This window comes from Cryptomeria japonica, chromosome 4 (genome assembly GCF_030272615.1).
Source record: "Cryptomeria japonica chromosome 4, Sugi_1.0, whole genome shotgun sequence".
NCBI lineage: Eukaryota > Viridiplantae > Streptophyta > Pinopsida > Cupressales > Cupressaceae > Cryptomeria > Cryptomeria japonica.
This window is the reverse complement of record NC_081408.1, coordinates 368,741,333-368,813,421: the sequence shown is the minus strand read 5'-3', so window position 1 is coordinate 368,813,421 and position 72,089 is coordinate 368,741,333. Positions and strand designations below refer to the sequence as shown.

General features: G+C 36.1%; 1 protein-coding gene across 1 annotated transcript; it reads left to right on the top strand.

Moving 5' to 3' along the window:
* The first annotated feature begins 17,981 nt into the window (after window positions 1–17,981).
* Window positions 17,982–63,913, top strand: LOC131047214 (probable prolyl 4-hydroxylase 3). Its single transcript, XM_057981079.2, has 8 exons — window positions 17,982–18,632; window positions 18,933–19,014; window positions 26,970–27,067; window positions 27,176–27,273; window positions 47,604–47,733; window positions 47,872–48,059; window positions 48,260–48,346; window positions 63,457–63,913. The coding sequence occupies exons 1-7, from the start codon at window positions 18,397–18,399 to the stop codon at window positions 48,331–48,333; spliced, it is 906 nt and encodes a 301-aa protein (XP_057837062.1). The 5' UTR covers window positions 17,982–18,396; the 3' UTR covers window positions 48,334–48,346; window positions 63,457–63,913.
* Window positions 63,914–72,089: the final 8,176 nt, after the last annotated feature.

Here is a 72,089-nt window from a genome sequence, read left to right as displayed (position 1 = left end):
AGTACGTACCACCCCCATGATAGTAACTTTGTTTGTATCTATACGATTCAAATTGTAATCGATTAGCAGCTCTTCCCCTACACTTATTGATTTTATCGCACATACAAACACACAATTTCCCTCACGTGCCTCAAATATGCAATTGGGTTGCTTATTAGTTGACCCAGGTCGTGTACTATTTATAAAAACTACAATATTCCCTGTTGCTTTTGGCCTTCCATCAATGTATACAGCCACTCGTTTACTTTGATCATTATCTTTTTGTTGTATATAATTGGCTGACAGTGCATACCTACGCATACTTTTTTTATATCGAACAATCTGCATCCAATCATTATAATTGTAACAAGGTCCAACAAACTCCATCAATTCAGCAACTTTGTTGTAACAGACATTTATGTTGTCCATGGAAAATAGGCCCAAACCATGTAACAATGAAGGTGCTATGCGATATATCCTCTCATTAACACAAAAATCAGTGTTTATTGGAGGAAGTTCCTTGGGTACACATTGTTTCAGTAGATGTTTGTACCTCAAGGGCACCTCAATGTCGCCTTTGGTCTCATCATCATAAGAACATGACCCCCCTTGAGCAAGAAAAAATTCAATGCGTTTATTGAATTTTCTTCTAATCTTTTGACCTCTAGTTGATCTCCCTATTTGAGATCTACTACATGTCTCACTTTCCTCTTCTATTCCTGCATTTCCCTCACTCGAGGAAGACACATCTGACAAATACCTATTTGGTGATACTTGTGCACCATCAAATGAGAGAGTTAGCTGGTAATGAGAGAGATATTTTGCAAATGAGGGTAATATTGATGAAGAAGTTGGCCATAAAGTTGATGTTGAGATTAAAATTTGAGTAAGTCCAACTGGGGCCTCAAGTGTTGATAACTGTATTAGATTTGCTACTAATGCTGATGTTTGAAAAACCGAGGAAGTTTATTTTTCTTGTAATTTTTTAAAAATATATTATTTCTATAAGGTGTATTGACTTATACCTGTCGATCCATGAGACTATGCAGGATCCTCGTCAAAGGGGTTTAGGTTCTTGCACCAACAATTGAGCATCATAAGCATTACATTTGTAATTTGATAAACAATAAATACTGTAGTATCATAAGCATCATAAGCATCATAAGCATCACATATGTATCATCATATATGTAATTGAGCATCATAAGAATCACATATGTATCATCATAAACATGCAATTTATCACATATGTATCATAAATCACCATCCATCACATAGCTAATAAGTAGTCCACATTCCATAAATAAACACAAAGTTCAAAAAATGTCACATGTATCATCATAAGCATGTAATCCATCACATATGTATTTTAAATCACCATCTATCACATAGCTAGAGGTGCATCATGAATTAATTAAGTAATGACATTAGAATTCAAAACATATGAATTATTTATGTAACCATATAAGTCAAATCAATTTCTATCAAGATATCAATATTAAATAGATAATATAATAATCGCATCTCATACATTTCATTCATGTCATTGATCTTCTTCTTCATCCAACTCATCATCATCATCATCATCATCATCATCATCATCATCATCATCATCATCATCATCATCATCATCGTCATCATCATCATCATCATCGTCATCATCCTCGTCGTCGTCGTCGTCATCGTCATCGTCATCGTCATCACCATCACCGACACCGACACCATCACCATCACCATCACCATCACCATCACCATCACCATCACCATCACCATCACCATCACCATCACCATCACCATCACCATCACCATCACCATCACCATCACCATCACCATCACCATCACCATCATCATCAGCAACAACACCATCATCATCATCAACTTCTTCTTCGTGTACATTTCCGTCAGGAACATCATCGAGTAACTATCGATCGTGATCATCTATATCATCTTCTACTTCTTCGGTATCTTCTTCTTCCATCACATTATACATTATCGGCCTTCCTCTTGGATCATGTCTAACAACAAATGACCAACCCGGTTTATGTGGAACCTCCGAGTAAAATACCTGCTCACATTGACTTGGAAGAACATAGGGCTCATCCCCAACTCGTTCAAATGACCTTGTATTAACCATTGTAAATCCATTATCATGTTCGATAACAGTTCTATCAGGATCATTTATATTCAGTCGTAGCCTATACCATTTGATGACGAACAGAACTAATTTGAAGGAATTAAAGTCACACTCAAGTATATCATCCAAAATGCCATAGTATCGATTTTGAGACACTTGAGGATGTATGTCGTTTCTAGATGAAATATTGGTCACCTCAAAGACTGCAGTTATCCCAGAATCACAAGTTTTCTTCGTGTCATCCAATTGTTTGATGCGAAATTTATGACCATTGCAGCACATAGCCTTGTGGTGTTTGACCTGCAATATGTCTAACATATTAAAATTATTGCATCATGAGTTGATAAACATACGGGTGACTAATAAAATTATACGTACCTGTTGATCTCTTAAACCATATGCTAAATCAATTTCCCTTTGTGTAACATTGGAATCTCCATTACGATGAGCTTCTTTAACCAATGAAGCGACACCATGCCATGTTAATGTGCGACCAGAATGTTGACATCGTTCAATCCACACCGTCATCCAATCAAGATTGTTTGCAATATACAAATGTAGCGCATCCCACTCCCGACCAACTGTACAAATAATTAATAGACCACTTACAATTGATTTATTTAGAAGATGAAGAATTAATTTACTACAATAACATCTTATAATTACCTCTCACTTTCTTCAATCTACCTTTCCCCATCAAGTGATCCCCTTCAAATTTATTAATGGGGTTGGGATCCCAAATGCGATCTACGTGGATTTTTGCTGCAAACTTAGGAAGATATTCAGTACTGTACACCATAGTTTGGTATACCATATATCCCTCCACCATAGAACCCTCAGGATGTGCTCTTTGTCGAACCAAAGCCTTCAAAAATTTCAAGTGCCTCTCATTCATCCACATTGACCTAGTGTGTACAGGTCCACACAATTTGATCTCCTCAACTTGGTGTATGAGGTAGTGTTCTTGTGCATTGAAAAAAGTTGAAGGTAGACACTTTTGCATTTCACACATTAGATGAGGGATTTTTCTCTTCCAATATTTTATATCTTCCTTGTGGATTTCTTTAGATGACAACCACCTAATTAAAGAGATTGAAGATGCAAAAATATATAAACGAGACTTTACAAAATAATATACAAATATATTGCATAACAAGTAAAACAAATGGCAAATATAATATCTATACAACAAATTGAACAAACATCACTACTTACCTCATGTATTTTCCAAGATCATATATGACTTGCTTGATATTATTGTCGAAGTGGTCTGGGAGAGATAGAGGTAGAACGTACTGCACAATTATAAAATGATCTTTTCATTGTTTTCTAACATAATACAATGAAAAGTACATGCACAGTATACAAATACATAGTAAATACACAAGAATGCGAATTACCTTAATGAAGGTATGCCAATCATGCGTTTTCATCCCTGGCCCAAATTCACTCTTCTTTGATATGAGATTGTTTATGTTCGCAGCAAATCCTGTGGGAATCAAATTTTTCGTATGACTTCTTTTATAGAATTGCTTTGCTACTTCGTTAATAACCAAGGAAGGGCACTTATATTAATCTGATCTCCATTGCTATTTGATTGAATGACATTTTTCATTGCATGATTGGATTCCACAATGTCATTACAAATTTTGACAATTTTTTCTTTGTCACGCCTTCCATCCAATATTTTCCATAATGTCTCTGTTATATTCTTTCCAATATGCATTATATCAAACAAATGCACAATTTGTAGCTGCTCGTAGTAAGGCAACCTACTGAATTGTTTGGGATAACTTTTTAGTCCCTTTGGAAGGTGGCCATCCATGCCTTGACGACCTTCAGTATCATCAATTACATCATCAGTAAACAAAACACAATAGAAAAATTCAAATTCCAAACATAAACCATTAGATGGAATGACATTACCTTGACGATTAATTCTATTATATTCCAACTTCCATAAATGAGGAGTCATTCTTCGTGGCTTTGATGTAGTCTCTTCTTTCCCATTGAAAAGATGTTTTTCAGTATTCCGGTACTTATGATTTTTGTGATGGAAGTGCCTATACTCATCAAACACCTGCTTTCCTAAACTTTTTGAATGACGGGATTTCATCTTTGGGCCACAAACTAGACATGCAAATTTTCCCTTTGTTTGAAGACCTACAAGATAATGTATAATTCTATTAAATCTGTTAATTTTTATAATTATAATTATCATGCGCAACTTGAACACTATAACGTACCACAAAAATGTGTTAGCCCTGGGGCATCATGTATTGTCCATACAAGCATTGCATGGAATTGAAATTGTCTTTGTCCTATTGGTCTAGAGATGTCATACATGGTCACACCATTCCATAACTCTAGCAACTCGTCGATAAGAGGCTCGATATATACATTCATATCTTTAACTTGGTACTTGCCTAGTGGAATGAACAAAAACATTACATAATTATTATGACCATTTTACTACAATATTTATAATTAAATGTAGATGACTATTAAATGATAAAATACCTGGAACAATCATTGCCAACATTATATGCTCCCTCTTTATTGACATCCATGGAGGAATATTATTGTTGATAACAAAAATAGGCCACACTGAGTAAACAGATCTCAACTCTCCAAATGGATTGACACCATCCGCTGCCAATGAAAGCCTGAGATTACGAGGTTCTTCTTTAAAGTGTGGCCACTTTTTCTCTATGTCCATAAATGCTGAACCATCCGTAGACATTCGAATAATGTCATCTCGACTTCTATTGTGTGCATGGTAATCCATAAATTGTGCCAAGCTAGTGCACCTAAATAATCATTGCATACGTGGAATAATGGGAATATAACGAAGAACCTTGTGAGGCACCTTTTTTGTTATTTGATCTGTTCGATATCTACTGATATGACATTTAGGGCATTATGTTCCAAATTCATGTTGTTTATGATATATAATATGATCATTGGGACAAACATCTATTGTTTGATACTCCATTCCAATATCTTTCACAATGGCAGATAATTCTCGGTACGAGCGAGGTAGAATATTTGATGGTGGTAAGAAAAACTCACCTATCAATCTACAACTAAAAAAAAAGTTTGAGGTGTTAATATAAAGAATATTAATGGTACATGATTCACCATTTATTAATTGTAATGACATGTATGACACACCTTAACATACGAGAGATTGTTATGTTGGATAAACCATTCATAACCTTCAAGTTCACCAACAACAATATAGCAGAGAGAAGAGTTGTTTGGGAGCCTTTGTAAAGAGGCTCATATGCCTTCTCAAGAAGAGGTAAATCATGAACATCAAGGTCATCCTAATCATCATGATCAGCTGTGCCAGTACTAAATGTGTCATGGATCAATGTATTTGTACCATCATCTTCAATTGTGTTTTTTGGTGCATGATCGTCATCTTCCATGGGATCATTATCTTCAGCTTCGATATTCACACCTCCATGTTCCTCCACTTCCAAAACCATATTCTCAGGGTTTTGTTGATCCATACCATGTGCTCTAGGGTGCTCCACCTATATAAAATTGATATACATAAATAAACCGTGATCATGATCTCATTATCAAGTGATTTCTTATGTATATAAATTGTTAAAATGATATAATGAACAACTTACTAGTGGATGATAATCATGTCATCCTTCAATGTGACCATGCTCCCTACAATGTTTCTTAGTTGTTTTGATTAGAAGTCTTCTAGTCTTTAAGCCCTTACAAATTTTGCAGGGACAATAACATTTCCCATCACCTTTTCTTTTCAAGTTAGACCATAATCTAGCAATTGTCTCCTTATTTTGTTCTTCGCTGATATTATCTGACATGGTCTTTCTTCACAGGCAAAAAAATTAGGCTATGGAAACTTTAGTGCAAAAGCTTCACAAAAATTGCAAATCGAACCAAAACCATTTAACTCTTCTTTTTCATCTTAAAACATTGAACTTAATAGAGAACGTATTTAATGTAGCTGATTGTGTGAATTTCTGAGCATTGTGTCTGCAAATTCTTACTAAAAGTTTGCCTGTTGCAGACTTTCTGAGAGACATTTTTGAGTATTCTAAGCTAATTAGGCCATGAAAAGACGGTTTTACACCTTCCAAGGGTTAGAGAACAAGGTTTACAAAAGTTGCTCATAAGGAGTATGCAACATTGACAACTTTTCCTTTCTTGCTTTCTACAAACACATCTTTAGTATGAAAACCAATTACATTCTAGAACATGAGAACATGTCTATCATTAGAGACACAAGAGAATCACATTAGCCCTACACAAAAAGGCATTGGCAATTACAAAACAATAAGTTGTTCACTGTCAAGTTAATTATGACTGCATTTTTGCCCTTTCATTGGTTTTTCACTTTGGACCTGCACTTTACACTGTCTAAACTCTTTCCCAAAGGTCTGATTTGTGCTCTTTATTAATGCCCTATCTTTGGATGCTTGTTGTCCTTCATACTTGCTATTTGGAAGAGGAAGATAGCATAAACAACTTCAACAAAAGTGTAAAAATCAGTCATAATTGACTGTGACAGCCAGCTGGGCGTTACTACTTTGCTTAAAAGATCATTAATTGATCTTGGCAACCTCAAAACCCATGGGCAGGGTCAAAAACCACTCCTTGATCTTGTTTGCAAACAAATAGAAGGAGGTTTAAAGCTTTACAAACTCTAATGTATGGTGGAGAGTAAGCAAGTGAATGGAAATCAACTCCAAAACAGTGACTCGCTAGTATTCTAAATGATCATTCGACTAAAGCTACAAACATTAACATGATGCGTTTCTAGCATGTCTACATTAATATCTATGGTTACTGTAACGTATTTCTATCATCATGAGATTTCTTCTTTTTTGGTCAGTTTAGAATAGGATGTGTGTAGATGTATATATGTAACCACAGTTATTACTTCTGACACATCAAATAGACCACAGTAGATAAAGTATATATGTAACCACAGTTATTACTTCTGACACATCAAATAGACCTACAATTCTAGGTACTAGTTTGGCTAATTTTCCCAATGATATAGAACTCTTATGAGGTTTAACCCTCAAAAAGACTTTGTTTTGAAAGTCCCATTCTTACGTGCATAGCTCTTCTATATGTTTTCTACCTCCTTTAACCACCCCTTGGTTAATCTCATTTCATCATGTATCTCCTAAGAATATTTGAACCAATTCCAATCTTGTCTTCAACTAGATATCCCAAATGATATGTGTACAATACTTTCATCCATAAAGATATTTAAATGGTGTCATACCCAAAGATGCATGATAGGAGTTATTATATGCAAACTCTTCCAATGGAAGATACTCCTCCAACGTAGACTATTAATCCATGGAATACATCCTAAGGAGGTCTTCGACTACTTGCTTCACTATCTTTGTTTGTCAATTTGTCTGTGGGTAGTATGTCAAACTAAAATTCAATATTATCCCAAATATTTCATTCAATATTTTCCAAAATTTAGAAATTATATGAGTATCTCATTTTGATATGATCATCTCAAGTACTCAATTCAAATGACATATCTCTCAGATAAACTTCTTAGCTAACGTAAACAATCCATCTTGAAAAATCCTTTGGGTGAAGTATGCTACCTTGGTCAACTTATCCACAACTACCAAAATGACATCATGTTTATTCTTTTATATCGGCAACCCTTAAATAAAATCCATGCTAATAGCTTGTCATTTATATTTAAGTATGTCATGTGAGTATACAAACCCTACTAGGTGTATATGCTTAGTCTTGGCTTGTTTGCACTCCAATCATCAAGCTACAAATTCAATCTCATCCTTCTCGATTCTTGGCTAAAAATATAAAGATCTCAATTTTCCTACCATCTTGGCTAGTCCTAGGCACCTTGAATAAGGTGTGCTGTGGATCTCCTCTAACATCAACCTCCTCAAATCCCTAAGTTTAGAATGTACATTCTCCCTTGGTATCTTAATAATCCATCTAACTAAAACAAATATCTATTGAATCGATGGTGCAAGGGGTTTTTCTCTACATCTTTCTCCATTATGGAATAATATCTTTGAAGATTATGAACCAATTTCTCAAATTAGACCTTTTAATAATAATGGCTGCTAGATGCCTTCTTCTACTAAGGGCATCTATTTTTCTATGTTTCATCTCCTTGTAGTAATCATGTTTGCACTCCAATCATCAAGCTACAAATTCAATCTCATCCTTCTCGAGTCTTGGCTAAAAATATAAAGATCTCAATTTTTCTACCATGGTGTGTTGTGGATCTCCTCTAAGATCAACTTCCTCAAATCCCTAAGTTTAGAATGTACATTCTCCCTTGGTATCTTAATAATCCATCCAACTTAAATAAATATCTATTAAATCGATGGTCCAAGGGGTTTTTCTCTACATCTTTCTCCATCATGGAATAATCTCTTTGAAGATTATGAGCCACTTTTTCAAATTAGACCTTGTAGTAATCATGGCTGCTAGATGCCTTCTTCTACTAAGAGCATCTATTTATCTATGTTTCATCTCCTTAATGTATTCAATCCCAAATTTATATTCAATAAGAAACTATATCCATCTATTTTTGTGAGCATTGAGATTGGGTTGAGTAAATATATATTTAAGGCCTAGGTCGTCCATCTTCAATTCAAAAGGCTTACCCAAAAGATAGTGCCTCCACATCTAAAGCACATGAACTATGGCTAATAACTCTAGGTCATGGGATGCAAAGTTTGACTTATATTATTTCAACTTGGACTAGACTAATAAGCAACCACTTGCCCATTTTGCATTAGCACTCCTCCTACTCCTTATCTTAATTCATTTTGTTATCACCATGAATTACCCATTTGGATTGGCTACAGTCAATATAGGATCTGAAATGAGCTTCTTCAAAAATTGGAAAGATTGGTCACACTTCTCATTCCACTCAAATATTTTCCCTTTCTGTGGAGTGAAGTGATTGGTGCTACAATTTTAGAAAATCCTTATACAAACTTATTGTAGTATCTTGCAAGTCCCATGAAGCTCTAGATTTTAGTTACATTATGTGGTGTAGGCAACCCCACAATTGCTTTTATTTTCTCTAGATCAACTACAATCCCTCCCACTAAAATCATAAGGTGTAGATAATTCACCTTGTCCTTGTAGAAAGTACACTTGAATAGCTTACCAAAGATCTTATTCTCCCTTAAGAATTATAAAACTATCCTCAATCTCTTGGTGCAATGTTCAATAAATTCATGAAAGTTGTAGCATTATTTGACTCAAATGACACTAATGTGAAATCGTGGTAGCCATAATAAGTCCTAAAATCTATCTTTTAAATATCCTCTTCCTTAATCCTCAATTTGTGGCAGCCATATCTAAGGGACCTATCTTATATAATATTATAGATCGTCTCATATGATCAAAGATATCATTAATCCTTCATAGGGGATACCCATTCTTGATTTTTACCTTCACAATTTATGAGACTTCACAATTTTTTGAGGTGTTTGAAATGAGCGATTAGGTCAAACAAATTATGGTATCTGTTGTTTTTTGATTTTGGTAAACTAATGATTGGGTATGTGTTGTTTTGAATTGAGAAAGTTGGAAATTAAATGTTTGTGTATGTATGTTCTATCGAATTGACCAATTAGCTGGCATATGCAGGTATTTATGGGCCAAGAGGTGTGCAAGTCCCTGATCCTCTCCAAACAGTGTTCACGAGATGGGGTAGTGATCCCTTCAGTCTTGGTTCCTATTCACATGTTGCAGTTGGGGCATTTGGCCGTGATGACTATGATATATTAGCAGAGAGTGTGGGAGATGGTAGGGTTTTTTTTGCAGGAGAGGCCACCAATAGGCGTTACCCTGCAACAATGCATGGTGCATTCTTGAGTGGCTTGAGGGAGGCAGCAAACATTTCTAGAGTCAGTTAAGAAGGTGATTGTCGTTGTTTTAGATTAGCTAATAGATTTTATTGGCACGAGATTAACAATGAATCCACCATACATACATACCAGGAAACAAAGATGAGGCCAGAGGTGGACAAAAGCGAGCCAGAGGTGGAAACTTCAGCCAAAAACCCTTGCTTGCAGTGCAGAGATCGCTCCAGCGGGGAGGGCAGGCGCGACTTGCTTTCAAAATGAAAATGAGTTGTCTTTTTTTTTTTTTAATAAAATGCCCGATGTCGTCGGAATTTCGATGAACACGAGCATTAAAAAAAAAAAAAATCAAATTTTCACACTATGCTCCTTGTCCGTCGGAATTTGACCCCAAATGTATTAGTGCTTATAAAAGGATAATAGAAACCCTAAAGGTATGCAACCCCAAAGAAACCCTAAAGGGATAATGTGTATTTAATAATTAGAATACCTAAAGGTATTTAATAATTATTAAATACCTACAATATTTATTAAATGCCTAAGTTTAGCTTAAGCATAGAGTTTAATAGACTAATAATTAAATAAATAATTATTAGCTAATACAAGATAACTCTAACACCCCCCCTTAAGATGAACTTAGGGAGTAGCTAAAAAACTAAATGCATGAAGCAAAAAATGTAACTACATGATGAAGGCAAATTTGGGTCCCGACAACAAGGCCTGATGAGGTACCCAATCACAACCAAATCTCTATGAACTGGAGAAATAGAGAAAACCACATGGGAAAAAACTTTACTCCAAAAAGAGATGGAAAAGCAAGAAGAACACCACTGAAGCAGGAAATAGCTGCAAACACTGCCGAAGAGTAACTACTGATCTGAAGAACCTCCACTGAAATAGAACATGATCAGGTAGAGAAGACTGTAATCTGCATGAGTGCCCTCAAATGGCACTACTCGAATCAGATGGCAAACAAAGGCAAACAACTGAACTCGAAGATACAGATGGCATGAGACACCAAAGCCTAAAGAGCTGATCAATCGAACCAAGGAAGCATTAGAACCAATGGGACAAACCTCCCCATAATGCTAAAAAGGGAGAGGGACAGGTACACTGAAAAGAACGGCCAACAAGAACTGCATGACGAAGAACCAGGAACATCGAAGGTGCAGAGAAAGTACATGGTGTCGTGGAAGGAACACTCACTTGACACACATCATGAGGCGAATGTCGTGGAAAGAACACTCACTGGACAACGGTAGATGACAAACAAGGCAAACATCAACCCCCCATGGCACTTTATAAGTAGTGCATGTACAATAAGGCACAAGAGGTGCAAGATTCCATGTAAACAATGCATGATGATACTTTATCTCAGTGCATTTGCATAAATACAAGCTACAATGATAAGAAGACTGGAAATAGAAACGAGAACCAAAATAGAGACATTCTACCCAGAGAAGAGATCCCAGGACCTGAAACAACCAAGATATCCACCAGAGTGCTAAAAAGCAAAAAAATGAATAAAATATGCATGGACCAGAATTTGGAAATAAAACTCATATGGTTGGAAAGTGCACAGAACAAGCTTTCCAATGATATAAAGTTTTCGAAAAACGAAGTTCGGATGCTCATTCTATGGCTCTTGGAGTGCAAAAAAGAGACCCCACTTTGACTGGAAAAAAACAAAGTCAAACAACAAAATTGGAAAAAATTACCAACATGACGAGGTCCGGCTCGGAACCAGCTTTCCGATGCCTATTCATTTTTGAAAAAATGACTCCGTATGCCCAAGATATGGCCAAAAGAAAAAAATCCATCTTTTTGGGCATAAAAAGGGTTTAAAAATAATAATAATAATAATAATTTTTTTATTTTTTTATTTTTTTGATGAAAATTTTCTGACGCATTTGCAGGTACAACCGTATGGATTTTTGTGCCTCGTAAAGCATGCCAATGAAAAAATCATGGCTCAGATGCACTTGTCACCGAAATAGGTCGAATTATTAGCTAATACAAGATAACTCTAACAGTGCCCTAGTGAGGCCTCTACCATCTCATATTACATTGGAGCATGTCTTCTTCTTGTGGTTTTTCTAGCACCATTTCTTACAGTGTTTTTTGTAACTCTATGTGGTGTTGGACTAACCTTGTGTGTCTGTTCATATGTGTTAGTCCATGCATTGGTTGTGAACTTTCACCTTGGTTCATCATACACTGGTACATCACATACAATGCTAAATCAAAATAAGTACTCACTACATGGCATCTCGTTTTTCGTAGGTGCTCACGCTCCATGATTTTTTCATCTGCATTGCATTGCATTCGCCTAATTCTTTTCCATTATTGACCCCAACTAGGAATGTGCACATGTCCCCTGATTATTCTGCCCATCTCCCCATCCCCAACTAATATCCCTAGAGCATTTTGCATCTCATTGCCTAGCACCTTGCATACAAAACCATTCTCCTTTAGTTCATATTCACCTAAATTGAAAAAAAATTGTAGCCTTTGGTTTAGTTTCTTGAGGTTTGATATTTATAAGATTTTTGTATTCCAAAAGTGCCACATTGCTTTGTTTCTATATCTACATTCATATTCCCCATAACTCTTCCATTTGTAGCCTTTCCAGAGATCAACCCTCCATTATGTTGTTGCAATTATGAATTACTAGTTGTCCTCGTTCCCAACCATATACTCACCAACACAATTACTGTATTTAAGATCTTCTTTGAGTTTGCAATGTTTTCTTTTTGGTTCATACTGCATATGCCAACATAATGGCTCAAACTTGTTCAATAAAGTATGTGCATGTATCCAGTTTGATTTTTGCCTTCATCTTAATAATTAGATCTACAAGGAGGAAGCCAAACAATGATTGTGTATAGAAAAAACATCCTTAGTTATATCAATTATGAAATGTTTGAAGCATAAAAGGATTAAATTTAGATAAGATAAGTTAATACGTATATGTTCAAGATATTGTCTTAAGTGGATTTTTTTTGGGTTGGATAAGCTTACGATAAATATTGAGAGTTTTGGCATGATTTCTTTTATTCTTTTTTCCCTATAATCATTTCCAGGCTTTTTTTTACCAATAGTGTCGGCATAATTATTGGTCCATCACAATAATTATTTATTTCTTTATTCGCCTTCCACTTTTAGCAATTTGAGGGATTATGAGCTTTATGTATCTGCCAATATGCCTACAACCTATAAATTCCCTTAGCAAATTCAACTCTTAGGTACATTATCTATAGATTCGTTGACTTATCTAAAATTTTGCAATATGTTTGAACTTCTTATGATGCTTAGTAGGAAGGCATCTTTGTTAATGATCATCTTAGCACCACCTCACCTAGGTAACAAACCTCCAACCACAGTTGTAGACTTCTTGAGAAAATAATAGAGACCAGACTCTTAGATGGATTATTATATGGTTAAATATTGTATATAAAGTGATATCATAGATTTGTCTCTTGAGGTCAAGAAAGCTTTTATTGTGGTTAAAATAGTTAGTATATATTTATATACATATATTGAAAAATTTGAGTTCTTAATAAATCATTATATAAATAATACTTTCATGTATTGGAGTGTGATTCCATCCAATTAATATCGTTAATCTCATACTTAAATTGGCACTTAATATTAAAATGGATAATGATACATAAATAATTGAAAATAAAACTTGATAGTGGCAATGCTAAAATAAATTATGAAATTGATGGAAGGTAATATTAATATTAATGATTATATTATATGAAAGATTTAACAAATATTTATTTATTTTGAATCTAAGAGATAATTTTGCTGATACGTACTTAATGTTCACTTAGTCACACTTGAGGATCATGTCATGTTTTTTTTTGTGAAATGAAAATAATTTTGAATTATAGTTGGAAAAATAAAGATGTGGATCAATAAAGATTCTAGAATACACATAATATGATTTACCATAAAAATGGTTTAGTGATTCAAACATTTGATTTTATTGATGAGTAAAGACCAAACAACTAAGCATCCCTTGTTAGAATGAATTCACTTCTTGATGATTACTGCGAGGGGTAATTTTATTTTGAATCAAGTACAATTATGTATTTTAAATGGATGAGTACCAAATATGGATAAACAAAGAAGGGTATATCTCAACTTAGATTTGCTTGCCAATAGTCGGTTTAAATGCTTTGGCCAAAGCTATTATTAATCATTTGATTCTAGATGATTGTTTTACTTCACTCTTTTTCATATCATGATGACATGACTTGCATGTTCATATGTGAAATGTTAGTTAGATTCATCATGGTGTATTAGGATTCCATCTCGCTTGTCGGTTTCAAATTACTAAGTGCCTCGCGTAGGTTTGTGAGCTCTTTGTACATGAAGAGCACCGAGAGAGCTTTCACTTCATGTTTGGGTGGAAAAGCACCTGGACCACATTCTTGTCTCATGATAGTAGAAGGAGAGGAGTCTGCAACAACTAAAGGCGATATTGTTGTATAGTATCAATGAACATATTATTCCATGTAATCTACCTTTTGGTCTTATTATTTGATTTAATTGACCTTATGGTCTTGTTAATGCATTATTACTCCTTACGAGAAGAATTTTTGTATTCAAGCATTGATGTACATTATTCCTTATTTATTATTATGGAAAATTATGATAAATTTTTAGAATTTTATTTTATGAATGTCTACATCTTTACAAAGAAATTGAAGAAAGCCTTGACCCAACTACTTATTGAGTAAATTAATCCTAATGGTGAGAGGGTGCAAGAAATTAAGAGGATGTGATGGATGTCAATGGTACAGATCCTAGAAGGTCTAATAGGCTCCTAGGTTAACCAAAGACCAGTGACAAGGAGGTTTATGCTAATGATTTAGTTAATGAGGGGAACCATGCAAATAAGAGGGAGAATGAAGAAAATGATGATGTTAGGAAACTATTGATAACCACTCCAAGGGAATCAACATACAAGATTTTGACAACATAGAGACAATCTTGATGGGCTTGCCTAGAGATACCCACACCTGTACTAAATGCAAAACTATGACAACGAAACTCTCGACACTCAAGGAGAAAGTTACAAAAGTAGATAAAAAGATGGTGAGCATATCAAAATTGAGCTCCAAAGTTTGCATAGATCAACTACCAGGTTCCAAGTGCTACAAGAAAGGGAGTTGGACAAATATGGTGACAAAGAAATTAACCATAAGGAACTTTACAAGTTCCTCACTAAAGATTGGGGACAACTTTTTGGCTAGCCCCCCATTGTCTATTTTTTGGTATTTGTTGATGTTTCTCTTTAAGTCTCTGCTTTGTTGTTGGTTGTTATACTCTAAAATTGTTATTAAGATTTCATTAATGGTCCATTGACCTATCTATTTGCCTCTAGGCTTTTTTGTTTAAAGTGTTAGCACCTTGGTACTAATGCTTTGATATGAAAAACAAAATTATTCAATATGTTTAAAAATCTATATAATATTTCTTGTTTTCTATTATATGTAATCTTTTATGAACATAGTGATTAAGTTATAAAAATAAGTAATTAACAAGATTAAAGATGTTTCTATATTTTAAGTAAATTAAATAAAGCTATATTATGTTTCACATTAAAGAAAATTATTTTAAATTTGAAATTGATGTTTGTTGTTGATCAGAAATAAGTCAAGGTGTTCAATTAAATGGAATATTTTAATCTTTAGTCAAATTTTGTCCTCATATAAATGTAATAACCTTTCAACATGGGATTGTCTCTTCGACTTCTAATGAGGACATAAATGTAGTGACCTTTCAACTTCTTTGAAAGCTTATAAATAAGCTCAATTTGAATCCAATATATGAAGTTACAGGCATACAACTCTTAGGATGAGTTTGTTAAGCTATGATATACATCTTGTTTGTCGAGTTAGCCAATTCAACTCTCATGAAGTCCACAAGCATACAACTCCTTCACGAGTTTGCCTACCTTGTATGGACTCAGGCATACATCTCCACCACGAGTTTGCCTAAATTGGATATATTCAAGGGCATACAACTCTTCCACGAGTTTGCCCAAAATTGTATGGATTATATATTTATATATATATTGAATGAAATGAAGTTTTTCAGATGGTTTATTATGTGTTTACAATACCACCAATTCTTCTTTGGATATTGTCCCTTGAATTAGCAAAATAATTCAGATCAGTGGTATCAGAGCCAAGTTTGATCATTGCATTGCATCTCTAAGAAAGCAATATATTTTTGGGTAGTCTAGTAGTGTTTCAGTATTATTAGGGATAGAAATACTTGCCATACGGTGTTTGATTGTGCAGCCCTTGTGATTAAAATGCAACATATATTTCTCAGCTTGTTGAAAATATGAACCTGAGGAGCCATTGTCTATAACTCTATGTAGTGTCGCTTCCTCTGCTCATGCTCATCAACTTCTACTCACAAGACCCATAGATTCTCAACTCACTCTTAATTGTCAGATGTCTCTACTCATGTCCCTCTGCAAAGATCGTGGGCATGATCGACCCAAGTGAGTAGTGAAGGGGTTGCGCTAAGAAGAAGAGGGCATCAAGCATTGTGTGGTTGCGAAAGAGAACTGAGGTGCGTAGCAGGAGAGATGGTGAAACTTGCATAGGAGAGAGTGCGTGAGTTAAAAGCAAAGACAAAGGGCTGCGTTGGAAGGCACTGAACCAAGAGGAGGAGGCATCATATCAGATTGCATTTTTGTATGGATAGTGGGTGAAATGAATCTTTAGCAGAGGCTCTCACCTAACACCTTCAAGTTGTATGGCATAATTTAATTTGGAAGATGATCGGGCAATGGGGTCCATTGCTTTTCAAGAAGGGAGGAATGATCAGAAATAAGTCAAGGTGTTCAATTAAATGGAATATTTTAATCTTTAGTCAATTTTTGTCCTCATATAAATGGAATAACCTTTCAATATTGGATTGTCTCTTCGACTTCTAATGAGGACATAAATGTAGTGACCTTTCAATGTCTTTGAAAGCTTATAAATAAGCTCAATTTGAATCCAATAGACAAAGTTACAGGCATACAACTCTTAGGACGAGTTTGTTAAGCTGTGATATACATCTCGTTTGTCAAGTTAGCCAATTTAGCTCTCATGAAGTCCACAGGCATACAACTCCTTCATGAGTTTTCCTAACTTGTATGGACTCAGGCATACATCTCCACCACAAGTTTGCCTAAATTGGATAGATTCAAGGGCATACGACTCTTCCACGAGTTTGCCCAAAATTGTATGGATTATATATATATTGAATGAAATGAAGCTTTTAGATGGTTTATTATGTGTTTACAATACCACCAATTCTTCTTTGGGTATTGTCCCCTGAATTAGCAAAATAATTCAGATCAGTTGTGCTTTAAACACAATTTTTGTCTTCAAATTTAGAAGTATTTGGGTATATTAAGACACTTATTTTAGATACACACAACAAATGTGTTTAGAGTTCAATCAAAGACATTCTCACATACTTTACATATATTTCACCAAAGATAGTTATGCTAGTCTAGCAATTTTTTAAACTCTTCAAATCTAATTAAAAATATATTATTTAGTTTTTAATAAATTTTTCTTTATTTACTATCTATGTAATCTAGTAATTTTAATTTTTTAAATTCCTTAAATTTAACTACAAATTAATTATTTATTTTTAACAAAATTTACTTTTAATCACAAAATTAACAATCTATCTATTTAACTTATATATCCAATTACTAATTTAATATTATAAATTAATTAAATATCTATAACACGTATTAAATTTTTGATAATAAAAAAATTGAAATAACACAAAATATATTATAAAATATTTCAACGTAATACCATCTAGAAACTTAGAACATAGACTTTATAAGTGACAAAGACTTTACCATAAGTTCTCACACAATTGTGAAGAGATAATTGACATGCATTCAGAATTTTTGTAACCCAAACGCGTGTCATGGAATTTAGAGACCTAAAACCGTAAATGTAACTTCAATAAACCAGTTCAACTATATACACCCCGTCATATAAATTTCAATAAACCAGTTCAACTATATACACCCCGTCATATAAATTTAGATGAGAGTAGTTGACCTGCTGATGGGACCCATCGGACTGGAAACTATCTCAGAAGTCATATAGGAAACTCATCAGAATGTGAGCTCGACAAACAAATCTAAGATTATTAATGGGCTTTAAAATTGCATATGAATTGGTCCAAGGTAATATATAAATGACCAGAAGACGTGTTTGAGTGGAGCAAATTCAAACCAAGTGGGTCGCAGAAGAAAGTATAGATAGATCTATTGGGAAGGGGTAATTGATCTCCTAGTGCAGCAAGGCATCTGTTTTTGTTTTTTGGAGAAATGGTGTTATGAATTGAAGGAAGATTTGAGAGATGAGATCGAGAGTCGAGGGGATGGCGAAAGGAGCAAGGAGTGGGAAAGCAGGGAGGTCGACATGGACGTGCACGGTGGTGCTGACATTGTTGCTGATAGTATCAGTTATGCTCTTAATGCTCTTAGCTCTGGGAATTGTTTCGCTGCCAATAAATGCTACTCCCCCCGAGGGCCTAACCACTGGTCTCACTTTATCCAATCGTTTGATCGAGAAGAAAGTTGTACAAACACATGAGTATGCATTTCTCTATGATTCCTGATCCTATTAACGTAATTTTGGTTTCGGAGGACCTTTCAATTTATCTGTGTTTTCAGTTCCAGATCTGTGCATCTACCTGCATTTTCATCACTTTTCAATTTATTCTTTTCTGGGTTTTGCTTTTTATCTTTTTGGACATTTGGTTGCCCGCGTTATTTATAATTTCCATGTTTATGTAATCCTTAATTTATTTTTTTCCCTGTATATGCAATAAAGCTTGCAAGGCCCATCATGCCAATGAAATTAATCTGTTGTTGATCAATCGGTGGAGTGCAGGAGTGATGGAATTGATGGGCCAAGACAATGGGCCGAGGTTCTTTCGTGGGAGCCCAGGGCCTCTTTGTACCATAATTTTCTGGTATGCACACATTATTGTAAGCTCGATAATTCTGTTGCAATGTAGTTATATCTTTAGTTTAAGATATGAGGGTTCCTTGTGCTTCTACTACAATTTGGGTTTCCGGTTGTTCTTAATGTGAAATGAAGTTTTAGAGCGATGCCAGTACGCATAAATGCAAAGGGGAAGGTGTAACACTGTAAGTGGCCGAATGGCACTGCAGTTTAAGGTTTGCATAAACTATTGGTTTTTTAAGAAAAATTGATTCAACTCAGTTTTAACGTGTGGACCAAAATAGTAGTCTTGACAAGTTTGACCGAGGCCCGGATTCAGAAACCCCTGAATTGATGATCCCTGAGTTAAATCAACAATGGATTCTTAAGACACTTCTTCATTCACCACTGTCAACAATGCTGTCTTAATAGTTTATTTACTCGCAGCATTGTTAAATAATGAATTAATTGAAAGGAAATTGAGTAAATAAACAAGGCACACATAATGCATGAACACATGATACAGATCTTCAGCTGGATAAAATCTAAATGGCTGAAAAACTCCAGGAAGGCTTTGCTACGAGCATCCATTCACTAATTTAGTGTCAGTACATGGAGATTATATCAAATATATGGTTTTAGGAGAGTTGTTTAACATATCTTATCAGATTCTGCTGCCTCCACTTTGCTCTTGCGTTTCACAAGAACCCTGAACACGTTTTGTTCTTCCCAATTCAGTCATGTGTGTGTCTTCCCAGCCCAACCCCTTCTATTTTCCTCCTTTTTGCCCTATATTCTTCCATTTGTTCCCTTGTTTGGGAAGATGGACGGTTGCTTTCAATGAAAAAAATCATCCATGGTAACCGCCAACAAAATTGCCTTCAATAATAGTTCCCTTGGATACCAACTCAATTGCCATCCTAGTCATCTCAACCGCTATTATGCCAAATGGAATATTGTCTGCCAAAGGAATACGAACAGCTTCAGCCCAGGGAGAAATGAACAGCTCACAAGCTAGAAAAAAATGGGTGCTGTCCTAATTGATGCCACTCACAACGATTAGCTCCAACTGTCTCCAACCACTCGTGCGGGAAATGAAACAACCTTTGTCTCAACGGTAATAGCTGTCAGCAAGAGACAAAATTGTCACTTACCTAGGAAGTATAACAGTTGCGGATTTAAGGAGAATTGTAATGTTCTCTTTTCAAAATGAAGCCAAGTTGGAACCCAAATGCTCAACATTCAACTTTTGAGGCCAAGTTGAAACCCAAATGCCCATCATACACTAAGAAACTGGGATATAATAATGATTCTAAGAGAATCATAATGTCATATAAGCAGCCATTTAAGTGTTATTATAAAACATAATTATAATGAAGAGGGCCTCAAGTAAGCGGCACTATAAGATAACGACTCTTATAATTAAAGTTTATTGTAGATAATTTTTCTCAAATTTCAATCAAGGGTCACGAAGGAAATTTGAAGAGATGTCTTTTGGAGGAAAACTCTATTTAAGTGAGACCAAGCAAGGAGAAGTAGGCATATTGGTCAACCATTCTATTTTTCTGATTGCTTCTCCTTGTTGAAGATTGGACTTCTGTTCATTTTACTTGAGGAGGAAAACCCTCTAAGTTTGGAATTGGAGGACGAAATCCCACAAGTCTTTGGAGTGACTTCACTTAGAGATCACTATTGCAGATTTCAAATTTCAGATGATAGTCAAGATACATCTTTCTAGATTTCAGTGCCATCATCTGGGGTCTCAAGGATTTGATGAAGGATTGTGGTGATTTGTAATTGGTTTATAACAGAAATAAAGACAGATTTATGCTAAAATTCAGCCCAGCCAGTTTAGGGCTCCAGCCACTACATTCTTGGGAAAGTACATGTCAGTTTCAGATCTGTTCAGGATATATTGGAGAGCAAAGTCAGGTGGAGAATAGTGCCGACACTTGGTTTAAATTGCTGCAAATTATATTAGAGTTTGGGATGTCCAAGATTCTTAGGTTAAATTGCGGTAAATTATATTAGAGTTTGAAATGTCCAAGAATGGGGAAGTATGCTATCCATTTAAGGACAGTGGTCTGCTCAATAACCTAAGAGAATTTGATAGTTTTTGAAGGCAGAATTAAGGACAGAATTATTGCTAAAACAGGGCCATATTTCGGGGACAAATTATTGTTTCCTGCGGTAAGAAATTGCAGCTCTTGGAGGTATTGTGAATTACCATTCATGCTGGTTACAGTTTGGTGAATTTGTGCAAAATAAGAATCTTTTAAAAGGGGATATTACAATGGTATTAAAGCTGGATCTTGTTAGCCTGTGAAAGAGAAGCCAACAATTGAATGCAGATTACATTTCACTTTTGGTACTGAATGTTACAATTTGGGATATTAGGGAAGATTTCATAAGTTGTATGAAGATCAAAGAATTCCAAGGTTTATTTATTTATTCAATAAGTAATGAAGAGGCTTGAATTGCTGGAAGAATCCAATATTTTGAGTTGTTGCAGCCATTGGTTCAGACTTGTTGAATAACAATAGACAACAAAGGCGGCAATAACAATGGGAGACAATTTTTGACAAAGCATGATGATTGTTCTTCCTTTGAGTAATCATAGTGCAATTGGAGAAGGTTTGATAAAGATGGGATTCTGCCTTTTGAAGGTTAGATTGCTAAAATTTTTCCAACATACCATCTATGAGACCAAACTTAACACCAACCTACCATTCTCCTTTGTGGGTCATTGCCACCGTATTCATAAGTTACATTTAAAACTCATATAAAGTGACAAATTTAATGTGGAGGAATTGCAGTTTGGTTTGGAAGGGAATAAATTGGCCGCTTCTTCTAAATAATGATTCACACTTTCTTTATGTTGTTTGAGTTTATGATGGGGTCACTAGTCAAAGTTGAGCTTTGCTAAAATTGAAATAGAGAAAAACACAACCATTCCAACAGAATTAAGGAGCCGTTGTGTAATTGGAAGGGTAATCAACACCTTGGAAATCAACTTTGTTATCACAATTTCTACTAACTGGTTAAATTTTAAAACTTGCCGCTTTATAAGGAATTGATCTGTTTAAATAAGACAAGGGGAATAAAGTCGACTTAACACTCTATTTGGTGCAACAAAGGGTGAATTGTGGGTCACGTGTGAAAGATCCCTTGACGTATCCAGGTTCTTATCTCCTTGTAAGTTGAACCTTGTATAAAAGACTTTAACTTGCATGCTAGCGTATGTATGCTAACTGCAACATTTCTCTGCCACATGGATGTGAGTTTTAATCTTCAAGAAATAATATTTCTTTTAGCCATGGCTGACCCATGTATAAGATAAAGTAACCTTGGGGAAGTCGTGATGTACACACAATTATATTCTTATTGCTTCCAATGGGATTGAGCAATTTTCATTAAAAGGTGAATTTGGAGGTTATATAAATTGTGCGAGGAGTTACTGGCATAAACTAAGGTTTGTTCTCATTGGGAATCATTAATAATAGATGGATGCTGATAAAGAAAAAAAGATTGATACAATGATAGACATGCTGGGTCAGATGCTCCACATGATCCAAATATGAATGCTTCCAGAAGGTGGAATAGTGAGGTGAGCACTTTAAGAGGCAATAACAATAATCAGAACAATCTCACAGAGAATAGTTGTTGGGTTTGTTGATAGATCTATGTCTCACTTTCATTTGTAGTGAAGACATCCATGTGGAGGAATTTCAAAATTCAATACAGGAATATATTAGTACTAGTTATGTAGATTATAGAAATCTTCCTACAAAGATCCAACAGGCAATTCATGAATATGAAGAGAACCATGATCAAGACTTGGGCCTAAACCTCACAAGGATTTCCAACTTTTTAGTAGAGAATTGATGGAGCAGGAGAATAAAATCATTTAGAACAAGAACCTCAAGAAGTCATCAAAAGGGTTACAACGTTAGAGCAGTTAGTGCCTTGGACCCAATCCCATTCTAATCAACAAAAACATATTTCACCAATTGCAAGAAAGATTGATGATGGTCAAAACAAACTTAGAAGAGATAATCTTTGCTTCTTATGCAAGGAATCTTTGGAGCCAAGTCACAAATGTTGGAGCAAAGAAGTGATGACATTAGAAAAAGTGTTGTGGAATTCTGATGACGAATCAGAAATAAGAAGGTGGATTATGAGTCTTTAAACACATCAGAGAAATAAGCTGAAGAAAAGGTTTCAACAGTCACTGCCATTGGTTTTGAGTTTGCTATAATTGTTAGATCAATTATTAATGATAAGCAATTTGGGAAGGTTGACACTGACCGGGGATCAGAGATAATGGATTCAGTAAACAATCTTTCAGAATTAGGCCAGTGTGAATGGTTTGAAAAGGAAACTGATTACCAATGTGATAACATGAGTAATTTTCAAACTTACCACTATGGTGCAAATAACCCACGTTTTGAGATGGATGCCGATAGATTTGTCCATTTGAATAACCCACTTTTTGAAATGGAGGTAGACTGTGGAGACATCTCCTATTTAAGCTTTGCAACTTGTGATAATATCATAGTGAACAGAAGTTGAATGGTGAAATGGTTTTTCATAAAGAACAAGCCTCGAGAAAGTTAGAAGTTGTGGGGACAGAGCAATTAGCAAAGTTGGGTATGGCTCAGGAATTTTGTAGGGCAATATGGATAGTCAAGAAAAGTTGTTTGAAGACAAGAAAGATACAGCTATTAAGAAGTCACATTAGCAAGACTTAGCAACAGATAGATGCTAATGAATTACACTGCATCATTAGGGAGGTTCAGAGTATTTCCAAGATTATTTTCAATTTATTATCAAGATTTATCTATCTAGATTTCCATGCCATCATCCAGGGTTTCAAGTGGGCATTTTGGTGAAGGATTGTGGCAATTTGTTATTGGTTTATAATGGATTTAAAGGCAGAGTTATACTAAAAATCACCTCAGTCAGTGTAGGGTTCCAGCCGTTCCATTCTTGGGAAAGCACATGGCAGTTTTAGATCTATGTAAGACAGATTGGAGGGCAAAGTCAGGCTGGAAAACAGTGTCAACACTAAGGGTTAAAGCACTGCAAACTATATTAGAGTTTGAGATTTCCAAGATTGGGGAAATGCACCATCTATTCAAGGACAGTTTACTGCTCAATAACGTAAGAGAATTTGATAATTTTTGAAGGAAGAATTAAGGATAGAATTGGTGGTAACAAATCACAGCTGTTGGAGGTATTTTGAATTGCCATTCATTGCTGGTTAGCGTTTGGCGAATTTGTGCAAAATAAGAATTTTTTTAAAGAAGATGTTATAAGGGTGAACAACTGGCAATGAAAGCTATTTATTCTTGCCAGTATGAACAAGTCTGGTCCTTCATATATTCCTCTACTCTTTCAAATTTCCAATTGCTGCTACATGCCCAAGTATGAATTTCAGCAAGCATGGAGGTAAACTCTTGATTCTACACGCATCATATTTATGTTCTAAACACTATGTCAACCGTAGTAGCTTCCAACATACCTACAGCTCTGTCTAAGAGATTCACCTTGGCTGCGAATAAATTTGCAGCAATACAAAATGCTCTTAAAAATCACTATAAGTGATCTTTTCTTTGCTGCAACTATAGTTGCAATATGTGCTTGGTTATAGGACCTTCCTGGTCTACACATCTCAACCATTTTCAGATTACACCTCCCTATCCAAGGGGCTTCAGGTGCCCAAAATCCTCAGGACATTATTAAATCAAATTGAAAAACTCATAGTCCACATGCCTTTTCAAGATTCTTTCTTGCCTTGGCTTGGCATCACCCAAGCCCAATCTGTTGTTTAGGCATAGGTCAACTGTCAACCAATCATGGACACCAATTTGTCCTATGAGTGATTCACATACTGCTTTGGCAAAAGTGGAACTGAAGGGAAAAGTCTGCGCACCTTTGTGGTTTCCACTTGAGTTGTACGCTCTACTTTCTCTTTGAATTGAACATGCTTGCTTCCTTGAGTCAGTCTTGTACCTCTATGCACTTGCTGCCCTTGAGTTCATTGTTCTATATCAGTTGGAAGCTTCACAATAGCTCCTACAACAGCTTTCTCATGCCTGCATCATTCCTCATTCATTGGGGAATAAATACATCCAATGGCATTGATTAGCCTTGTACTACTCGAGGTGTAGCAATGACAATTGGATCTATTAGCATACGAATTCACAAAGAAACTCTTGCCTTACAACCTCAGCCTGTATTGATTCTTGCATTTGAAGTATATAGCATCCCACACATGCACATAGGGACTGCCAAAGATTACATCATATATCTTTCATGGTACAACTCTTCAGCTTTATAGTCTGTATGTAGACTGAATGCTAGCTTTCATTTCTTGTTTATGTTTATGCCCATTTTGTGTTGCAGCCACCCCAATGGATATGGACGTGCATTATCTACAACATCCAATTCCAATTCAATTCACTAAGCAAGTTATGGGAAACAATATTTGATTTTAAGCATGAGTCAATTCTTTTATTCTCCACATTAGAAGGGGCTAATTTGGGATTCAGCTTCCAACACTTCTCATTTGTATGGCCTTCTTTATTACAATGTGTGTAGTGTGGTTTTCCCTTGCCTTTGCTTTTTGAGCTGACAGTGGAAGTAATGTTTTTTTTGCTCTTCCTTTTTTCTGTATCCTCATGTTTGGTACCACCATGCTGTTGTTCATCACCATGGTTATTTTTGTGGAATAATTCCCCTTTTTTATGTAGCTCAAGGAAGTGTGCATGAATATATGCTTCATTATATCTTGGGGCTTGGGCATGATAACTTGCCTCTTTAAGAGACCCAACAGTCCTCCAACATATTTCATGAGCACTTCTTTATCCATGATGTCTTTAACTATCTTGACTCACCTTTTTCTAAATTTGCTGTTGTACGTTTGCATGCTTTATCTTTGTCATTGCCTCAAGTAAGCTACTGTATCAATCATTCTTGTTCATGACATATAGGATAAAATTATATACAGAGCAGCCTCTTGAAGTCTTCCCATTTCTCAAGTGGTGGCACTTTTCCTCTTTTCTAATGAGTGAACATAGCTCTCATACCATGTAAGAGCATGCTCAGAAAGTTTTAGCGTGCTCCTCTTTGGTACAAGTGTACTTGCATCGTGTGCTTGGTTATAGGACCTTCCCAATCTGATCAGCCCAATATTTTTTGGATCAATCTATTTGACTCTTCTCTAGCATTTGTGGTCTAGGAATGTTTTCCTTACAACAAAAATGCATCTCATTTGGCAATTGTCCTCTAGAATCGGGAATTCTTGACACAATAGTATAATTGGCCTCACTGCAATTGATATTACTTTGGGAGAGCTAAGAAAGTATGTTACTTGGGGATATAGAACTTATTTTGATTCTTGGACTTGTTTGTATTTTGACTGCTTCCCAAATCAATATAGATAAGGACAAATTCCACAATAAAGCATGATGCATTTCACATGAGGTGATCAGAAATGTTGAAATGTTCTAGGGAAGAGGATAATTCTCTTTGGGATTTAGGAAATACTGTAAGAACTGGCTATTTGACATTCACAAAAGCTATGATATTTATACCTAAAAAACTAAAAATTGATATTAGAAACAATTATTTCCGCAGGCAGGACACAATCACATAGCCAGGGTGTTAAATCTTTTACAGTTGCCAGAAATGTTTCAAGCTGGAAAATGTTTCCTAGCCATCTGGACAAATTCTAATTCTCAGATGCCCTAGAAACAGGCACCTGCTTGCCAGGCAGCTTCGGGTTTTCCTGATTTGACATGCAAAAATGTTTTCTTGTTTTAATTTTTGTGGTATTTAAGCATAATAACTTCTGTCTGTGAGTTAAGTACCTAAATTTATACAAAAGTCATAAATTGATAGAAAAATGTTTTAAGATAAAGGGTCCTGGAGTGATGGAAGAATAGTGTACTCTGTAATTGATTTTTGGTTATTCAACAGACTAAGGAGGAATGTGAGTATTTAATCAGTCTTGCAAAGCCACACATGGTGAAGTCAACTGTGGTGGATAGTGCAACTGGAAAAAGCAAAGATAGCAGGTTTGTGAATATTTATTTCATTGTTGGTATAGAGCATAAGTTCTTTATGATAGTTATATGGTAATGCTGTTTCTTAGGCTCATATTTTCCCCATCTGATAAATTGCAGAGTTCGTACAAGCTCAGGAACATTTTTAAGACGGGGACAAGATAAAATTATAAGAGGCATTGAGAAAAGAATTGCTGATTTTACCTTCATACCAACAGGCATGTAGCCATTGTTTTATCTCATCCTTAATGCTCTTTTCTAAAAATTGAATTCAATTATCTATCATTTGTTCTTGCTATTTTGACTCCAGTGGCATAGCTATAATTTTTGGTTCTAATTTTGGCACTGCCATTCAGGCACCTTCTTCTAGGGTTGAAGAAGCCACTTTCATTAACTATCAGACTTAAAAGTAGCTAATTGGTGGAAGGAACTTTTTTGAATAATATGACAATATATTTCATGCTCATTTTATTTTCTTGGTAACATGCATAAGGGAAGGAATTCAAAGAGGACTGTGGTTAGTTTGAGTGGTTCACGGTTACAAATTGGAAGAATTGCCTCTGACAAGGACGGGCGTATGCCTTTGAAGGACATCCTGGAGAACATTTCCATATTTAACATAATATATCTATTCTATTAATAATATAGTGATTAATGGCCATTGAAGATTATATGTCATCCTTATGCCCCTTGGTAAAAATGTTGATATATCATAATTTAAAGTATAATTGATTGCAAAAATCATAGAATTTTGTCTCCAGAAAAGGTGTTTGTTAGTGCCTGTTATTACTGTTATTATTATTTTTTGATTGGTAAATTCACCTACTAGAGTGTCCTTCAATTTAGAAACCACAATGGGGAGGGGGGAGGGGTATCTATTCTATCACAATCACCTAGGACTTGCACTTGGCCTTGTTCGTTGGGGTATGTGACACCCAGAAATGGATCTGGTAGTTTACTTAGATTAAACATTCAACTTTTATACATATGAGCATGTAACATGTCTGTTGGGGATTGGAAGATGGTCTCTCATTGAAAATCCTGATAGTTTATCACTTGAGCTCATCACATTCAATGAAAAAATTGTTTACTATCAATGATTATGGAAGCCTCAAATCCATGTAACATGTCTCTCGGGGATCTGAACATGGTTCCTGACTTATGAAAGCCTTGATGATTTACCACCGGAGTTCATCCCATTGCAAAACACAACCTTATTAGTGAAACAAATCCTAGAAGAGTCCAGATCCAAAACAGAGGAAAGCCTAAGAGGAAAGAGATTGAATCCATTTGAGTTATCAATTATACTTTTTTATTTTAAAAAAAAATACACATACACATACACATACACAGACACACACACACACACAGAGACACAGACACAGACACAGACACAGACACAGACACATACACATACACATACATGTCTATATATCTGTGTGCGCATACACATACATATGTATGCATGTTTTGGTCATTTTATCCCTTTTTGGAAGGAATACCGTTAGTGTCATAATAAACATAATCATTCAAGAATACAAATCAATCTGGCAAAGGCACATTTTTAACAATGCTTAGCTGATGAAATTGTGGTGTCCTATCCTTTTGGTGAAAATCCATCTCTGCTTCTTGCTATATTTGATCTACATCCTAAGGAATCCAATATTTAGTAATTTTATTGAAGAAGAAGACAGATAGAAGAATTGTTATGAATTAAAGAAGAATGATCAACCTTTTTGTCAGCAATGTTTTTGAAATCTCTACCATAGAATTGTCTTTTAACTTTTAAAATTGTTTTAGACTCATTTGGTAATATTTTTAGTTGTAGTTCCCTTGTTGGTAATTGACAAACATTCCAAGTATTGAGAAGCTTCTTGGAAGTCCTTTAAATTGAACTTTGATGGGGCTGCCAAAGGTAACCTTGTTTTTTAACTTTTAAAATTGTTTTAGACTCATTTGGTAATATTTTCAGTCGTAGTTCCCTTGTTGGCAATTGACAAACATTCTAAGTACTGAGAAGCTTCTTGGAAGCCCTTTAAATTGAACTTTGATGGGGCTGCCAAAGGTAATCCAGGTTGGGCTGTAGTAGGGGTTGTGTTACCTTCTCCTTCTTTGAGGGGATCTTTCTTCTTAGGCTCTAGGATGAATAATGAAGTGGAAGGGCCAATGGTTTTGGAGGGCTTCAATTTGACCAATTCTTTTGGATGTAAAAAGTTGGTTCATTTAGGAGAACTCACAGGCTGATATTGCTAGAATGGCTAAAGGCTCCTTGCAAGTTTGGATAGCTTAACAGTATTTTTGCTAAAGCATGTCTTATGGGACAAAATTTTAAAGAAATTTCTTATTTCAATAGCTTCAGGGAACGCAACACAAAGAGGGTAATTGTCTGGATGCTCCCACACTCCATTGGATTTTACCACATGAGCAGGAGCCTCTGAAATTTTTTTGAAATCCTATGAACAGAATTGTTAAGTACCCTGCCAATACCAACATGACAACTTTGAATAGAATTCTGACCATGATGAATTCACCAATACTCTGTCATGCTGATATATGAGTATCCTGAATTTGAACCACTATTTTGGAAATCTTACTCTATTGCTTAGGGCTTTTGAAAAATTCGAAAACTAGAAGTTGAAATCCTAGAAACTCATAACCTTCAACACAAGTATCTGGCAAAATCTTACAACAAGGCCATGAAGGCTTTCGCAAAAGTCTGTCCTTAAGGATGCTGGAAAAATGGTTGATTTTGCTTTGAAAACTCTAGATTTTGTCCATAAAACTTCACCTCAAATCAATACCCCTGTGGCTACCATAATAAGATCGACCTTTAATGTTTTTGCTTGTTTAAACAAGATGAATAGCTCTGCCAAACTTTTATAAAAACTGCCCTTAATCTGCATTCCATCACAATGGCTACAAAGATGCTGAATATCATCATCAAACCTGCAAAAAGGAGAAAAGTTTGCCTTGTCTGCCATGAGCAGTAGAAATAAATTGCTTAAGTCTTAATGATTAACAGCCTTCATATAGGTGCTGAGATCTCCATGCTTTCCACTCAGATTTTTTCCTTGCTTTAAAGCTCAATGAAGATGATAGAACTTGCTAATGTCTTGACCAACCTCTTGACTGAATAAGCAGAGTTTTAGTGTGGTGAAGCCACTGTAAAAGTGTGCCCGGAGGGGTTTTAGTATAGCAAAGCCATCCTAAAAGCATTCCAATAACACTCAGATTTCCTTCACAAAGCTGGGTGGACATTATGAGTGACAATGCCATTTGAAAATTGTACCTAAGACTGTTCATAATGCTTTTGGAGCTGGGCACACATTACTATAGCAATTGCCATCTTTTACCATATGACTTGGCTGAGAATTATGTGGTTCTAACCACAAAAAGTTGTGCTTTATTAACTTGTTATTTCTTTTCAATGTTGGCTGGCATGGATCTCTGAAGACATTGCCGTATTTTTGCTGACTTTAGGCAGAGTTTTTGCTGCTCTTTACCCTTTTTCTAGGTGTTCTTTGCTTATCTCTTTGCAATCTAGGCACACATCACTAATGAATCTGCCAGTCAGAGTTTTCATGTGGCAGTATAATGTCCCGTTTTAGGATAATTAGGAATTATGGGACAAATACTTGAATTCCTTAGAATTACAATGTCTGATTTTGCTATGAACTTAGGCAATTGATAATATAAAAACAAATATATATAAAATGATAATCATCAATCCCACTTGCTATCTCTGATTTATACAATTAGGAATATGCTTATGTGAATCGATATGACTTGCACTAAGTGTAATGATCTCTTAGGATCTGTGCTATGTCATGTATGGCAATATGAATATGCTATGAGATACAATATGGTATTGGTTATAGCAATATGCATTTGCTGTCTCTGATATAAACTCTTAATACATGCAATTTATGATAGGTAATATCACTTATAGCGATATAGTAGTTGCTGTGTCTGATCCAGATATAATAACTTGCAATGATATGCTTGATGCTGTAATGTCCCCTACTAGGTTTAGGCCTGTTTTAACCATAATTAATCTATTTCAATATTCTTATGACTTTAACTAAATTGATTAGGAGACAAATCTATCTTAACATGAATCAAATCTATATGATATTTCATAATTCAATTAATTTATCAATTTTTAATAAGTAAATTGTCCATCTACCATACTAGATAATTAATTCTATCATATTAGATAATTAATTTTATCATCCATAATTCTTGATGCAAGTGTCAACCTTTGTTACTACTTCAGTTCTAAGGAAGAAGAGGATGTCTATGTTACCGAAGCGCTTAGAGACCAAAATACAATAGGCTCCGTCGAAGTTTATGGATTCAAGCCCTTACCCTATCTTGGGAATCATCCTATTGATTGGATTTAGATTGCCCCTCTTTGGAAACAACTCCATCCTTAACTTTTTTAAATACTGACAGTAGTAACAAGAATTATATATAAACGTATTCTTCTTACTGTTATTAACTTAAGGGTTCTTTCTGATTTACATTCTAATATTGTTATTTGTCTGATCAAACTATATATCTAACTAGTAATCAGAAAGAACAAACAATATTGTAGACAACAAGAGTTGATTCAGTGTACCAGGCTGCCAGACAAATGCTTATTTAGCAGTCAATACCGTAATCAGAATATCCAATTCCTCCTTCCCCTCCTTGAATGATTTGGGAATGTCTTTATATATATTGTAATGGGAATGACAAGTCACGTTGCTAGAGACATGACTTGTACCTGTTCATAATAACCTCCTTAACTAATCGCACCACTTCATGATAATCGCACCTCTTGATGGTTAGTTAATTCATCATTTGACATAATCCCTTTGTTGGCAATACTGATGGTTATAATGTTTATTCATTTAACTTCAGCTTACATGCAATTGCTGCTTTCCCTTATATTGACAAATCACTGCCTTAATAGCGGCAGCTCTTAAGTGTTCCTTTAAGCACTCTGACACTAATAAGAAACACAAACTTAATAAATCCTTTAAGGAACCACAAATAATTTGGTGCAAGCAAGTGGTCAAACTTTCGATAATAGTTTCGGAAGAGATAATAAAGACCCACGGTATTATAAATTTATCGAGCCTTCATCTTCAAAACATTAGAAATTGAATTAAGCTTGGCCTTTTAATCTTCAACGCTACTCATATTGATATCTTCAAATGTTATTTCAGCAGATAATATTTGTTTTAAATGCAACCTTTCATATTCTTATAATCGCCGTGTCCAGTATTGAAACATTCATTTACTATGTATTCGGCCATCATTGAGACTTAAATCTCTTCCTATTCATTTGTTCGGATTTGGGGACATGACAGATGCTGTTTCTGATATATGCTCTCTTCACTTGCAATCACTGGTGCCGTCTCTGAATTGTAATTATGTGCTTGCAACCGATTTGTGCCAAATAGGCACTTGCTCAAATGAGCAGATCCAATCAAGGATTAAAAGATTGTAAGATTCCAAATCGATGCTTGTTTGAATGTGTTTGATCCTCCTCTTGTACCTTGCTAGATGAAACTGTTGCACCTCTTGAATAATGAAGGGACATAGTACTTGCAGATCAGGTCTCTTAATATCATAACAAATTTATTTGTTATCCAAATTGTAACTCTTCATGAGGATTGGTTTATTTAGTAATATCGATTAGTCTTGTATAATCGCTGTCTAATTACTTGCACCTTTCCTTCTGTTGTACTTTCCATGCTTAGTAATTATTATTTATATACTGTTATTGACTGTGGATGAATCACTGTTGGTTATTGTCTTCTTTCCTCATCGTATTAATTTATGATTTACATCTTCATTGCTGTTACTACTCACTTTTCTGAGTCTCTTCACATCATCGTTCCTTCCTTCTGTTGCTGATGTTAGGACTGCACACTTAATTGCTGACTTGCATTCTTAACCAACCTTGCCCATATGTACTGTTGGTTTGTATTTATGACATGATTATGTGTCTTGACTTAATTGATATTCTTGCTATACTTCTATACTATGGTGAATGTGGATAATGAACTTCGTGATAGTGGATGCCCTAATCAATATTGGAAGTGCTTCTTTGAAAGTATAATCTGTTCTTCAATTGTGATCGATCTATTCATAATGGTGGATAATCAATAGGCTGTTAATACATCATTAAGTTCATTACTAGCGGCGCTGGCAATTAGTGGATACTAGCTGATAATATAATAATTGGTCCTGCTGCAATGTTCGGATTTACTATTTTATACCATATGTAATCTCCATGTGGTTTTGGTATGATGGATGCTTGCAAGTCTTTACCTCTTGATGGATGGATAACCTATCAACTCCTTACAACTTGAATGATTATGCTTCTCTTGGAAATCTGAAGTCTTATTGATATGCAACTAACTAAAAATACAATGTACAATCTGTTATTCTCTAACTCCTAATTAATTGTGAATACTATCAAGGCTGCCACTCTTGATCATATGATTGTTTATTGTTTATTAATTTCTAGGTTAAAGATGGGGACATTACAGGCAGTGTCACCTAAAAAATGCACCTAGAAGAATGGCTGATTTTGCTTTGAAAACTCTAGATTTTGTCCATAAAACTTCACCTCAAATCAAGACTCCTGTGGCTGCCATAATAGGATTGTCCTCTAATGTTTTTGCTTGTTTAAACAGGAGGAACAGCTCTGTCAAACTATCATAAAAACTTTCCTTAATCTACCTTCCGTTGCAATGGCTACAAAGATGCTGAATATTACCATCAAACCTGCAAAAAGATGAAAATTTTGCCTTGTTTCTGCTATGAGCAGCAGAAATAAATTGCGTAAGTCTGAATGAATATCAGCTTTCATATAGGTGCTGAGATTTCCATGCTATTCACTCTTATTTTTTTCCTTGCTTTAAAGCTGAATGAAGACAGTAGAACTTGCTAATGTCTTAAGCAACCTCTTGACTGAATGAGCAGAGTTTTAGTGTGGTGAAGCCACTGTAAAAGTGTGCTTGGAGGGGTTTTAGTAAAGCAAAGCCACCCCAAAAGCATGCCAATATCACTCAGGTTTCTCTCACAAAGCTGGGTGGAAATTATTTGTGGCAGTGCCATTTAAAAATTGTGCCTAAGGCTGTTCATAATGCTTTTGGAGCTGGGCACTCATTACTCTAGCAATTGCCATCTTTTACCATATGACTTGGCAGAGAATTATGTGGTTCTAACCACAAAAAGTAGTGCTCTATTAAGTTGTTATTTCTTTCCAATGTGGGCTGGCATGGATCTCTTAAGACTTTGCCATATTTTTGCTGACTCCGGGTAGAGTTTTTGCTGGCCTTTACCCTGCTTCTAGGTATGCTTTGCTAACCACTTTGTCATCTTGGTGCACATAACTAATGGATCAACTAGAAAGAGTTTTCATGTGGCAATGTCACCTAAATAATGCACCTAGACTCACTTATTTTACACCTTTAAGCTGCACACAGTTAACTCATGGCCAGGGTTTTGAGCAGAACTTTTGAAGGTTTATTTAAGTCCTTCCAAGTTGGGCGTGCTTTTCTAGTGTTTTTGCCCTATTTTGGGCAGAGATTTTGCCGGTCAATGCCACAGAAAAGTGTGATGGATTATGACCTTTTATTGGAATCTCCCATGGTGACTTTTTATTATGCCATTGCCATTATTTCAACATGTGTGACAGAATTTTTTAGGTGGCACTGCCAATCCAAAAGTGTGCTTCATTCTAATTTAATTTCTTCTTGTAGGTGCAGATCACCAACCATTTCGCCACTTTTCATCTGCCTTAGGCAGGACTTTCTCATGGTAATGCCAACCCAAAAGTGTGCCTTGTTTGCTTGCTGATTCTTGGTGGTGATTATGCCACGTACTGCCCAAAAGCAGAGAATTAGGGAAAAGTGCACTGAGACTTATTCAATTTCTCTCTAGCTCCATACTTTTATTTTATACTTCTTTGATTGCCACAGGCATGACCAACAGAAACCTCATCATTATCAACTAGAACGGTGCAGCCTTTGATCACTCTGCAAGATTAGTTAGCCAAAATACCAGACCAGGTATGGACATGCTATTGCATACTGACTGGGAAGACCATGAGTTTGAAATTTGAATGGATTGGCCGAGAATTTTGAGGACCAACTAATTGGTACAGTTTCATAGTGGTACCAACAACCATGACACCTGAGTTTCTTCCTGAAGAGGGAAGTTGCAGAGGGTTTTGCACGGACAGGTGGTATTTGTAAATTGATTTGTTCTCCTAAGTTTTTGTTTTGTTTTTCAAATGTCTTAAATGTTTTTGTTGTTTTGGATGTTCTTGAATGTTTTTACAGAAACTTAAATGCTGAAAGCAAATTATGCTAATCTGCAAGAACACTAGTAATGTGATCAAAGCTATCTTTTTTGTATTTTTCCCAATGCAACGGATAAGGCATTCAAGTTAATCTGCAAACTTCTTGTAAAACAACTGTTTCCTAAATATAGCATTTCATATGAAAATGCAAGAAGCTCTTTTTAAAAAAAGGTGAGCTTTTTTATTTTAATAAAGCTCAAGGATATGAGATTTAATTTTCTAGTGTTTCTTAAATGCAATGCAAAACACAGACCCACTTACAAGCAATAAAATTTTTCTTTTTCAAAATGTGAATGACTATTCTTGTTCTCCCTAACATGCAATCTGGGTTTTGCGTTTCATATAGTCATACACAATTCAGATTTCAGTGAGCCAGTAGAATACACAAACACTAATGTAGCATTGGTAAACTGAAATCTGAAGCTACAAATTTTCTGTATTTATAATTCTCTAATTGCAGATCTTGAATTGACAGTTGCATTTTTATGAAAATAAACACCTCATTTCCAACTATTCTTTTGAGTACATTTGCTAGAAGAATACTCTAATAAATATGGTACAATCTGATTTATTAAGATGAGTGGGAACCTAGCTGCTAACAATCTAATGTAAGCTGAAACCTTATTGGAACAAGGAATATGTGCAATTTGGAGAGTGAGACAGGCTGCATATGCCAAGGAAAATTTCCTAGGTTGACTTTAATATGTGAGCAAAAGATAAACTGTTTAAACTGACATATTTTATGTGTAACACCTGATCTTTGCAGAGCTCTCAATTCTGGAAGTGACCAACAGAGATTTAAGTAAAACAAATATACACACAAACTAAGTTCACACAAGTCTCATTCCATCTACACTCAATCGAAATGAATAAACACACAAACCTGATTGAAGGAAACACTTAAAATAAGAATTTACACCTGCAGATGTGGAGTAGTTTGCTGTTAATATCCTCAGTATTAAATCGCTTCTGGACTTCCTTGTGAGCAACTGACTGTGCTATACCTCCAAGGCTGGATGAGGAGGGAACAATTTGAGAGCGGGGCTAATGGTGGATGTAACTGATTTAGCTTTGATTATGGTTGTAAAGAAAAATGACAGTCTGAATTGCTTGTAAATGTTTGTTCTCTTCTCAAATGGAGTCTTCTCAAACTTTTGTACGAGAATAAAGCCAAGATAGGAAAACACAATAGACATATCTACTTTAAGTGTAATTGAGGGAGAAATGAAAGATTCTTTTAGGCTTTTTTAGAAATTAACGTGCACAACTCATTGTAACAAGTTGTAACCGCCATGTGGAGAAAGTGGTGATTTGGCATACATGGCAGAATTAAAAGTTTTAAGAAAAACCTGAAAACACAAGAAAACATTGAATGACAAATGAGGACTATTGGAGACAGTTGGAAGGGTCTATTGGGCTTGACATGTAAGTTTTGCCTTGGAGATGAGAATTAGTTTTCACATTCTGCTTAACATGATATATTGGTATTGAGCAATGAGGATTTGTGTCATCATGGAACTTGATATTTTGACCCATATGCGTTCGGATAATTACATGTCCTTTGTCTAGGGATACACAACATGTTGAATATCCCTCTAAGGATCACTCCCCCAATCCTTTGCTCGAGAATACTCAATGTGATGAGTATCCCTCTAATGATCACCCCCTTGGTCTATTATGTAGGGATACTCAATGTGATGAGTATCCTTGTAGGGATCATACCCGTAGTCTCTTGCATAAGGATATTTTCCTCACCTAAGGATACTCACTACAAGTATTTCTGTAGGGATTTTTCCCTTTGTTGCTTGTCCAGGGATGCAAAGCATGATGGGTATCCCTCAAGAGATCATCCTCTTAATCTCTTGCCTAGAGATACAATGTATAGTGCATCTTTAAAGATCACCCTTGCAAACTTGCTGAGATACTTGTTGCTTCGAGCACAGGAATACCCACCATGACAAGTATTCCTTTAGGGATTGCCTATCTTCTCTTGAACCTAGGAATGACCCTTGTGATGGGCATCATTCCATGGATCGTGTTCCCTTCATGAGCTGGTGGATGTGTGTTCAAATAGTTATTCTCCAAAGTATCCACCTTGTAGATTCCCCCATTGTGAATGAGTATTTGAACATACATTCTCTTGGTTAGCAAGATTAGTTCTACCATGAAAGCAATTACTTTACCACTTACATGGGTGTGGAAATTACCCATTGTTGGTTGTTCCTATGAGGTTCCCCTTTTAGGACTCCCTTGGCTCTTTATGTTTAAACTCCTCATTTCAGTGGCACCTCAGATGGGAGCTTCTTAGCTTCATTACATAATGGTTCCTCATGTGATAGACCTAGCCTCGAGTTGGTTTTTGGTATTTACTTGGGTCAGTGTCCTTCCTGTGGGAGCAGTAGCTATACTATTCACATGAATGGTGGACATTGTCCCACCATTGTTGTAACTACGAGGATTCTTAACTCCTGAAATTGATTGGAATGGAAACCCCTTTAAATCATAACGTGATTAATTCTTGTGCAACAATTCTTACCCTGAGTGCCTTATAGCTTTGTGGTCATGTAAGAACCCTGCTGGTTCTAAACTCTCCTGAAATACTATTGCTGATTTGTTTTGGATTTTCAAGGTTTTTTGAACAATTTTTAAATAAAAATAACAAGTGCACCAAGCAAGAGTTGCTCATATAACTGAATAGATACCAAATATGGAACAATTGAATCTATATTATGCATTAAGTAACTGCTGCAAATGAAACTAATACATAAAACATACCTGTAGGTCCTCAGCTTATTTTAAATAAAGATTTTTGGAGTTTGCCAGCCAAAACTGGGAAACTGAGCAAAATTGATGTACAAGTCCAGAATACAATTTCTCTAGGCCAAAAATGAAATGAATCCACCTGATTATGCTGGGTGTTGGGAATGGTGCAACTAGATTGCAAATTAGAAAGGTGTTTCAGCCTCCCAGTAAAAACGTCCCTTTCCTAGACCCCACGTGCCAAGCCTGAATTGTATGGCCAACAACTGGAAACTGTACGACTGCTTATTGAAATGAAATATGCTGCAAAAAGGGGCGTCTAACCTGATTTGCCCTTTCTTTATTAGAAAATCTGCAATATCTGAAATAAAGAATCTCTGTTGAAGCACAATAAGACTCCTGAATGAAGCCTTCACAATTGCAATAATTCAGCTGATCTTCCACATCCTCACAATCACAGATCCACAAAGAATTTCCGTGCTCCAATGACCAAACCTCTGAAACTCTTGTCAAGGAATTCCACAGAGCAAAATAGAAGCAATGCCAAATAATCAATAATATGAGTTTGAATTGTCTTCAATTCCCTTATAACCCCAAAAGCACAAATTCCAAGAAAGTACGCCCAAATGCAATTTTAAATACATTAAATGTATTTAAATCACTTTTCAATAGTTTAAATTCATCTTGGACGCACTTTTACATTTAATGATTTAAAATCATTTTTAATATTTGAAGTGACCTTTTAATTTTTTATAAAGTCACTTTATAATATTTAAGTGGCTTATAATTTTAATTAAGTCGCTTTATGAGACTATAATATCCATATAAGTTAATTAAATAACTTAACCACTAAAATATTAATATCTCCCTTAATATTCAGTCTTTTGACGTGCCGTTAGAAGCTAGGGTCAACGCTGAATAACCCCCATGTGTCCAGGTGCCCTAACTAAAAATATCACAACTGCCAGATTGACTTACTATAAATAGTAAGTCCCTCAACTAAGCCCATACACTGATTGCAAAGGCCCTGGAACTGAAACCAAGACTGAAATGAAGAAGTGGAACTGCCATTGAGACTCTCTATCCTGAATGTTAGCCTACGAGAGTCCAAATAATAGGATTATCCCTCGAACTCTGATGCTCACAAAAATGGGGACATTACAATCCGCCCTCCCTGAAATTGCTTGTCCTCAAGCAATCTCTATTGCGAAGCAACTTCACTCCACCAGAGGTCCAAAAGATGAACTGTGAAATGTCCCACACATCTCCAACCGATTCCTGTAGCACCAACATAAACACAATTGCTTAGGGACAAACATCATGCCAACTATCCAACCCCTGCGCACAAGAATAGTGCATCAAAATCAAAACATGTTCAAGAAGGCACAGGATGAACCAATATACTCTCAGCACATTGAACATGCTGCAATGCTCAACTGTAAACCCTGTCTGGAATCTCGATGTACCCAAAGAATCCCAAACTCTATACTCAATGCTCGGCTGAATGCCATGATCCCAAATCACTCTGTAGAGTACTCCCTCCAAACCATGTGGCATCAACATGATACCATTGTATAGTGCAACTAAGTCAACCCCAATAGAAGGAAGAAGCAATCCACCAGCTGGAACAATCCCTGGATCCCATAGGCAGTATGGAAGTCTACCATGAGAAACACTCCCAGACCTCCGCTGCTCCAATCTGATCTCAACTTCATCATGCCAGAAGTGGTGAAGCCAACCAATGGGACCCATCCAAATCGTAGTGCCAACCTTGTCAACATCCAAGTCCCAATACAAACAATACACACATCCATCTGCACCATGGAGATAGGAATAACTGAGACCACCCACAACACAACAACAATCTTTACTCTCCACTGAATTGTCCTGGATGTGCCGAATCCCCCCCATAGGTGTTGAATAACATGTAATCTCCCCTCTTATGTTGCTGATATGAAACCAAACAACACCCTCAAAACTGCAAGACTGACCTGCGGGGATGCTAAGGATACCAACAAGTACATAGGATGATAGAGTATCATCCCCATGTTGCTCTCGCTTGATGAGGAAATGATCTAACTCTTTCCCAGCCTCATGTGTAGCAATGACATTAGTGGCTGATCCACTAAATGCGTATTCAACGTGGTCACACATCTCTAAGGCTTGAGCATTTAATGGCCTCTCAACCAAAGATAACTCATGGGTCTCAGGATGCAAGTTATGTGTACCAATAAAATTTTCTGAATCATACCTCTTCTCTTGTTCACACATAATTGTATATTCTTCATGCTTGCTTACCTCAAGAAGTTCCTCCTTTGTATTCTCAACTTTAATATGTTCTTCCATTGGAAGAATTAGAGATCTAAGGTGTCACTCCCCTTGCTTCTTTGCTTGATCTAGCTGGTTGCAACGTTCTTCAATTTCTTGCAAACGTTGTTTCGCTTGGGCAGCCAATAACTTTGTCTTTTTAGCTCTTTGCAACCATTGATCACACATGACCTGTGTCTTGTTCACCTCTTCCAAGGTCTGATATACAAAATCAGACTTGCTGTGACTTGAATTTTTAACACATAAATCATTTTTAACACCCAAATCTTGAGTGTCAGTGCTAGGAATCTTCATACAACCCTCTTCCACACGTGGAATGGCTGTTACCTCATGATAGTGCAAAGAATTGTAACTGCTGCTACAAAAATCAGAACTGTTAGAGCTTGTATCATTTGCACATTCCTCATCTTTGACACTTCCAACTCGCGTGCCAACATTGGTAGATCCTTCCGCAACATTTTCGTCATTTACTAACACATCTACATCATGATTATGCTCAATAGTTTGGCTACAGTTGCAAAAATCAGAATTATTGTCATACCTTTGTGTCATGCTTTCAACATCTCCAAGGACTTCCTCCTTCTCTAATGCATCTTTTGTATTGGTAAAATCATTTGCATTAGTATGTGTTTTCCTTTCTTTTGCAAACAAAGGATCCAATATCTCCGGATTTTGTAGAAGCCTTGTTAGATTCTTGTAATGTCCCCTTCTCACTGATGACCTTCCAGTGGTCCATTAGCCTATTCCTGAGACCCGTAGGCTAGGTGGAATGAAGAATGAGGGGTCCAGCATTGATGAAATGAGGACTTACTATTTTTAGTAAGTTAGGAAATGGCCATTCTGGTGTTACTGTCCTACTGAGCTCTCCATGTTTTGCCTCTGAACACGATGATCATGCTTTTCTGAACATTAGTTCTTGACTTACTATTTTTAGTAAGTGGCAGTGTGGCACAATTCTATTTTTGGCAGTAGACAGGGTTCTGATTCTGCAACAGTTCTGTGGTCGTCCTGGCTCAGTTTCATCCTAGTTGTGTTAATAATCAGTACGGGAGTCATATGCGACATAATTAAATATTATTTCCTCATCCTAAGGTTTAATATTTAATTAATCTTATTATTTGCGACTGATTTATTAAAATTGGGATTAATGCCTATTTTATCCTAATTGTTTGGCGAAACTCATGTGTACTATGGGATGGCGAAATATTTTAGAGGAATATTATGTTATATTGCATCTCCATTATTTGCCAAGTAATTAACGTGGGTCCCTTCCCTTTTGGCGTGAGGTTTGACTTATGAAAAGTGGCGCTACACTTGGGTGAAATGAAATGCAAATGAAGGAGTGGCGTTTGGAGGAATTTGCATTTGATTTTGGCTGCTGAAGAGTTATAAATAAGAGCCTTGGGCTCTCATTTGGGACATCTTTGAAAATTGCATCGTTATGTTGCCAGTTTGGCTACTGAAAATCTGAGCTTCGAAGTATGGCTTCCTAGCTAAGTCTCAGTTTCGTACTTGCAAGATAGTACCTAGCTGTGTCCTTGTATTCCCATTGCTGTTGGTGAATGAGTTGCAGATTGTGGAGTGTTCTATGTGGGATTTGAGTGTTTTCTGGTTGCTGGTCGCGGGGCTGCTGAAAGTATATTTTGCTTGTACCTCTTTACCAGGCGACTCCATCATTCTGGGTACCGGCTCATCCTTCCTTCCTAGTCACGGTGATACATTGTATAAGTTTTTAGCAAGTTTAATTAAGCAATGATTTTTCTAGACAAAATTGAACTTCCTAGGTCTAGCGTTGGTTTTTGTACTTGCATTGGGATGTGTGCCAAATGAATATTGGGTTATTTGGGTTGTGGTTTGGATTGGATGCGGTTGTGAGTGTTATATTGTGGGATTGGGATTGATTTGAGTTGATTCAGGTGAAAAATGAGGGAGTTATGAGCATTTTGGTGTTTCCATAGGCTGCTGAATTGTACTTTCAGCCTGCAGATTGGTTGTAACAGAAATTTATATTTTTTCTGTAGAAATCTGCAAGTACTCTTCTCATCTCATCTCTATTTTGTAAGGTTGTTTCAGTAGTACTGATCATCCCTTCTTGCTGCACTTATTTGTAATCTCCACTGCATAAGTGGAAGAGGCTGGCTTGCCGCCTTCTAAGTTTTGTAATTCAGTTTATGTACTCAGTCCTCCCACTGAATAAGTGGTCGAGTGATAAGTTTAATGCAATTGTCCTCCCGCTGAAATATGCGGTAGAGTTATAGTTAATGTAATGTCCTCCCGCTGAAATATGCGGTAGAGTGATTGAATTTCTGTTTCTTGTCCTTTTCCCTTGGTCGGTTTACCACCAAGAGTTTGGTTTCTATCCTGCTGAATAATCAGAAGGGGTTGGCTTGCCGCCCAGGCATTGTAATTTCAGTTTGATTATTGTTGCTAACGATCCCCGGAACACCGTATGCTCTCACCCTCCCAGACTGGGCTCTGGATGAACAAAAGGTGGAAGGGTTCCCTTTTAGTAGTTTGGATTATTTCGCTAACCTTAACGGGTTGTGGTGATTGCTTGTATCTCTTATTGTTAAAAAATCAAAAAAACAATTACTGGGATATTACAATTCTTATCATAGTTTTGAAAAGCTTGCATGAGCTCTGGCATGAGATCCTGTATAGACTTCATTTTACCTATACTAAAACAATACAAGAGTGCTGGTCACTCAAATGTCAACCATGTGAGCTCAATGATTCCCAATGGAATCTCTACAAATTGATCCTGGTTTACCTGTAAACCAAGCCTCCTGTGTGTGTAAAAATCTGTGAGACCCAAATTGATGCTGATGAATAAGAACTTCTAACCCTCCAGGAAGGCAGGATCAGAGCTTTGATACCACTGTAAGAACCTTGCTGGTTCTAACTCTCCTGAAATACTATTGCTGATTTGTTTTGGATTTTCAAGGGTTTTTGAACAATTTTTAAATAAAAATAACAAGTGCACCAGGCAAACATTGCTCATATAACTGAATAGATACCAAATATGGAACAATTGAATCTATATTATGCATTAAGTAACTGCTGCAAATGAAACTAATACATAAAACATACCCATAGGTCCTCAGCTTATTTTAAATAAAGAATTTTGGAGTTTGCCAGCGAAAACTGGGAAACTGATTTGCCCTTTCTTTATTGGAAAATCTACAATATCTGAAATAAAGAATCTCTGTTGAAGCACAATAAGACTCTTGAATGAAGCCTTCACAATTGCAATAATTCAGTTGATCTTCCACAACCTCACAATTACAGATCCACGAAGAATTTCTGTTCTCCAATGGCCAAACCTCTGAAACCCTTGTCAAGGAATTCCACAGAGCAAAATAGAAGCAATGTCAAATAATCAATAATATGAGTTTGATTTGCCTTCAATTCCCTTATAACCCCAAAAGCACAAATTCCAAGAAAGTACGCCCAAATGCAATTTTAAATACATTAAATGTATTTAGATCACTTTTCAATAGTTCAAATTCATCTTGGACGCACTTTTACATTTAAATGATTCAAAATCACTTTTAATATTTTAAGTGACCTTTTAATTTTTTATAAAGTCACTTTATAATATTTAAGTGGCTTATAATTTTAATTAAGTCACTTTATGACTCTATAATATCCATATAAGTTAATTAAATAACTTAACCACTAAAATATTAATATCTCCCTCAATATTCAGTCTTTTGACGTGCCGTCAGAAGCTGGGGTCAACACTGAATTACCCCCATGTGTCTAGGTGCCGTGACTAAAAATATCACAATTGCCAGATTGACTTACTATAAATAGTAAGTCCGTCAACTAAGCCCATACATTGATTGCAAAGGCCCTGGAACTGAAACCAAGACCGAAATGAAGAAGTGGAACTGCCATTGAGACTCTATCCCGAATGTTAGCTTACAAGAGTCTAAATAATAGGCTAATCCCTCGAACTCTGATGCTCACGAAAATGGGGACATTACAGCTCATGTCCTATCACCAACCCCTTTCAAGACGTTGCTGTTGTTGGGCCTACATGCCTAGTCTCAAAGGCACATTGGCTCACAATCCACATGGAGTTCTCATGGCTTATTTCCCCATGTGTGAGGCTTTAACTATACTCATTGATTCATAAGATCCAATCCCTAACTTTAAGAATCTTTCTCTAGGACCTTCTTTGCCTTTGTTTTGATTGGAGGTCATTCATTGTCGATGAGCATGATTTCCCTCATAAGTCTCAATGTTAAATGCATTTGAGGCTTTCTTGGTCTCTCATACTCCTGCTAGTAACCTTCTTGCAAGTCTTGATCCTTAAAAGCTACCTAATCTTCTAGTGACTTCAACCCAAGTCAAGGATGACAAGCTTTAACCTACTCTACTGGGGCAGGCGGTTTCTCCTTTGGCGACTTTGCAGTGTTGTGAGAATTACTATTGTACTACTTGTTGAAAATCTAGGTTATAGACAAATTGACAAGGGCCAGTTCACTCTTGAGCTTTGTCACATCATCAAAATCCAAGGGGGTACAAAGTTGAGAGATGATATAAGGAAAAGTGTAAAATTCCCCTTTTAAGGAGTTGAATCTGTAAGAACCTTAAAAGGCCCTCAACTGAGACAACTGACGTTTAACTGAACCTGTTGCGTTTCAAGTGTGTTCTTTGCAAATTTGTAACAGCAAATATAATTTTGACAATCTTAAGCACAAAAAAGCAACTATGGGTATTTGTTGGAAATCAATTTATAACTCAACAATACTGATCAAACCCTTATTACATCTGTTCATCATTTATTAATACTCAATACATAAACAAACAAAGCTAGAGAAGAACTGATAAATACCAGGACATTCTGTTAAAACCCTTATTTCCTTATTGCTGGTCATACACAGTTTTTTATGACAGCAAGCTATAATTTATTCCCAATTGACCCGAAACACTTGGATGTTAGCCCGATGGAGAGACATCGGCAAGGCATCCCTTCTGCTCTTTTTTTAATATTTTTCTGGTTCCTCCAATATGAAAATTGTAGCCCCTCTGGTGTTTGGCGCTACTTCCCAGGCAGCCGTACAGCCACTAATAGAAATCTCCCATGGATGCCTTTGTTTCCCTCTTGCTGCTGTAGCCGAATACTGGAGAAAAGACGGTGCCTCTCTAATTAATAAGCACAAACTTGGCTCCTGAATGAAACCAACTGGAAGAGCAAGATCAGCTGATATTTCACAACCTCTGATGCTGTTGCACAAGAATCCCACGTTTTCCTGTACCGATACCTCTGATCACTGCAGAAGAATCTTTTGTTGAAACCCTTGGCCAAAACTCCTCTCAGAGCTCCAAATCAAATTATCAAAACTTAGCATAATGAAAAGAAGACCAAAAATCTTCTTTTATTTCCTCCTCTTAGGGTTTGGCACAATTTTCAAGAAAGGTACGATTTGGCATTAAATGAAATTCTTTATTTTTAATATTTATTTTTGACTATTGAAATATCAAAAATAAATCATTTTCAATTTAATATAAAAGTTGGCCCCATCTGATGAGAAAGAGACCCTCACTTAAGTTATAACTTAAAGTGACTTTTTAAAAATATTAAAACATTAAAGTTCGCCATTTAATATTTAATTGGAGTAATTAAATATTAATCTCTCTCTAAGTTTCCACCAGAATTGCCTGCCGTTAAAACTGGAGACTGCCAAATCATACTTTGCCCTTGCCCAACTCACTGGCTATAAATAGCAAGACTGCTAAAAATAGAAAGTATCTCAACCGGAGTCCTAGAGATCCCAAACGAAAGCCAGTCCTGGAGTGCTTACTCTGAAGATAAGGAACAACTTCGGAGGACCCTCTAACCAACCTCATCAGCCTACGAGTGTCAGTGATAGGCTAATCTACTCAGCTGACAGATGTCAACTTGAAGGGGACATCACAGAATCTCATGCCGAATTGGCATTCCACCTGAAAAATTACCCTCCGTTCCATTATAGTTTCCATCACAATGTTGCGCTTACATGTACGGTTACCAGGATTGGAGTTCTGGGTTCATTTTGGAGACTGAAAAACCTGCACATCCAGATTTCCTGAAAAAAGTTAGAAACTTCAGTTTGAAACAACAGTAGGTAGATATTTATGTGTATCCACATACGCACATAGAGAGGCAACCACCTGCCCATCACATACTCATCCACCCACATCCCTTGCCCCTTCCACACACACATAATGTACAAATATGATGAACACAAGTAAAATTTATTGAAGTGAAATTTTTGACTAATAGAAAAGAAAAAATAAGGAAAACCGTATCTGGATTAAACTGATTTGTTATATCTGAAGACCGGAACTGGATCAGATCCAGCAGGATTTATTACTATGCCTATGAGTGCTTCTCTGATAAAGACACAAAAGCTTGTTTTATTGACCTGCTGCTATGCTCAGCCTGTGGATTGTTGTGCTTAATGCAGTAAAGATGAGTATCAGCATAAATGTTCTTGGACTTGTGCTGCATATTGATCAAAAGATATGATACATAAATGAAGATAAAGATCAGGCTGAATCCTCTTGCATTTACAAAAAGTACTGGCTGAAAGATTCTTAGGCTGATACTAGTGTCCTTTTCTTGCTCATATGTTTTTACTTATTTCCAATTTTTGTAGGTGCATTTTTCTTTTGTAAAGTTAACAGACAACTTAAATACTTCTTAGGTGGTTCATTAAATATGTGGGATTGTTTTGATATAGTAAAATATATCAGATATTGGAGCCTAGATGAATCTCTAATAGTATGTGTAATGAACGCATTATTTTATTTCTCTTTGGTGGCCTTGTTGCTTGTTTATCATATGCAATTGCTGTTACGTGCACATGGCTTGTGTTAGTTTTTAAATGGTATCTGCAGATAGAGAAGAAAATGATCACTGAATTGGAACATTATAACCTATTGCTTAAGAGTATTACAGAATTCCTTGCTTGTCTTTTGGAAGATTCCTGCTATATGGCTCCTATTATGCTTGCAAAAACTAAGTATTCTCTTTGTACTTTCTTTTGGAAGAGTTCAATATATATTTTTGTATGGATATGCTAATGCTAAAAATTGTTACAGAACATGGAGAAGGCCTCCAAATTCTTCATTACGAGGTTGGGCAGAAATATGAACCACATTATGACTATTTCCTTGATTCTTTTAACACTAAGAATGGTGGACAGCGGATAGCTACCGTGCTTATGTACCTGTATGAAAGTCCCTCCTCTCTTGACTGTAAATAAAAGTTGGTTTTGTTTCCATTTTTTGTAAGTCACATGTTTTTGGCATAGAGAAAAGAATTGGACATTACTTTCTACCATTCTGAAATTTCATTTTGCAAATGTAGTTCGGACGTCGAGAAAGGTGGTGAGACTGTGTTTCCCGCATCAACAGTAAATAGCAGTTCTGTTCCTTGGTGGGATGAGTTATCTGAATGTGCAAAAGCTGGTGTCTCTGTGAGACCAAGAATGGGAGATGCATTGCTTTTTTGGAGTATGAAGCCTGATGCTTCTTTGGACCCTTCTAGTTTGCATGGTAGGTATTGACTTGGAACATGCATAGTTTCTTGCATACAACAATATTATTAAATGAGCTTACCTAGGCAAAAATTTCAACAAAAATAGAATGTATAAAAAGTACTTTTAATTGTTGAAACATTTTATGCCCCATTAGGAGTTCACTGGTGTTAGTCATTGTGTCATTTGAAATTCCTTTATTTTGGGCCGTTTGTGCAGCCGGTTGTCCTGTGATTCAGGGAGATAAATGGTCTGCAACAAAATGGATGCATGTTGGGGAGTATGAGGGTTGATATGGTATTAAAGGTAATTTTTTTTGATAGTCTGTAGCCTGTTGGTCAAACAAATTATATCTCTTTTCAACATGAGTCTTGGCAAAGAAAGCTGCTTAATTTGAGTTTTTGGCACCCACTAGAAATAAACTTTTACTTCAAATATTGATTATAATGAATAACACACTGCCATCTGAAAAACAAGAAGAGTGGGATGCAGGAGCAATCCATGTAGAAGTTTGGCCTGCTGTACACCATGCATACGTGTTGTTCTGAGATGTTTTTAGAGAATTTTATGAAAAAGCTTTTGAAGTAGGATAAACAAGAAATGAATAATGGGTAATGCATGCTGATGGCTCAGCTGAGTGCCAATAAAGTTTTATTCAGATTCTATATTAGAGGAAGGAAAACAACAGTGTTTTATTCAGATTCTATATCTTTGTGTGTTAGTACTTAGTGGACCATATGAAGTTTATGCTTTGCTGTAATGGGTGAAGAAATTCTATATCTACACTACGAAGATGCACACATGTTTTCTTAGGTTCAGGAATAGTCCTTGATGTCACTGCAGGTTCAAATTCCAGAGCAGAAGCAATTGAACTAGGAAAGGAATTACTTCTAAAATTCAACTCCTAATCAAGTTATATCTGAAAGCAGAGAGTCCTTATATTCTAAATTAGCATGCATTTTGCAAGGCAAAGAATAAGATTCTTCACAAAGACGCAACAAACTAGTCAAATTATTATGCTGAGAGGTGTAACCTACAGTGGTAGCAGGAGCAGAAGCATCTGATGTTGTGACTATGAAAGAAAAATGAAAGAAAAACTATTTAAGAGCTGTCATTTATTTTTAGAATTCAAAGACATCAAATTTTTAAAATATTTATGAATAGCTATAAATGAATATTTTAAAAAGTAACATACAAGTATAAAAGATTACCAGATTTTTCAAAGTATAAACAAACTGATTACCAAAATTAACAATTAAAATAGCTTTTCAAAAACAATGTAGATAAAACAAAATAATTCTGAAATAAGATATAAAAATTTATGTGTCTATGTAGTATATATGTATGTAGTAAATAAAATAGTTCTAGAATAAAATAGAATAACTATAGATTCCTATGTTATATTTTGCCATTTTAGTTTCCTTTCTCTATAAGTTATTGGTCTTGAAACTGGTTTGGGGGTTTGGCCATACAAAAACACATAAAAAAATGTATGTAGTTTTAAAATAAAAATAATATGTCTGTCCATACATGTATGTAGAAAATAAAATATTTCTAAAATAAAAATAAAATTTGTATGTCAAAACATGTATGTAGTAAGTAAAATAGTTCTAGAATAAAATAGAATAACAATCAATTCCTATTTTATATTGTTGTCATTTTGGTTTCCTTTTTCTCCAAGTTATTGGTCCTGGTAGTGGCTCAGGAGTTTGGCCAAAAAAAGTTCTGGGGGTTGGGTTCGTACATACAAAAACATACAAAAACATACAAAAAAAAATATATACATGCAGCACTAATTACGTTTAGAATACCACATAGCATCATATCATAAAAATAAAAAATATCACAATGTCTATTTGTCAAACTTGGATGTCATAATATATATTAAAATAAAAAAATATTAATGTCAAGTGTCACTAATCAGCTATCATTGATCAAGCATCAATGTCATATGGGTCTATAATAATATCATCATCACCAACCATATTAGACGATGTGGCTATTGGTATATTATAGTGAACCATAGGGATGCATCCCTTAAAAAAAAATCCATGTGTTTTTGAGACGGATGTTTTGGGGATGTGGGGACACAAGAGAAATGTCCCCTTGCTGCACTGCCATTGTCGCTGAGACTTTGGGGACTATTAGAACGGTTGGACGTCCTGAGGACTCCTAGGATTCCCTTGACCATCTCAAGGACGCCTAGGAGTCTCCCATAGCCCCAAGTTAGAAACTCCAACCCTAAACAAAAATTGGTGAAAAAATGGTTGTTATTTATTTTCATTCATTTGTTTTGTGTTTTTGCAATGGGGAAAGTTCAAGTTGAACTGCTAAATGCATATAATTATGCGTTGTGTAAAACATCAATATAGAATTATCTAATGGGAAAAGGTTGTACTAGATATGTAAACAAACTTTTGCTGAACCTACTATTGCTAGTGCAAAGGTTATGTGGGAGATCAATTGTAAGAAATATCTTGGTTACATTTGCTCCTTAGTGTCTTTTGATTTATAATTTTATCTTGAATCATGTAAAACACCTAAGAAGGCTTGGGAGTCTCTTGGAACATTATATGGTAAAACCATCAAGATTAGGGGATATAAGATTTGATAATAACTTGATTAATCTTAATTCTAACAATTTTGACCATATTCAGGGCTATATCTTCAAAAGGTTAAACAACTAAGAGAATAACTAAAGGATTGTAAGATCAATAAAGATGATTTACAATTGATTTTGAATGTGTTATCCAATTTTGATCTTGAGTCTTCACTATTTGTTTCTAGCTTTCACATCGATTGGCTTTCTATGCGGACATCATATGTTGAGCCCACTTTTGATGCATTCTCAATTCTTCTAATTTAGAAGAAAGTGAAGTTGATTGAAATGGGCCTCACAAGTCTTCTAACCCATAGGCTTTGGTGGCTAGTGAGCCCAAGGTACAAAAAGAATAAAGGAATCTTGAAAAGAAACAAAAGAAGAAAAAGAACAAGTCTCACAAAGTTGGGGGAATAATTGAGAAGGCAGAAGCCCAAATGTGCATATTGCAAGAAACCAGGGCATAATGAACATCCATGTTATCCAAAATAGATTGTATGAGTTGAAGCATCTTCTAATGAAGAACCAAATCAAGTTGCTTTCAACTATATCTAGGGGTTCATCATCTTCTCTTTCAAAATCGAAGAAACAGAAGGGACAAGCACTTGTAGTTGCAGATTTTGAGTCAAGGAGATGGCTTCTTGATTCTGGAGCTTTACATTATATGAATTTTCATGTTATCCAAAATAGGTTGTAGAAGCATCTTCTAGTGAAGAACCAAATCAATTTGCCTTCAACTATATCTAGGGGTTCATCATCTTCTCTTTCAAAGTCAGTGAAATAGAAGGGGCAAGCACTTGTTGTAGTTGCATATTTTGAGTCAAGGAGATGGCTTCTTGATTCTAGAGCTTCACATTATTGACTTCTTCATAGACTATGTTCTCTTCATTGGAGAATTTTTCTACACCATATATCTTGATGAGCAACAACACATATGGGCATGTTCGTTTGGAATGATCTATTGACATTGACATTGGTGGTGTTGGCGTGAATGGGTTATCTTATCTAACTAGTTCAACATCTAGGTCCTATTGACATCTTGTTAGTTAAGTTTACTTAAGATAAGTCATAAGATTAAGACGCATGTCATAGTATTATGCTGTCCTATGTCTTGCCCTTATATATACAAGGGTTTCTGATTTTAATCTCGATCATGTATTTATATAATATATATACATCCTTTAATAGAATAAAATTACTCTTTTATGTTGGGTCTCTCTTGTGCTTTCATTAAAGCTCCTAGATCTTGGGCGGCTAAATTTATAGACAAAAATATTGCATGATATAGAGCATTCTACATTCTCCAATGGTGCTGGGAAAATCCTCCACTTTAGAAAACATTGGGACTCAAAGTTGCATCCATTTGTGAAAGTTATGAGGTCAAGAAGTTCAAAAAATTGAGATTGCATAGCAAACTTCGTGAGAAAACTATTTTTTGAAAAATTTAGGAGTATTTTTTCAAGCATCTCATATTTATATGGTTAAACTCTATAAAGGACCATTTGGTGATTCTTTGTTGTGAGCTCATTGCCTCCTTAACCAAATTCAACACCTCTTTAACATCTTTATCACAAGACACCACAAGTGAAGAATCCTTGGGGATAGAATGAGAAGGATTGGGAAAAGAAGGGAACGGGAGATCCACACCTGGTTTAGGCACACCCCTTGACATCTTCAAAACCATTCTAGAATGAACATTCCCCTCATGGACAACGTTTCTTTCTAAAAATTAAGAGACCGCTCATCGCCCAACTTCCTTTTAATTCCTTTTTGGATTAGGGATTTGCAGTCCAGAATGTTTTTCCGCATGTCTGATTTTGCAGGGATATTAGGATTGGTGAGAAATTCATCCTTGTCGGACATATATTTTCCCCTACAAATCTGATTTCATTCATTGTGTGTTCCTCCATAAACCTCCAGGATAGCTTAGCAAGCATAACTTGATTGAAGTCCTAAATTTTTCTTATACCTAGGTCACCCATCTTCCTTGGTAAACAAACTTTGTTTTAGACAAGCAAGGGGTAAACCATAGGAATCTCTTCTAAATTTGATCAATTTTTTCCGCAAATCTACAAGGAGTTTTGAAGAGACACATAGTGAATATGGAAAGATTTTGCAAACAAGCTTTGAGAAGTTGCACTTTACCTGCTTTGATTGAGTAAGACCCCCATCTTAAATGAGGCAGAACAAGCTAGAGCCAGTTAGCAAGAATTTTGGAGAAAATCTTATAAATTGAGTTGCATAGACTAATAGTTTTGAAGTTTGCCAGGGTAGAAGAACCTGGTTTCTTAGGAATTAGAACAATGAAAGTAGCATTAAGCTCTTTTGGCAAATTACCACTCCCAAAGAAATCTTTAGCTACTGCATTGAGGTCTTTGGCCATGACATCCTAATATGATTGAAAGAAGAAATGGGGGAAGCCATCTAGACCAAGAGCTTTAGAACCTCCAAACAAAAAAATAGTAGCTCTTAGATTTTCTTCTGAAGGGAGTTTAGCCAAGGTTTTGTTATCCTCAGGGGAGAAAATTTTTCGGGATCACCTCTAGAACCTCAACATCAACCAGATGGTTGTACACAAGGCCTTTCATTAAGAGCTTTTGAAAGAAGTCACAGACAACCTTCTTGATGTCCAAGTTCTTTGTTGCATTGAGTTATTGACCTCAATGGAATCGATGCGATTAGTATATTTGTATTTTAGAGTAGATAGATGAAAGAATTTTTGAATTACGATGTCCCTTCCGCAACTATAGGATTTTGGATCTCTCTCCATAATTAATATTCTTTAGAGATGAGAGAATGAAGCTCCACTGAAACGGCATTTTATTGGGCCAACAAGTTGTCATTTGCTCGTAAAGTGTGGATGTTTTTTTTGGAGGGTTTCCAGTTTGGATGGATTTTTTTGTTCCACAAGAAAATTTTAGACTTCACCAAGGACAACTTTTTGGCCAGCTCGAACATAGCTTATTTATCCACATTAATTTTCCACCATTTTTGGATATTTAGTTTCAGCTCAAGGTGGCAGTTTTACATTTTTTCAAATTGGAAAAGGGAATCTAGTTTTTCCTTCCCATCTTCCTCGTGCATAGAGAGATAAGAAAATGGTTCAATCCAATTCTTGCTAGGACTGAAAGACAACAAAGATAAGAGGAAAGCCAATCAGAGGAAAAGAGAGCCCTATCAAGTCTCACCTAATTAAGTGTGTCCCTACTCCTATTTGACCATGTGAATTTTGATCCCCTTAGTTCCAAATCGAGTAAAGCTTGATCATCTAAGAAGTCCATAAGATTTGTCTTGCTTTCCAGGTTAGGCTAAGAACCCCCCATTTTCTTGTCAGCGCTTAGAGGGGTGTTGAAATCCCCCATAGCTAACCACTATTTGGAGGGATGGGAATTTCTGAAAGATCTTAGGTTACTTCATAAGCTTGTCCTTGCCTTCTTGGAGTTGGAGGCATAGATATTAGAAATAATCCAAGTTGAGTTATCCCTCAAGTGGGTGAACTTTGTAGCCACGTGGCGAGGGTCATCTTGCATAGCTTCTCCCTTGACTAATCTAGGTTTCCACAAAGTAGCTTCGCCACCTAACGCCCCATTAACACTAAAACCATGGAGACCATAGTCTTTAAAGAATTTATTCTTCAGCAAACTCAATTTGTCAACAAACATCTTGGTTTATTGGATAAGAAGGAAATCCAGTTTGTGCTCCTGTATAAAGTTAGACGGAAGGTCATGCTTATGAGTAGTATTGAGCTCCTTCATTTTCCAGGATTTAGAATAGGGAGGGGTGCCCTTAGAGCACATATCTAGGATGGGTTTTTACACACTATGAGCTACATCCCTTTTACTATCTCTTCCCCTTGAGGCTTTTGTAGTATTTCTTCTCAAGAATTTAGATTGTACTCCACAATCAACATTCTTCCTTCTTCAATTCCTTGTGATCTTCAGGAGCCAATTGTTTATGAATCTTTGTTGATTTGCATATAAGAGATCTCCTTACCAGAATATCTAAAGGTACTTCATTCGAATTTGGGGGAGGTAGACAAGGGTCTTGGGTGGATAAGGCCAAATGACCTTGTTGACATTGCAGTCCTTAGGCTCCAAGAGGGGGGAAGGTTACTCACGAGGCTGGAAGAGAGATCCTTCCCTTGAGATTTGTCCCGACCAGATTGTAGCACAAAAGTCAACTGAGAATGAGGGGAAATTACCTTTTCTTGTTTCATTGGCTCCTTTACACCAACAATGTCAGTTATGTTTTCTTGAGGGGGGCTCCTTTGAATCCACCCTTTGTCAAAGAAGATTCCATTGTGTTACCTAGCACTGAACTATCCTTAGAGGAGATTGTTTAACAATTGGGGGCTCTTGGGCCAAAGCATCTTTCTCCACATATAACACGTCAACAAAAGAGGGTTGACCGATAGCAGTGGTAGAGACCTTATCTGTCTAACTTGAAGAGATGCCCCCCTTGGAAGGGATCATAAAGAGGTCATCCTATATTTTTGGCGACCCAGGCTTTTGTTGTTCAACTTTCTTTTCCTTCCAGACTTTCCTCTGGAGTTTAGTGTCTTGGGAAGGGCATTGCTTAGCTTAGTGCCCTACCTTCTTGCATTTAAAACTTGCAAAGGGAATGGATTCATATTCCATAGCTTGCTGACAGGTACCCAACTTAGAAAGAATGTTGATAGAGGAAGGGAGGTTGGCCTCTTGTTCCACATAGACACAAATACGAGCATAAACCATTCGCTTTCTCAACATGGTCATAGAGTCAATGGAGACAAGCTAGCCAAAGGCACTAGCTATCCCCTTAAACATTCTTTGTACTAGAATTCCAAGGGTAGGCCAGACAACAAAACCCAAACTGGAGCCATGGAGGAGATTTTTGGAGGCTTCAAAATCGGGAGACCATCTTTTTAGGGCAAGAGTTGATCTACCATAGATCCATGAACAAGAATATTAATGGGGTCTTCTTCACAAGTGAAAGCAAGCAAGAAGCACCCTTTCGGTAGATCAACAATCTCTAGGTGGCCTTTAATGCACCATTTTTTTCGTGCCTAAGTCCGCATTGACTCAATCTAGGACCCAAAAACTTGCCCACCAAGTTCATCTCCATTTTGCCAAATTTTTGTCCACAATGCTGTCCAGAATGGAGATAGAGAATTCACTAGAGAAAGGGTCCAAGGAGACCTTTATTGGGGAAAAGGATTTTACCTTTAGGTTTGGGCCCTAATAATGAACCCTAGCTCTTAGTCACTGTGGAATTTGAGGGAGAGGTTAAACCAGGATTGAAAGATTCCTTAGGTTCCAACTGTTGGGTACTCGCATATTGGGGAACCGTAGAGCTAGGAGTATAACTCTTGGGGAGCCTATCATTGTCTTGTCAGAGTTAACAACATCGACATTTGGAGGTCTAGTAGAGTTTCCATAAAACCTAACATCCATGACCTTATCTCGTCACGTCTAGAGCTTGGCCTTCCTTTGCAGAGCCATAAGATTGTGGGCCGCTAGGCCTACCACCCATCTTCAAAGAAAACGCCACCCCACCACCAACAACACATGAGCACTAGTGGCGGATGCCATTGTCAATATGCATGCATAGTTGACTATGCCATATGACTTGGGTTTAAAGAATAATTGTTTTTTTGCCAGTTCCATCAAAAAAAAAAAAAAATTGTTGATATAGGTCTTGACATCTTTTTATCACAATGGCACTTTTTTGGTTTATGTAAAAATACTTAGTGAGCTGCTTGCAAACGACACCAAAAATTTAGGCAACCAAAAACTAAAAGAGAATGACACACAAACAAGCGCCAAACACCAATAAAACTTTGATACCATGTAAGGTTTGGTGAGAATCCAATCACATGAGCTTGTACCTAGTTGAATGAAGAAAGTAACAATAACAAAATAACAGTGTGACATTGAGGTTTGTAATATGCAAAAAAGACTGTTATTCCAAAATTAGAGGGATTTCAATAATTGCAATTAACTAGATCAACCCTCAAATGGATGGATCAAGAGTTGAACTGTCAATCAGTGGATTAGTTAACTCAATTTGGCTAAGATAGTGGTGGCCTTGATTGAACAAAAGTAGCACTTAATTATCATCAATTAAGGATTGATGAGATAGTGACGACACTTGTGCACCTCAAATCAAGGTTTACACATGCCATTATTAGCTACCTGGGTGAGGATAATTAAATTTTCCTACTATCCTAAGTAAATTTATTAATCAGGTACAATATCACACTGATGATAGAAATATATTCAAGTTGAAGTATAAATATCACCATCAAATTATAGAATACACAAATGAAAACTTTTTTTTTTTTTAATTTCTACATAAAATTATTTTTATAGACATCAATATAGACATAAATTTCTGTTAAATTGAGCACTTCGAAAAAATGTAAATCAAGCAATCAGTTATACAATAGCTTCATTTTAGTAGTAGAGTCAAAATATCCAAATTCCATGGATTATGACATCCATACCATGGAAGAAATCAGAAAGTCAAGTAGAAGGATTGTCATTAACAATTCTAGTCCTTTGTACCAATGGTCTTTCTGTAGTATCACTCTTTGTATCTTTCTGCATCTGGCCCTAGTTCTCCATCCAGACAAACTAAGTCCTTGTGATTAAATGCTGTCTGCTTTGTGTTGATTTGTTTTAAATTTTAATGCTAGATTAACCATTTCCAACTGAGTAGCCAGTGCTCAAACGATGAGCTTTCATTTGCTTTCGAGCATTAATGTTGTACTTATATGTAGTTAAATCTGTTTGACTTATATGTACATAATTCAGTTGTGTTCATATGTAGAAACACTGCATATGTAACTTTGTACTCTAATAACAATTTATTAAATCTTTGGTTTGCATGCACTGAATTCTCCCCACCATTTTTCTAGAGTAAAAGCATTGAAAAAAGAATAAAAAGACAGCCGTATTGATTCTTGAACTAAAAATATTGAAACTCACAATTTAAAAGGTTAAATTTTAGGAAGATACTTGTTAATTTCATATCTTATACTATAAATATTAAATAACCCTTTCACCTTTTTATACTTGTGGAGCTGCAGTTGGATTTTATCCTGATTTTCCTACTTGGGATACCTTTTCACTAGGAATATTTTTAGGCAATCAGCTTCTTGCCAATCAGCAATGGGTAATAGTACTTATCTACATTTATAGCTCTATAATACTGTTGCTGCTACTCAGTGTCAATAATTATAATATTCACAAATGGTGTTTCTCTTCCCTACCCTCATATTGTACTCGGATGGCTCAAATGGTTGTATCTAGGGCCTCATATAACCCACAAGGTGTTCATCCACATCCATCAAGTGAAATATATGAACCTGTCTTTCTAAATATGTCCTTATCTTTGGAGCCGTACTCAAAAAGATTTCCATCAAACACATTCCACAACATTGGTGCAACTTGTTAACTTTTTATGCATCAGATGGCTTATTTTTTGATATGGTGGAATTGCCACTAGCTGGGACCCAATTTGCATGGTCCTAATTACACGCCTCATAACCTCCAGCCACACAAGCTGCCCTTAACTCTTGTCAGATGGATTTGTTCATGGCTAATAAAAATTCTCTTCAAATTTACTTTAAGATCCTAAATTGTGTGCATATAATTGAAACTTATGGCAAAGTAGGTTTGATAGGCTCTTTGTTCCCACAAAATTCTCTTATCAAGTTGAGGACCATGCATGGTGTGAATATGGTTGGTTATGGCAATGCCTGATCAGTCTTTGTTTCTTTCGAGAATCCTTATCAAGGTGTGGACCTATGTATTGTTATAAAAATGTATTTGGTTCACTGTCGGATCCACAATTGTGTTAAAAGAATGTGAGGTATTCAAAATCTTCTACATTTAATCTAATTTAATCTAATAAATGAGGAAAAGACTGGGAATGTTCTTAACATTGAAGTTATACAGCACTACATTTAATCTAATAAATGAGGAAATGATTGGAAATCTTCTTAACATTGAAGTTATACAGTGTGCTGTAAAAGAGGGCCCAAAATTAACTAAATATCTATTCATCTATAGTATTCAGGGTCCATGTAAGAAGTTGTGACTATCTGCAGGGAAATTTTTATCCCACTTCCAAAACAACTAACTCCAACAAGTTACAGAGCAATTGTTTTTCAATGTTGTCTAATCAATCAATTTGATATAGGAACATAAATACACTAATAGGCGTAAGTATAATGGCAACAACTAGTAGTCATAATGAAGTGAGTGGATGAAAAATCCCCTTAACATAAATTTGATGATCATTTACATGTTAAACATTCTTAATGCCCAATTGTATATACATCTATATAGAAACCTAATAAACTAGCATAGATAAAAGATGACAAGAGGTATCAATCTCAAGGTGGTTCGAGACTGATATCTCTTGGCATCATTTGATAGATGTATTTAAGATATCTATGCCACTACATCTTTTATAAGAGACAAGAAAGATCAAAATTGTTTCATATCACCTAATAGTCCATCAAGTAATCTTGCGATGTCTCTAACAATTTATCCAAAGTCCTTTCTCTTCCTCACTTTCAAGAGTCTAATATGTAGGTATTTTGAAATCCACACCACAAAATAGCAACAACAATAATATAGCTTGCTAATAGGGGGTTTGGAAACATTGAAGTTTAAGTACTAAAAAGGGTTCCCTATGGTTTACCATGCCTGTTCATGTCGAGATCTTATCCAATGGATTCTCTGAAAGGGAGGTTGAGCAGTGGGATTGGCAAAGGGAGCAAATGAATACGAATGATACTTGAGCATTAGCTTACGAATGATACTTGAGCATTAGCTTTAACGTGTATTCCACTAGCAAAGGTGTTCAACTGAGTAACTTATTGCGACTCAAAATTAGTGTTGGATTTTGTGAAAAGCAGGTTTTGTACTGCTTGCCTTTGCACCAACCCCAATAGACGCCCCTTACCTAATTCTAGTGCTCTCAAGTGTATTTTGGCACAAAAGATAGATTTCATTATCTCCTTTTATATCTCGTTGTTTCTGAATGAAGTATAGATGGTTTTTCTGAATCAGAAATTCTGAAGTATATTAAACTTTATAGTCCTGAATAAAGTTGCATTTATCTTTTAGAGAATAAAGTGAGAAAAATCCTTATATTTTTGAAAATCGGGGAAAACAGATGCAATAGAAATTATATGATCTCCTATTGCAGGTGAAATTTGTCATGTCCCCATCTCTATGCTTGATAATAATTGGATTTATATTTAAAGGCATGATGAAGAAATAATTATTTGAATTAGTGATTTTTATGAATGCTTCAGGGCAAGCATTTCCAAGGAGGGGAGACTGTGATATCCCCAAACTGAACCTCATCAAGTATTGTTAATATTGAGAAAGTTCCTTGTATTATCTTTATAATAAAGTTGACGCAATTGAAACCAAATGGTTTGATGAAGATGTATTAAGAATGATCAAGACTATGATGAATATACAGCAGAAGTGAAGAGAGATAACATAAATAGATGACATTGGACTACATTATTGATTCCAACAGGCACCGTGATTATGTGTGACAATATATTAAGGAAAACATTCAACACATATTGGTGACTGGACAAAACGGTTAATGGTAAGGATCCTCAACATCCATAGATGGAGACATAGAACGGTAGTGAAAGGGTCGGTACCTGTGAACCCGATGTTATCATAGTTAAAATAATCATTATTATGATTGAAGTCAACAGTTCCGATTCGAAATAGAAGAAAGAAAGAAAAGGACAGTTGGGATCGTAGAACACTGTTGAACGCAGATTACTGATATAGGCGACGGAAGAAGGAAGGTAGAATCCATCTTAAATAATAAGTGACGAAGTCCAAATAGTTTACAGATGTAAAACTAATTATCAGATGCCAATAAAAGAATACAACCAATCTGTATTAGTCAGATGGTTAATCATTAGAAACCAATTATCATTCACCGTCATTATCTACCCACATGATGGTCATCAGGTATGAGTTAATATCAATAAAGGAATGTGATGATAACATAATTATCATTGATAGTAATTGGGATTGGTCATTACAGATGCTAAGGATGCAATCAATGAGATATATTAATCCAATGGAGAAATGCAATTAAAACCCCTTAACCATCATCAATTAAAGATTATTGCATACCGGTTATGAAGAGGGACAAACTCTTGTGAAGAGATGCAATCTTTAGAAGAGATATATAGTGAAAAATAGACATATCAATTGGGAACACAACCTTTCATGTCTAATAGAAGGTTTGATAATACATTCTTTCTCACTCCATTCAGAAAAAGTGTGGAAGTTTATATATATCGTTTTTATTCCTGTTTTGGAAGAGCTGAAGGGAGACGGACCAAAGACCCATCATCGGATACACACAGCAATTAGTGGAACATCAGAAAATACCCCTCATTCTAGCAGATATTCACCGTTAATATCAGACATTGCGAATTGTACGATCATTACAAGTAATTCAATTCATATCAGAAACGGCAACCTTGTGCTTCGAGCATTAGTATAATGAGACATTGCCTATTTCCTGTGACTATATCAGAAACAGCAATCAACATTACCATAGACAATAATAACTTATATCTCACTGCATATACAGGTATATCAATTCAATTCATTGAAGTATACTCTTAATTATATAAATCAGAAATAACAAGTAACATTAAAAGTGTCATTTTATATAAATTTGTCTTTATATTATCAATTATATAAGTCACAAGAAACATCAGAATCATCAGAGGATATCGAACATGAAGGAGAATATAATTAAAATGCCAATATGGTGCGATTAGGAATTAGTGAGAAGATACGATTACATACAGCAAGTATATTATTATGCGATACTTAAAAGGTGTGATTTATTAGTGCATCATAATCATTAAGAGCACCCATAGTTACAATATAATATTAATAACTCAAAGCTTAATAAAAAGTGACTTGATGAAAGACGTGTCCCTTGTGAGGGGATTTATAACGAGATTTGAGGAGTTTTATAATAAGATCTGAGTTGAAATATACAGGGGGAGATATATGAAGATTATGTCATGGTGTATAAGGGAGACATATCAAGTACATACATTAATTTAAGAAGGAGAAAAATATATATAAAAGGATAAGGGAAATAGGAGCAGAAGTCTACAATATAAAAGCAAATATCTCAAGTATATAAATCAGAGAAAGCCATCAAGATAAGTTCTGCTCTCTGAATCATTCTTAATTTTTAAATTCAATATTATAATGAAATGTGTTCAGTTTTAATAAAGTTATGTTTATTTATATAGTTCCACTCTCATTTTAATTTTAAATTGATGTCTTAGGACTAAATTATGGTAAGTCTGAAATGGGGACATTACAAAATTCTCATCTTTATGGCTACTTGTTGCCTAAAAGTCATCTTTGAACTGAAAGGAATCTAAAGATAAAACATGAGGGCAAATTCTGTTTGAAACCATGATCTACTTTCTTGTTTATATCATTGATGCTGGTAATATTGTAGTCAAAGTTGCCTACTATGGTTGAGAGCTTCAAAGTTCTGAGTCTTGCATTGTGAGCCGATTTCGATTGTTTTTAAAATGCCAACATGGTTTGGACTAATTGGTTTAAATGATTCCACACTGAGTTTTGCTACTTAAAATACTTTAGATCCACTTGCTAGAGAACATTCTATTGGGAAACACTGGTGTTTATTTCTTATATTTGATGTAGTTTCCTTTGTTTTATGCTCGCTGGTTGTCTTTTGTACCATGTGATGATTAATTGGATAATTGGAATATCATTTCTCACTCATATAAACAGGCAATCAAGACTTTAAAGATGAAATTGTACTGTCCAATAATACCCCTCAAGGCCTTTCAAGATGAAATTGTTCCTTGTTTGACAGTAAGCATAGATCAAAGATTCTTGGTATTAGACAGAAATATGGGATTCTGAAATTCGGATTGTATCAAGCTGTAGAGGTCATTATACAAGCCTTTATATTCACGTTCAATGTTTCTTTTTGGCTCTCAGATGTGAGATACTTCTTTCATAAAACTAGCTAAACTTTGGGGGCTTAGGAAGCTGGGATGACGTTGTAATCGAATAGATTCTCATTATAATTCAAGTGGAAGAAAATAAAGATTTCTTTGGGACTCCCTTATCAAGTGCGCTTACTAAGATTTCTCATTGTCCTCATGATCAGTGCCTTTCAAATTCTAACCATGAGGTTGAATCAATTCAAACCACGAATTGGCCCACAGGAACACTCTTCTGTTTATTCAAAAGTGAAATGATAGAGAAACGGCTGATTAATATGCAGAGGACTAATTTATGATAACAATTAATAGATTACTAGAAATAACTCAAGGCCATGTGTAATCAACGATTCTGAACTTTGCTAATAAGGCAAATACCGAAAAAGAAGAAATTAAAAATTCAGATATTTCTGTAGTTAGTCCGTTAGCATCATCATATGCACGTTATTTCTGGTATGGAATCAATACATGTACCAAACAATAATTCTTTGTGCATCCATCAGCATGTAGAATCAGAGGGGAAAATAGGGGGACGATATGCTGGATTTGGCAAAAAGTGTTTTAATTCTTTGTTATTTTATGAAAATAAGATGGGGACAATATGCTGGACAAGACAAAATGTGTTTTAATTCCTTGCATCATTTGTCTCTCTAAATTATTTAATCATTTGTGTTGCTGTAGTTAGTTTCCTCAGTATTTTTGTGGAGATGCTGTGTACAGTTTTATCTATTTCATAATAGAAGCCTTCTGATACAATGTTGTAATGTACAGGTGTGAGAATCTATGTTTGTTGCAAGAATCCTTCCCGCTAATACATGTTAACAAATGTTCCGAAATGATGTGCTCCCGAATGGATTCATATCACGAGCACAAATATTGTTGTCTGTATACAGACTTGTTTGGGCTTAGTCCATCAATGCAGAGATCCTCAACTTTTGAGGGTGAGAAATTGTAGGAACTTTAAAATATGAAGGCAAACTATCTCTTCTGAGTATTTCCATTTGCTGGATTTTACACTCATGTTTAACATGGAATTGTATTCAATTCCCTAGATGAGAGGAATTTGGCTGCATATGTCTTGTGCTGAATTCAATTCTGGATATTAGTTACTTTTTATTATTATTATTTAATTTGTAAGAAATAGGTGCCAAAATAGAGAAGAGCTATAGAGCATGAAAGCACAATATATGTTATAATAAAAGAAAGTCAGTTACAAGACATTCTATTATGATTTGTTTTCATTTATCATGCCGAGTGAGAGGATGGGGAAGGATGAAGACTATAATGGCTTCGTTCTGTGAGCTGGATAAATATTTGTCACATGTAGGGGCCGAATTTATTTTAGGAGTAAGATTTTTTTAGGCCATTTTCATCAACTAACCACAAACAACCTCAGAATCATCACCATAACCAAAACGAGAATCAAATTTTGAAATAGCCCTTTTACTTGTAAGGGTAAATAAACACCTCAAAATATGTAGACTACTTAAATAAAAAATGGTAATTAAGAAACATTTAATTGAGATAAAACGTTGAGCCTTGTAACAATAAATGTGAAAAATAAATGAATTTAAATATGATATTCGGTTGACTTTTGAAGGTGGGAAAATGTTGTTGAAGATGCTAGGAATTGATCAATCACAATGCTGAATTTTTAGGGTACGTTCAGATGACTATTTCAGATTTGCAAATTGATCATGTTTTGTTTTGGTTTAGATCTGTGATCACACAGTTAATCTGCATGCGTTTCAAACTTGACACGAGCTAGTACTCATAGGAACCTGAGCTAGTACTCATGGGAATGAACTAAAAGAAAATAGACTCGATTTAACTTGCCTTTTTCATTTAAATGATTGTATTCGAGTAAGGATTTGCAGCATGTACGAACAATTTCGAGAATCTGTTGAATTGTGAGGGTCAATTTCACCTTATTCAGATCCATAATTTAAATTTAGAAGTTAAGAGTTTACACGCACAACTATAATGGTCCAATTGTTGGACACAATGGATCACTGAGAGGGGGGTGAATCAGTGATTTAAACACTTCCTTCCTAATTAGGGATATACTAACACAATATAAAACAAACAAAGAGCTGACCGGTAAACCAAACAATGCAAACTAAGCGTGTAAAGGATTTTCTATAAAATCAATATAACACATACACAAGAATCCATCACATAACACCAGATATATGAGGAAAACCCAATGTGGGAAAAACCTCGGTGAGAATAGCTGTTGGAGATCTTCTGCTCCGATCCAACTTCACAATGAAAAAGATCTGATTACAATTTTAGGGCACCAACCCAAGGAGCACCAACCCTTGATTTATGAGCACCGACTCAAAGGAGCACCAACCCCTGATCAATTTATAGGCTACAACCTAAGGGAGCTACAACCCCTGCACTAAGCACCTACTTAGTGAAGACAATATGAAGATTCAAATACACAAATAAAATCCCTGTTGCAAATGAAGTTTTGCAACCTTTCAATACTCTGCACTATCGGTTTCAATCTTACCGGTCTGTGAAAAACTCCACACACCCTACAACACTGCCTTTCTGCAGATTCTTACTCTGCTGAAACTTCTCTCCCTTTGATTGTTGGATTCAATTCACACTTGACCACACTTTGCCAGGTTCTGCCTTTGCCGGTTTTGACACCTCTGTGTTCTTCATTTACTCTGCCGGTTTGTCCTTTACACTGTTTTTCTTGTTCCTTCTCACCAATACACAGACACTTCAGATTTTTCTTACTTTTCACTCAAACAACATTTGCTCATACACTTTCACTCTCCAACATCATCTAATGTCAGTCTCAGGTCGACATCTTTTAAACTTGAGGCTTCCTGCCAAAAACTAATTCAAACTTAGGACGGTTAGGGTTTCCCTCCTCCAATCAAATCTGTATCCAATGTGATTCGATCTACCTTGGATCGCTCACCTGCTTTGGGGAGATAAATCATCACGCATTTTTCATTTGTCCAAAACATGTTTGCCAAAAATAGCAAACCTAACCTTGTTTTATGACCTTGAAATCTGTTGACTCATTTATGATTCAGCTGTTTCTTTCTCGAGGTCAATCTGCAATCGGATTTCATGCTTCAATCACAATTCCTTAATTGTCTGATCATTCTCTTTTGTCCATTCTTCCTCGAGCTGCATCAATCTGTCATCAACCCGTGATTTGCGGTTTTAACATTTAATAACCACCTACATTCAGCATACATTAGCATACATTCAACTCACTGAGGCACACATCAACATACATTCAACTCACCGACATAGGGTCGGTTCAAACTTGAACATCTGACAAGTCCTACCGGTACACACCCTTATCAGTATGTCCAACACACTGAACAATCACTCTTACCGACAACATATCCTCCTGATAATTCATCTTGCCTTCTGATATGTCTTCATGCCATTCTTTCTGTTCTGCTCATCGGATTTTGTTGTGATGTTGTGATTCATATAACATTCCGCCTCTTCATCACAAACAAGCAGCCAACCTTCATACCGGTTTATGCCTTGCTGGTTATCACTCAAGCGTGCCAACACACTCCTACATCTCACCTCATACTGGTGATATCATCTGTCAACTCAGAACATACTCTTCCACCGTTCCTGTCTTCTTTATGTTGGTTCAATCTTCTTCATACCGGTTGACACTTAGTATATGATCATGCCAACAAAACCATGCCAACAACTCCTACTCACTGGTTGACATCAATGATAGCATGGTAACTATTCTCCCATAACGGTTGACATACTCTACTGGTAACTTGCAATACCGGTTGACATCAATGACAACTCAATGCCAACAATCTCTCCCTTTGACATTGATGTCAACACTTTCTGTACTGATTTCTCTCCCCCTTTGACAACAATGGCAAAGGGAACCTTAGTCTGACACTAATCATACTACTAGACTCAACCCTTATTCTCTCCTTTTAGCAGTTATGGAATCAGAATTTGGACAAGTTGAATCACAACTCACGCCTTCAACCGGTAGGACACATCATGATTCAAGAGTCATTAGATAATAATAATTGTTGACTCCCCTGAACCATACATCTCCCTACAAATTTAAGTGCTACATGATGGTGGGACAACTCCCAATGTTTGTCTCAAGTACTCAAATGTGCCCAAAGGAAGTGGCTTGGTAAATATGTCAGCAATCTGCTCACCGGTTGGAACATACTCTACTATGACTCCTTGTCTACTACCTTCTCCCCCAGGAAGTGATATTTGATTGCAATGTGTTTTGTTCTTGAGTGCATTACTGGATTCTTGGAGATGTTGATTGCACTTGAGTTATCACACCAGATTGGAAGAGGTTTCGGTATCTCCATCTATATGTCCTTCAGTGTCTGCTTCATCCACAATACCCGTGAACAACATGTAGCAGTTGCTATATACTCGGCCTCAGCAGTAGATAATGACACTGAATCTTGCTTCTTGTTGTGCCATGATACTATCCGGTCTCTTAAGTAGAAAGCACCTCCACTTGTACTCTTCCAGTCATCAATACATCCTGCCCAATTTACATCAGTATAAGCCTGCAAAGCGAATTCTCCTTTCTTTGGATACCACAGGCCATAACTGATTGTTCCTTGTAGGTACCTGAAGATTCTCCTGACTGCATATAAGTGAGACTGTTTAGGAGAAGCTTGGAATCTTGCAACCATGCAAACTGCTTGTACTATATCTGGTCTAGATGATGTTAGATATAACAGACTACCAATCATAGACCTATACAGTGTTTGCTCTACTTCTGGTGACTCATCTAGTTTGCTCAATTTACAGCCGGTAACCATGGGAGTACTTACCGGTTTGCTATCCTCCATTTGAAACTTTTTCAACATGTCTTTAACATACTTGGTTTGTGAGATGAAAATTCCTTTCTCTTGTTGTGAGATCTGCAAACCAAAAAAATAGGACAACTCACCCAACATGGACATCTCAAATTCTGTCTTCATCTGATCTGCAAATTCTTTGCACATGATGTCCTTGTCTCCACCAAAGATAATGTCATCCACATATACAACAACTATAATCATATGATCTCCATTTACCTTGATATACAAGTTGCTGTCTGCATTCCCTTTCCAGATTCCTTGCTCTTTCAAGTATTTGTCTAACCGAGAATACCATGCTCTGGGGGCCTGCTTCAAACCATACAAGGCTTTCTTCAGCTGGCATACAAAACTCTCATCATCATGTAATAGATATCCTTCCAGTTGTTCCATATACACCTCTTCTTCAAGATTACCATTCAAAAATGTAGATTTGACATCCATTTGGTAAACCTTGTATCCTTTATAGGCAGAGAAAGCTAAAAACATTCTTATTGCCTCTAACCTAGCAATTGGTGCAAAGGTTTCTTCAAAGTCAATACCTTCCACTTGAGCATACTCTTTGCAAACTAACCTTGCTTTATGCCGGATTATCTTGCCTTCTTCATTCATCTTGTTCCAGTAGACCCACTTGGTACCTATGACATTCTTGTCTGCCAATCTAGGAACAAGTTCCCAAGTTTGATTTTTCTCAATTTGTTTCAGCTCTTCATCCATAGCATCTACCCACTTCTCACTTTTGCTAGCTTCATCAAAAGATTTGGGCTCAAGTTCTGTCATGAGGGAGAAATTTACCTGCTCATTGTTCCGGGCTAGTCTCCTTCTGGTCTGCACACTTTCATTTTTATCTCCTATGATTTGTTCTTTCGGATGGTTCTTCTGCACATACCGGTTGGGGTTCTTGCTTGGTGCTTCTTCTACTGGTCCATTGTTAGATTGTTCTTCATACTCAACATCTGAATCATCAATGTAGGGTGCAGGTGCAAATTTTCCGTTATGTAGGTCTTCATCTACTCTCACATTTATACTATCAACCATTTTTCTTAATCTCTTGTTGTAGCATTTGTAGGCTTTACTATTAGTTGAGTAACCCAAGAAGATTCCTTCATCACTTCGGGAATCAAAACTTCCCAATCTATCAACATCTCTCTTGATGAAACACTTACTTCCAAACACTCTAAAATGCTTGAGTGATGGTTTCCGGTTATACCATAACTCATAAGGAGTCATTCTACTGTTCACTCTTAACTGAACCTGATTTAATGTGTAGACAACAGTATGAACTGCTTGCTTCCAGTATGGATTCGGTATGTTGGCCTCATTCAACATTGTTCTAGCCGTCTCCTTTACTATCCTATTCTTCCTCTCTGCCACACCATTTTCCTATGGTGTTTTTGCTACTGAATACTGTCTCTGGATTCCATGTCTCTCACAATAGTCAATAAATTCATTGGAAGAATAATCTCCACCCCGGTCCGATCTTAAGTACTTTAACCGATATCCACTATCATTTTCAACCATTCTTTTGAAAATCTTGAATCTTTCAAATGCCTATGATTTGTCATGCAAAAATGTCACCCAAGTCATCCTTGAGTAGTCACCAAGGAATAGCATGAAGTATCTCTCACCGGCCAGAGCCCTTGTCCTTGTTGGTCCACACAAATCTGTATGTACTAATTCCAGAGGTCTTGAGGTATTGCACTCTTTTGTTTTGCAACTCACTTTGATTTGCTTGCCTCTGATGCATTCTTCACAAAATGTACTTGTTGGTTTAGTTATTTGTGGAATATTTCTTACATACCGGTTTTTGCTTATCTTCACTAGATTATCAAAGTTCATGTGGCCTAATCTCCGGTGCCATAGCCAGCTTTCATCAACCTGTCCCATCATGCATTAAGACTCATAGCATTCCTTCAGATTGTAGACATTGCCATCTGTCCTCTTTCCTTCTGCCACAACTTGACCGATACTCTGCTTGCTTATTTGACAACCGGTAGAGTCAAATGTGAACTGTACCCTTTGCCACACATCTGACTTACACTTAGCAAGTTATGCTTTAGTCCTTCCACATAGTATACATCACGAGCTTTGAGCTTTCCATCAATATTCAATATACTACGACCCTTAATCTTGATAGAGGAGTTGTCACCAAACTGAACAAAACCACCATTCCAATCATCAAGCTTGATAAACTTTTTCTTGTCTCCGTTCATATGATTTGAGTAGCCACTATCTACTACCCATAGATTGCTCCTTTCAGCATGTAGAGCAGTCTGCATAATCAAGCTTGACTCTGTCTTGTGCTTCTCCTTCTCTATCCAAACCTATTTCTCTTCTTTCTTCTCTTATTCTATCATCTTGTGTTCTAGTTTTGTCTCTATCTTATGATCTGATACTCTTTTCTTTTGCTCGTCAGTTCTTAGCTTACAGTGCCTTTCTATGTGACCAAAATTGACACTGATAACATTTCACATTAGCATTGAAGGATGTATTCAAAGCATTCTTGTAGGACATCTGCACATTTCTCCTACACTCATAACTCTTATGACCAAACACATTGCAATTATAACATGTGACATTTGTATTTTGTAATGCAACAAATGAGTTTCTGCTCTCAAAACTGGGGTTTACATTCATCTTCCTACATTTTGCCATTCTATGATCAAACTTATTACACCGGTGACAATAACCATATAACTCAGATACATACTAGTTTTGTGTCTTAGGAGCAGCATGATTCTGTCTTACTGGATATCTGCTCCTCACTTGACGAACTCTAGTGAAACCTTGGTCATCAACCTTCCTCATTCTTTTATTTCCAGCATACCGGTTTGTATGTTGAATTGCGACAGGCATTCTGTCTTACTAGTTGATCCCTTGTGGCAGCAAAATATGACTTCTTTTTCTCAGTTTTGCCAACAGTGAATACTTGCTTGACCTTTCTCTCACTGGATGACATGAATTGTATCTCCTTTTCGGTTGAGTCCTTGCTTCTGGAATTCTGTCCCTTTTCAAATCCAAGTCCACCAACATCTTTTGAAGACTTTTGCTTGCTCAACATTTTATCTAGGTCCTCTGTACTGCTTTCATACTTGCTTCTCATCATTAGTTCATTCTCGCTCTTCTCTAATTCCTTCTGGAGCTTAACAATTTCTTTTTCCAGGTTCTGATGCTCCTTCTCCTTTGCACTCAAGCCGGTACTAGTAACTTCACAAATCCTCTTGGCCTCTTCCAATTGAAGTTTTAGATCTGCAATTGTTTTCTTGGATTCTTCAAGAGATTGCTCCAACATCTCTTGTTCTTCAGCTGCAACCTTTTTCACCTTCTTTAGACCTCTTCTTGTTTTCTTCAGCTCTTCCAAGGCACTGATGAGCTCTGCTTCAAGATCTACTTCTCCTTCTTTCTCTTCTTCTTCTCCTTCTTTTGGTACTGAGACCTATTGGACCATAAAAAGGTTTTCTTTGACTTCATCTTCACTACAATAGTCATGTAAGACACTCTCCTCATCCGTGGTATCTTTTTCATGTGTGTAAAGGCTGCTCTGCTTCCGGTTGCCTCTTCTACCATGCCGGTAGACATTCTTCTTCTTGTCTTTACTGATTGATTTGCTACCATTTGATTGATCATCTTCATCCTTATCACCATAGGGACATTTGGCAGCAAAATGTCCAATCTTTCCACAGTTGAAACATTTCAAGGGCAACTTGCCTTTGTATTTGCCGAAACCCCTCTTGAGTCTTCTGACAAAGTTTGCCATGATATCATCAAAATCTTCACCGGTTCCATCTTGAGCAGAATCTTCTTTTCCTTTCGTTGGTGTTTTGAATGCAACTTCTTTCTTTACAGCCTCAGTACAGGCAGTCCTCATCTCATAAGCAGTTAGGGAACCGTATAAGTCATCAATTGTAAATGTTTTCAGATCTTTTACTTCTTCTATTGCTGAAACCTTTGTATCATACTTAGATGCGAGGGATCTAAGTACTTTCTTCACTACCACTTCATTTTTTATTTCTTCTCCAAGCCCTCTAATGGTGTTTGTTGGTTCATCAATCATTTGGAGATAGTCAACAATCTTCTCTTCATCTCTCATCTTCAAACCCTCAAGCCGTGCTCTCAAAGTCTGTAACTTGGCTTCCTTGACTTTAGCATCACCTTCAAATATTTTCTGCAACTTATCCCAAGTTTCTTTGGCAGATGAGCAGTGCATAACCTTAATGAACTCATTATCAGATAACCCACTAAGAATGACATTTTTAGCTTTAACATTGTTCTCATATTCTTTCTTAGCATCTGGATCAGTAGGAGGATTATTTGGGACTGTATACCCATTCTTAACTGACATCCACACATCAAAACCTAGAGAGGACAAATAGGTTTACATTCTTCTACTCCAAAAGGTATAGTTGATACCATCAAACTTAGGAGCTTTTGAGGAGGCAAATTCATTTCTTGCCATTGTGCACACTTGACAGGATCTACCCAAGCTAGATAACAGTTTGACAAAACAGGGCACCTAGGCTCTGATACCAATTGTTGGATACAATGGAT

What these genes read in the sequence shown, in the direction of transcription:
- LOC131047214 (XM_057981079.2), top strand. Translation starts at nt 18,397, where the DNA reads ATGAGATCGAGAGTCGAGGGGATGGCGAAAGGAGCAAGGAGTGGGAAA. An exon ending in GGAAAAAGCAAAGATAGCAG is followed by an intron (nt 27,068 to 27,175) that starts GTTTGTGAATAT and finishes GATAAATTGCAG; the next exon opens with AGTTCGTACAAGCTCAGGAA. An exon ending in GCTACCGTGCTTATGTACCT is followed by an intron (nt 47,734 to 47,871) that starts GTATGAAAGTCC and finishes TTGCAAATGTAG; the next exon opens with TTCGGACGTCGAGAAAGGTG.